The sequence below is a fragment of the Spinacia oleracea genome, chromosome 4 (genome assembly GCF_020520425.1).
Source record: "Spinacia oleracea cultivar Varoflay chromosome 4, BTI_SOV_V1, whole genome shotgun sequence".
Taxonomy (NCBI): Eukaryota; Viridiplantae; Streptophyta; class Magnoliopsida; order Caryophyllales; family Amaranthaceae; genus Spinacia; species Spinacia oleracea.
The window spans coordinates 106,297,367-106,369,455 of NC_079490.1; the positions used below are offsets into that span (position 1 = coordinate 106,297,367).

Genomic DNA, 72,089 nt, shown 5'->3' on the forward strand with positions numbered 1-72,089 from the left:
TTATATTTGATTTTCGGATTTCTAAACACGTTTCCGAATGGGATCAGGATGTTTATTGGGTGCGTTCAGCTATATATAGGGGCTAAGTACGTCCTTATTTTCCACCACTCTCAAATTCTTTCTCTCTTTTTTGCCGTGCTCTAATTTATTTACTGCTTTTGCCATGTCGACCCCTACTTTCTCACTCCAACGGACTGTTAGGCGTTGGCTACGAGCCCTTACTCCCACAGAAAAAGCTTTGTTAAAAGAATACCACTTAGAGGCACTTTTAGGCTTACAACAAATTAATATTGATTATAATTTTCTGCATGCTGCCCTAAACTTTTGGGACTCCGATCATCATGTTTTTTCCTTTCGGGGCAATGAAATATGTCCTTTGCCTGATGAATTTGCTGCGATCCTTGGTTATCCTACCAATGCTACTCTTGTTACCCCTGGCACTATTGAAGAGGGTAAAACAACCATAAGGGCTTTCCTAGGGCTAGATGATAACATGTTTGCTGAACTTGTTGTAGACGATAAGGTTAACTTGGCAAAACTCGTAAAACATCATTTTAGGCCTAGTAAGAATATGACCGAACAAAAATTGAACATTCGAGCCCTTGTATTTTGCTTGTTGAATCATTATTTGCTGTCGAATAATAACGGTGAGTTCGGTGACATAAGGCTGATCCCCTTGATTAGCCAGATGGAAAGTTGCTATTCTATTATGCCGTTGGTTGTCGCTGAGACTTTGCTGAGTGCGGATGAGCTGAAGAAGGATGCCAAATCCGAAATTTTTAAGGGAAGCCCCCTATTACTGCAGGTAATCTATTTTTTTCTTTGCGCACATATACGCCACTTTTCTTTTTTGCCTGGGGCTGAGTTTCAGCGCCTAGGGCTGGGCGCTGGAATATTCGGCGCCTGGTCCTGGGCGTTGAAACTGCGCCCCAGGAACCTTTTTTTTTTTTTTCATTCGTTTGATTCAATCGTACCTGTTTTTGCAGATTTGGCTTGCGGAACGGCTTAGACTTTTGGAAGCTCCTGCCGATCCTAAACATTATCGCCCTATAGCTTTGGGTAACCGAAAATACTTGCACCAAGGCCAGGACGAGGCCGAATGGACCTCCTTTTTTACTTACGGCATTTGTTCTATTAAGTGGGTGGTACCATGGTGGGGTTTGACTACTATGACAGGGGGGGTCTGATGTATCGGTTTATATTTCTTTGTTGGGGCTATCTTGTCCCATTTATATTTTCCCTTACCGAGTCATGCGTCAATATGGTTTAAGGCAGACTATCCCCTTTTCTGATACGGTACCACCTAAGGTAGCGACCTTTGCACAAACACGGGTCTTAGCGTGGGCTAGGTATTATGATGGTCTCCCGCGTTAGGCTGTAGCTACAAATGGGTTTGTGGGTCTTTCTGAAAACTATAAGTTGTGGATGAGTTCCGATGACAAGGATGTGAGGACCGAGGCTCGTAATGGAGAGCCGGCTGAGCTTTTGATACCTCGTATTCGTGTTAAGTATGAGGGTCCTGATTCTGCCAGACCTCGTACCTATAGTTTTAAGACTGTGAAAGCTCGTCCTGATCGAAAGCGAAAGGAAGTTCTTCCCCGTTCCAGTGTCAGGCCAAAAAAGGTGCCTAACATGAAGGGGCCTGCTGTTGTTAAAAGAAATGCAAGCTCTCGCGGAGATCGTCGCCGGAACAATGTATGGGTTAGGAAGGCTCAGCCGCCTGTAGAAACAGTGGCTAGCCCGATTGATGGTAGTAATCCTTCTCCCACCACTGTTTGTGCCCTTGAGGCTGAGCGGGCTATAACTGAAAATGTTTCTAAAGCTTTGGCATCTTTGGAAGTTAGTGTCCAAGAGCCGGTTCTTATGGAGATTGATATTGGGGCAGCGCAGAAGACTGTGGGGGTGGATCCTGCGAACATTGCTCTCTACAAGACTTTATTTGATGATCCGGAAGAACTAGAGTAGTGTAGTTCTTGCTAGGGTGTAGGTGCCCTTTATTTATTTCAGTTGTGTTTGTTTTTGTTCCTAGCACTTTGTTTTCCTTTTTATTATATTTTAATAAAGGCATATTTTTAGTTTCCATTCAATTTTGTTTATATGTCTATCACTTTTTACACAAAGAATATAATTCTGTTATTATTATTTGGACCGAATCCTTGGTAAGGATTGCCTACGTATCTTGTCAGAATCAGGTCGCGCGTAGTTCTTAGCTTTAGAATAAGTTCTAGTATGCCGGATCTCGGTAGATATGTCCTGAAGTGGAAACATATTACTTAATCGGTCAAATGAGTGAAGTATTTGCCATTATTTTCATCTGCCGTTTTCCATAGGTTGCGTAAAATTCGACCAATTTGTTGGTAAACCTATTTGGATACGCACTGTACCCCCCAAGTGTTCGTTATTTTTCCGTTGCGTGCGGATAAAATGACGAGCACTTTTCGAAAAAAGGAAAACTTTGGCAGGCAGAGAGTTTCAACGCCCAGGCTGGGGCGTCAGAAATTTCGGCGCCCAGCCCTGGGCGCTGAAAATAACTTGGGCGGTCAATTTTGACGTTTTGCTTCACATGTTCTTGCGTTTATTTCTATTTCGTTTTTTTTTTGCCTTGATATTTTGCTTCATAGTTAAAGTTAATTTTGAGGCTGTTTTGGAGGTTTTTTGACTGTTAGCGTGAAAAACATTTTTGTCCAGATTAATTTTTTCTATTGGTGACTCAAAACAGTTTTGAAAATGGAGTTAGGGTGCGGAACTTATGAAGATCTTTGTGGAGGGTATGATGGAATCTTATGTGAAAGCTGTCGGTGGGTTCTACGTTTTATGAATTTATTTTTTGGTAACATTTGCATTTGTTTTAAATTTTTGATTTCTTTTTTATTTTGGGTTGCATGGGTTGGCTCTCATGATGACATTGGTTGGCTTTTTAGGTTTTGAGGATGGGATAGCGTGGTTTATTTTGTGGGTTTCGGGAACTGGTTCACATGGCATTATTTCAAAACCGAGTGGGCTTTGTTTGTTGGGCCTATAGTGGGCCGTTTCTTTATTTTTTTATTTTGCAAGTACATTTGGTGTTTATTTAGTGTTAGAATAAAATTTTTAGGAAAAAATATTACGTCTTTATTGATTTGGGAAAGTAAGGAAAACACACTGAAATAAAACTGACCCATATTCTAAAGGGCCTTAGGACCATCTAAAGTCTCTATTTTTTTTTATCAATCTAAAGAACTACTAGGCGCTTTTTACTAATGGTGCCCTATGTGGCTCAAGCCTGGGGTTTAGTCTCATAAAACTTTGGTCCTTCACCGGTACTCATCTTGAATTCCATTCCTTTTGCGTTGACCCACTGATATATCTTCACCCATCCGTTCCCGACCTCTTCTAGTGTTGATGTAGGAGAGATTAACCGGGTTGGATCAAAACCTTCATCTTGTAAAGCTAGGGTAGTTATCACAGTCTCGTTCTCCATAGGCCTCGATTCGTTAAACAATGTCCATAGAGCCTGGTTGTCCAATATTTCAGCTGTTTTAGTCTTGGTGAGGTGGGGTGCCTCATCCAAGGTGTGGCAGTCATGGAAAATTTCAAATCCGGGTTTTAGCAAGCCATCCTGAACGAAGGGTTCAGGGAAATCACAGCATGGGTGTTCTTCTCCTTCCCTAACAAACATCCCGTTAAGGGTCCTTTGATATGGGGGAAAGAGGGTGGTTTGTTTGGCTTTGTTAAGGCGTAGCATAGATAGGCAGTCAGCAATATCTTCCTCTGTTGGTTCATAACCTAAGCCAAAGGGAGTAGATTTGTCGGGAAAAGGATGGAATGTGCATTCCTTCTTCCTTATGCCCAATGGGGTTCCTGGGAAATAACCTTGAGCTAACAGCATTCTAGGGATGACTCGGGATGCATGCGGGTCTAGGAATGCTGGATCATAATCTTCGATGAACTGGATTGCTTCTTCCATTTGAAACCCATAAAGGTCATCTGCAGTTTCGGCCGTTCCAACCATAGTACAACTGACGTCGAGAGGAGGGGCGCGGATTTCTAGTATTACCCCGATATGGTTAAGTTTAACCATTTGGTGCAAGGTTGAAGCCACACCTCCTAAGTCGTGGAGCCAAGGTCGCCCCAAGAGGAGGTTGAAAGTGGGCTTGATGTCGATTATTTGAAACTCCGTGGTGCGTGCCACAGGCCCAGTTTGTATGGTAAGGTTGATTTTTCCCAACACAGGCCTTCGGGAGTTATCATAAGCTCGTACCCCTTGTGAGGAGGTTTGGAAGTCATCGCTTCCTAGCCCCAAGCAATGGGCGATTCGCAATGGGCAGACATTAACCGCCGAACCATTATCTACGAGCGCTAGGGGGATGTTTTGTCCTTTGCATCCAACCACTAAGTAAAGGGCTTTATTGTGAGCACCCCCCTCTTTGGGTAAGTCTTTATCAGTGAAAACTATGGCTTTTTCTCCGGCATCTCTCGTGACATGGCTAACCAATGAGTCAGGTGTGATATATGTGGGTACTGAGATGAGATCAAGTGAGCGAATAAGGTTTTCGCGATGTTCCTTTGAAGTACACATAAGATCCCAGATGGTAATCTCAGCCTTGGTTCTTTTCAGTTGTTTCAGGAAAGGATTTTCAATGACTTCTGCGACGGTGGCGTGCCGCCCGTTCTCAGGAGTTTGCCTAACCGGGATGTCGCCCATAGGAGGTGGGTGAATATCCGGTTGGTATATCCTTCCGGATCGGGTGAGGTTGTCGACCTCGGGCTCCTGAGGGGTGGTGTCAATGAGAGCATACCCGGGCCAAGTTTTAGTGAAGAGGTCCTGGCCTGAGACTTGAGATAGGTAAATATCTTCGCCATCATCGTTCCACACACCGCACACTTCCCCCTCGATTCGATCCATAGGTACCACAGCGAGTGGTGCACCTTGAGGTGTAATATACACCGTGGGGTCGAAATTCTCTGGTTGGTCGAGAGAGATGTGACAAGAGCCGAGTGGGCTCTTGTTGTTGTTGGGCTTGCCAACGTTAGGGAGAGGTATTACTTCATCCTCTATCATGTCCTGGATCGTATGTTTTAGATACCAGCAGTTTTCAGTGTCATGCCCATTTCCTTGATGGAATTTGCAGTAAGTACCTTCGACCCAATATTTGTTTTTGACAGGAGGGTCGCGGGTGGGGCCTATAGGTCTCAACTTTCCTTGATTGGTTAGTCTTTCAAAGGCTTGTACCAAAGTTGACCCGAGTGGGGCAAACTTTCGGTCTCGGACCCATCTTACAGGGTATCTTCGGGCGGGAGCCTCTTCTACAGCATGGACTTCTTGGGCTTGGGGTGTATTACCCCGATTATAGGTGTTGGTCTTATATGCAGGTTTGCTCTGTATGATTTTGGCGAGGTCGTCCTCGATTTTTATTCCCACATCATAAACTCTTTTGAAAGTGTCGAGTCCCAGGTACCTAAGGTGTTGTCTGTAAGCCGGGTCTAAGTTATCAATGAATTTTTGGACCAATTCCGTTCCGGGAGGCCTATTGATTAGCTGGGCCGCCTGGTCCCTCCACCTAACAAAGTAGGTTGTGAAACCCTCATTTTTCTTTTGGAAGAGAACTTCCAGCTCGCGCATGGTGACTTGGAAATCCATGTTCGACGAGTATTGCTTGATGAAGACATTGACAAAGTCTTCCTAAGTGGGGAAGACCTTAGGGTCCTAGTGATAGTACCATTTGAGCGGCACAGGTTCCAAGGACAAAGGAAAGGCAGGTAGGTACATGGACTTGTCCACGCCTTTCAAGTTCATGGTATTCACAAAGCTCAGTAGATGATCACGGGGGTTATCCGTGGCCTTGAACTTTGGTAAGTCAGATGAACTGAACTTTTCTGGTAATTTGCCAGAAAAAGGTTCAGGCTCGAGGGAGAAGTATTTGCTCCCCATGGTTTGCTGTAGGACTATTTTTTCGATCCTCTTCTCGTTTTCGAGGTCATTTTTGGCTTGCGCAGCCGCTAAGGCTTCATTTTCCATTTTCAGTTGGCCCATGAGTTGGGTCATTTGGACCATCTGGTCTCGCAAATCTTCGATGGACATGTTTGGAGGTGCGAATCGAGGTTGGGGAAGCAGAGATCCTTGAAATGAGGGACGACGGACGGAGCTTGGAGTTGCTAGACTTGGTGATGTATCTTCGAGACGCACTAGCCGTTGATTCCCTGATCGGCACCAAGTGGTAGGACCGGTCCTAGGCATAAGATAAGCTAAAGTTTAGGTTCCCAAAGTTTCAAGCATTACTTAGTCTAGACTTCGACTCTCTAAATTGGTTTTTCACTTTTTCGCTCTTTCTTCTGTCGGTACACTTTTTTGGGGTTTTTTTTTGGTCATTCTTTGGATTTTCGAAACACTTGCCCGTGTGACATTCATAGTTGTTAGCATGTTCGGTTTTGGTGCCGAGTATTGTCGTCGTAGGAGGCCTAACGACGACACAAAGAGTTATTAATTTTTCGCGAGTCGCCTTTTGAAATCGAGTGCTTTTCTTATGCCCTCGTAGCAATTCTTTTGATGAACATTTTTTGTGCTACGTACTTTCTTTTTGCTTGGGCACCGAGGCTGCTGCGCCTGACCAGAAAGTCAAGCAGCAACTTCAGCGCCCAGCAGCGGGCGTGAGAAACTTTGGCGCCCAGCCAGGGGCGTTGAAAAGGCGTCCCTGGCTGGTTCTCGTTTTCTGCGACTTCGATTTGCGTGCTTGCCTAATAACGTCCTTTACGCGTGACAGCGTTTGTGGGATTCGTTACAGGCCATCCCGAGCGTCGCTTATTTTGTGGCGATTATTCGGGTTTGCGGAACACGTGTTTCGGTATAACTCTTTGGCAAATTAGTCTATGAATGTTTGGGCAATTTTTAAGGTCATTGGTTTTCTAGGATAGTTTGTCACACACAATCACATATTTCGCTACACATAACTACATTACAAACATGGATTTGAAAATTAAATATGCCACGTAGTTTATGATAGGCTTCTATGGGTAGTTTATCTGCGCCTGGCTTGGTACCGCTTCTATCGTAGATCCAACACATGCCCCGGTCGAGGTAGTGTCTTCAACAGACGAATTTCGCTCAAGAGGCCAACCCGCAAGTGCAAGCCAAGGGGGCATGCAGGCGAGAGGGACCTAATGGGCGAGCGATTGGGTTCGGGATAGGTGTACTACCTGCACAAGTACCGAGGGGGAAACATGCGCGGCGTATGCACCCCCCTATTGGCGAAAAAGGTATCCTTAGTCCCAACTCCCGAGGGAGCCGAGATTCGTTATGATGTTCTGCCCGTTCACATTAATATGCTGATTTTCAGGTCGTCCCAACTTGTTGGGGAAATAAACGCGGGGCAGGATCGTTTCACCCTTCGGCTATTTTGATTACCTACAAGCACGAGTATTTCCTTCACTATCCCCAGTGGAGTCGCCACTGTGAGGGGGTCGAAAAAGCGCAAGGCTAATGCGTGACCTGTCCCTCGTGGGTGTGACGATTCTTTTTATTCAATCAAGTGTAATTGGATTTCCTGTGAGTATACACCCAATTGACTAGTAATATAGGAGTCGCCATTCAGTTTTTAACGACAATGAGAAAAACTGACAAAACCCGGTTATCGTGACATAAAGGGAGTGCAATTATGTTTGACCACGACGGCCGTAGGTTCCCTTGTGATCCCTGGTGTGGGGATCTCTCAATATACACCCGCAAGGTAGAGATTGAGGGTTCGGGGGACTGTAACTACCGAGAGGAGTAATTCGCTCGTCGATAACTCCAGAGGCAGGATATCCTTACTAGCTCAGCATAAATAATTGAAGGGACATGCGTTAACTATTAAACTAATCTGAATTGATTTTAGCAGTATGCAGCATATAATACTAATTCAATCGTGATTATCTGATTTAAATATCATTAAGGGACCTAGCATGATAATCCGATTTCCCAAAAATATTATATTTATTAGGCGTGATAGAACAATCATATTAGGTTAGTTTAACAGTTCATAAAAAGGGCGAGGAAAGCGGTTAAATCATCGAAAGGGACACATTACGACGCACCCTTGAGAGGTGCGTCAGGGTTCTCAGAAAACTAACCACTTTGACTTTGCTATTTCTCCTTTTTATTTAACGAATCTCGATTATGGGACAGGATACGTTCTGTTCGATTTATGGATCGATTGCGACAGAACGCGTGAACAGTTTCGCAGCGAGAGGCTTAGGCTAAGGGGTTTAGAGTCAATACTCATAATATATTATGTGTTGTTGTGTGTTGTTTCACGTCGAAACTAGGGGTCTATTTATAGGGAAGAGTTCGTGGAAAGATAGAATTGCAGAGTTCTAATCCACAAAGAATTAGGAAAATAGACGTACCCAGGTATTTTCAGCGCCCAGGCCTGGGCGCCGAAGATTTCGGCGCCCAGAGCCAGGCGTTGAAAATAGGGTCTGGGCAGTTTTTGTTTAGTCAGATTCGGATTCTAAAATCCGTAGAGTTTGAGATTAATTTGAGTCTCTTAGCGCGTATCAATTTGTGACGGAATGCGTCTGGGCCCGTTACGAACTCTAGGTTCGTTAGGATTTTAATTAATACGTAACTCTTATTTCTGAATCCTTTTAGGAATAGGATTCTCGCAGTTTTCTATCTCATTTAGGATTTATGTTGGAATTCAACACCTAATTCTGACAGGTTTCTATCTTTTATGATTTGCCACTTTTAGAAGCTACCTTTTACGGCAGTTACTATTTTTAGCAGGTTTCCATAAATAGCTGGTTTCGGGTGAAATGAAATGGGGAATCGAGATTCGTTTATTTTATAGGAGATGCGTTGTCAAGTGGAGTTTTTATGCTTTCATCATCGAACCTTTCCCTTGCGGGAATGGGGACAAAAGTAGGTGTCTACAGATATTGATTTTTTCTCTTCAATGTTATTGGTTCGACTCCCACTAACTTCAATTTTTATTAAAAGTCATAACTTTATAATTTGGTGGTGTTGCTTGCCACAGAGACTTGAAGTTTGATTTTTATGGTATAATTATTAATTATTAAATTTGTTTCGTGTGTGATGTTACATCAAGTTTAATTATCTAACACAATCATGAGCTCACTTATTTCTTGAGCTTGCTAGAAGACTTGTTAATAGTTTTATATTTGTCGTGTGTTATGTTACATGGAGTTATGCAAAAAAAGAAAAGTGTATCCAAAGTAATGATCTTGTATAATACTAATGTTGAAAGGTTATTTCCTTAAACTACTTGTTAACTCAATTTTAAATCTTAAAATTGAATTAACAAGTATATATATATATATATATATATATATATATATATATATATATATATATATATATAATATAATTAAATTTATTCATTTAATTTTGAAAATCCAAATTAGATTTAGTAGTTACCAAATAATTTGGAAATTTCTATTTCCTAATTAGGAGTTACTATATGAAAACAATAAAATAACTTCTCTTAAGCAAATGAATATGTGCTTGAATCTTATCATTTTGACACGTTGCAAGGTGTTTAAGGTAGCTTATTATTTGGGCATTATTATATATATTGTGTACCATTTACTTAGGAACTTTCAAATTGTGTTTTAGTAGTTACTAATTCTTTACGTGAAGTTCCTATTAGGCACGTCACAAACAACAACGGTGTTTCCCCAAGATAAATACTATCGAACTTCCTATTTATTATTTATGAGTCACCATGTATACATTAAATATGTGAGTTCATGGTTATGTTAAATAATTAAATCGGATGTAATTCGCACAAAACACCTCCAAGGTTTTTTCATTGTCTTTCTATTGTCTTTCTTATTTCTTCTACACACTTTCGTCGTATGCATTACCCATGATTAATAAAATAAATTTACACTTTGGGGCTTTCTATTTCTTATATAAGAATTATCAAATAATAACATCAAAATAACTTGAAAATGAGAGAAAAGTATTTGGCGAATGAGTATTGACCGGTAATTCGGGACTCCTAGATTACTATTTATGCATTATCGTATGCATGATATAAGTGAAAACAAGGTCGTGCTAAATGACTAAAACCAATGTAATGTAACGAACATAGCAGATTCGATGTTGTTTATGGCCTTGCTTATTTCTTCCATGCACATTCAGCTCTCGTGTGATCCATAATTATATTAATACATTCATAATTTGAAACATCCCATTTCTTATTTAGGAGTTATTAAATAATAAATCAAAATCATACTAAGGAAAAACATTTGGGAATTTTTAGGGATTTGCTGATATATTTCTATGTCATTTCATCTCTATCACTACTTATAATTTTATAAATAAGTTTCTACTTTGAGACTTACTATTTCCAATTTAAGAGTTACTAAAAATTTCAAAATAACTTCTCTTAGGAAAATGAGTATTGTAAACTAAGTGAGTGTAATCAAATCAAAACATCACAGGGTGCATAATGAACCTGATTGTTTGGCATCCCCACAATATATTATGATTATATATATAATATGTTTATGATTTTTTAAATTATTGTTAATTTTAGTGATTCCCAAATTTAGTTTAGAAGTTACCAAATACTTTGGGACTTTCCTTTGCCGAAAAATAATGAATAAATAACATTCGGGGTTTTATTATGGTCTTGCTTATTTCTTTAGGGTTACCCATAATTTTACACTTTGGGATTTCATATTTCATATTTAGAAGATACTAATAATAATATCAAAATAACTAAGATTAAAATAATATGTATAGGATAAGATAGAAAGTTTGGGATTCCCTGTTTATTTTTTATGTGTTACCGTATACATAAAGAAGGTGACCTCATGGTTGTATGTGTTAGATAATTAAAGTAATGATGTAAGAATAACATTGGAGTATTTTTACAGATTTGTTGATTTCTTTCTATGCATTTCAAGTGTAGTGTTACCTTTAATTAGTTACTCTCTTTGTCCAACATTACTCGTTACACTCACCTTTGCACAAAATTTTAGGTGATAAGTGGTTATATTTTATTGAAAAGGTAGATTGAAAGGAGTTAGTAGGGTCATTCCTAATTTGAAAATGTATCAAGTAACGTGTGACATATGGAAAAATAAAGTGTAACAAGTAAAGTGGGGCAGAGGAGTATAAATCAATTTATACTTTGGGACTCCTAATTGTTATTTAGGAGTTACTAAATAAAAATATCAAAATAACTCTTGAACAAATGAGTATTGCATACGAGCTTAATCATCTCGAAATGTCACACGGTGTCAAGTCTGATTATTAATTTGCACGTCCTCACTCTACAATGAAATTATATATAATTTGCTTATGGTTAATCACATTAGGGACTCCCAAATAAGGTTATAGGAATTATATCAATTAGTTTGAGTGAAAAACCTTTAAACTTGAGTATTATATAAAATAAATACTTTTGGACTCCATATTTGTTATTTGTACGCCACCGTGGACATAAATAGGTGATCTCATGGTCGTGTTAGCTAATTAAGTTCGATATACGTAATGTAACGCGCGATACACGTCTAAGTTTATTTTTATATCCTTGTATATTTCTTCTACGCAATTTCATCTCTAAATTGACGCAAATTAAAAAAAAATTCAAAGGGCAATTAGACGTTGGTCTTAGAATTCTATTATTCTCATGTTGCGATAAACCCCACATGCATTTTTGTAATCCCGAGAAAGAATATAATGCAGAAAATTGGGAATGCCTGAGATGATTTTAAAAGGTCCTAATTTAAAAGGTCATATGTCAAATTCATACTTTTTAGGATAATTTGAGTTGATCTAAGTAAGAAAAATAGACCCTAAGTGGAGACTCTTTGTGATAGACATATCTTGTACGTTCAGTGTATTTTTATGTACATGTTTCTATGCACGTAGTACCATTAAAATAAAAATTTAGGATTTCTTAGTTTTATATCTATATAAACTATGTTACTCTTGACTACTATCATTATATAAACGTAACATTACTTTAATTTCATCCTTCGGTATATGGGGTATATTATTAAAGTAAATTTAATATTTAAAAAATATTACTCCGCATTACACAATTTTTTACTACAGTCATCATATAAACGTAACATTACTTTAATTGCATCCTTTGGTATATGGGTATTAAATTAAAATATGCATTAAAGAATATTATTACACGATTTTATATGCAAAAGAGATATCTAATATAAAAGCATACAACGCAATAATCTTATAAAAGAAAATTATATTTACAATTATATTGTGTGATTGTTACCCGTTAAATCATTTCATTTACAAGTGTATTGTGTGATCAACTACTTTGTACATGGTAATAGTAGTACTAGTTAACTAAACTGACAAAATTATCATATTATTTAAATTTATTCAGGTCGTTTTCTACTTTTTGGTCATTCACATTTTGTATTTGAGTAACTTGATCATTGGGAAAATATGTATTCCGAAATTCATTAATTATGTGACCACATAATGTTATTGTTATTAAATTTATTTCTAATTTTATCCTGTGTCGAAAACCTTTTTCAAACAACCTAATTAGTTGGGTATGCCTAATATTGTATTCAAGGGTCCTAAACAAATTTTTTTTTTGAAATGCAACCCTAATTTAGTAAGTGGATTAATCTCTATAATATTTGATCCTTAAGTCAGAAATTGTAAAGCACTTTTAAAATTATTTGTTCTTGATTGTACAAAAAACTTGCGACATTTGCAATAACAATATGTTTCCATAAATATACCTGATTATTAGAATTGTGTCTTGGCTATTAAGTACTTTACAAACTGAATGTAATTTTCTCCTTCTTTTTTTAGGCATGACAGGTCAAAATAATTTTTTGGAAAAACTTTGGTAATTTTTATGACATCAATATTTTTCTTAAATCAACTAATTTTTGTTGCATAAATTTAAAAAGTTAAAATTTCATTAATTTTTCTAAAATTCTGTAATTGTTAAATTTTTTAACATTTAAAAATTATAATCGTACACATTTTGAAAATTATAAATCTTAACTAATTATGATTCATTCGAAAATATTCTCTTCATAATTATATTTCCGTCAAATAACTATAAAGAGAAGTTAAAAAAGATATGACGACATTTTTCAATTTACCCAATTAAGAAATTTCAACGTTATTTTTATATAAATCTAATAATTTATTTATTTTTATTCTGTAATAATTATATTTCAGTAAGTTTCAAAAAAGAATTATATAAAAAACCTAAAGTTAAAATACCGTTACGTCGAAATAAATAAATTAAAATACAGTTGATTTTCTTAAACTACATTAAAATATTTAAATTTGTTTGTATAGTCCACAATTTTCCTAATTTTAAGCCTTAACTTTAGCCATGATTTTGGCATACCCATAGTGTTATTATATTAATTAAAAAGGTACGTAACTTTTTCAAAAGAAAAAACAAGTTAGATTTTTTTTTTTTTAGCGAAATCGTCAAAAAGTGATCATATTAAACAATGAGTACGGATAAATTAATATGGCTGGTACATTATTTCAAACGGATAAATATAGTAAAAATATATTCTGCAGAAACGTCCGTTTTTTTAGGGAAATTCAAAAACAAAAAATTTGAGGACATAAATACGACTAAGTAATACTAAATTCAATAAAACACAAAAAATATTATGAAATACTACGTTCTATAGATATGATGAACTATAGGAAATATAAATTTTGTTTGGGAATGAATTAAGCCATAACAATAATATTTATATACCGAAAGTATATGTTTTAATTTTCGGCAAAAATACAAAGAATAAAAAGATATTTTGGGATAAAAATGAAAAATATATTTTAGGATTATAAAACGATAATTTCTTAAATTATAGATGCAATTAATTAGGGTGGTTCAATAACCATAGGATTCTTTTCAAATTTCTAGATTTTGTTAAAATTTTAGTAAAAAAATAAATACTTCCATATGCGCTTTTTTAATTAAAATGAATAACTAGTTATTGTTGTTAGTTTTCCTAAAGTATAATAGCAATTGATTAGGGTGATTCAATATTCATAGGATTCTTTCCTAATTCCAAGTTTTCGGTCAGATTTTAATAAAAAATAAAAAGAAATATATTGTTTTTAATTAAAATAAATGTCTATTTTAAAAAAAAAATCGTTTCTTATCAAGTTACGTTATTTTTCTATAATATATGATATATTATATTTAATAAAAAAATTACGTTATTTTTTCAATAAAAAGTTACGTTTTTATTAAAATAAATGATTACTTTTTTTTTTATTCAAATAACATTTTTATTATAATTATGTCATATGTCAAATAAATGATATATTATTTTTTACTTTAATTAAATTAATTAAAAAGTTAACAAATATTCAGGGTTAGCTTTTTCTTTCCATCACGAATTTATTGAGTTCTTCAAACAACGTTAATGGAATTATTCAAAGCTTCAACCAACATCAATGGAGAATATGAAAAATCGACATTTAACCATATTATGCTAATATGATTTATAAAATTTATAGTGTACATTGATTTGTAAATGCATCAACTAAAAAATACATTTAACTTTATGTATAATGATAAACTAATTAATTTTCAAATATATTTAAAATGATGTTGTTATAACTTGATATTATAAAGTCGTTCATGTGAATAATTAATTTTTCTTATTTGTGCTATTTTGACATTGAAAAGATGTGGAATGAGGAAGAAGATGACATATATATGGTTGAGGAAGAAGAAGATTACCGAAGATGATGGACACTTTTTAATTTTTAATATTCTAAGATGATTGCATATTTATGTTGGACAATTTTTTTTTTTTTTTTGAAGATGATTGACGAAGACCATTGGAGATGATGATGAAGGTCGATGATGATCGAAGATGATATTCCATAATATTGTGTTATTTATAGATTAAATAAATATTTAAGGGAGGGATTAATATGCAATTTATAATAATTTAAAGGGTATAAATATATATTTAATCTCTCCCTATTTCTTGTAAACAAACAAGCCTTAATATAATTTATTAGATGGATGGCTATGATTTAATAAACTTAATCTAACGGTCCAGAATTATCTAAGGTTTTGAAGTCGTCGTAGGCCGACGACCTTTACAGAATTTTTCATCGAATCAAGTACTAATTGACTTCGATCATTCCAACGTAGATATTTCATACCTTATGGAGCTCGGTCGTGAAATTACAACGCACAATCATTGATGATCATATTTGGTCTTAAAGTAATCATCGTCATGATCTAACCTAGATCTTTATGATTTCTTGCCAAGTGGATTTTATACTTCTGAATCTTTGAACTAGCCAAACAGATTCAAATTTATATCACTCAAATCCAGGTGAAATAATAAAGTCATAAAATCTTTCTTTAGCCTTGAACTCTATTGTCTAGGCGTTCTAATAATAGTTCATATCTTTTGTTACTTTCAACAAGTAAGACTAGCTTGTCTTGAATTGATCTAGAAATCAATCAACTTTCAAAAGTCCATCAAAATAGAGCTTATGAATGTTAACTTGTTGATATGGTCTAAGCAACAATGCCAAAGATTAGTTGAACTCAAATCAAGGGGTTGATTTGAACCTAGTAAAGTTTTTATTGTTAAAGAGTTGTTTGTTTTTAATCAAGCATATTAACTCAACCCGAAAATGACCATTTCATTCAAATAAACAAACAAACATTGTTTTTATTTTTCTTGAATGTGAGTCTTTCTGTGTTTGAAGCAGAAATTTAGGTATGCTGATTATGGAACAAAATAGCCATTAAGTTCCAGTCTTTGAAAGGACTTAAAACAAACCAGATGACCCTAAAACTAATGTAGCATTGCAATGCTTCATTTCCCACTTGTAGGCTTCCATTAGTATATCCTAGCTTCCATTATTTGAGTTATTACCGAAGTAAGAACCTCAAGCGGTATATGATACCAAGGAAGTTTGATTGCTAGGTCACTTTTCTTTAAACATAAACTTATAGGTAGAAACAGAATTGTAAATTCCTTTCATTTATTCCTTTGTTTTCCTATTTCTTGTACCCTTTCTTATAGCCTTAAGAATTGAACTCTCTAGTGTTGACTTTTATACTTTGTTTAGACATGTCCAATGTCACTCCAACAAAGTTCTTACCATTTATGTTGAATATTCTGTTTCAACTAGATGATCTTACCAGAAGCTTCTAAAGTTCTCTAAGCATCGATCTATTCGAATGTCTAGGGACTAGACTCATTCGAGAATTAAATGGAAAAAGATATTAGGTTGTTAACCATTGGTAAAGCTGGGCGTTTAAACTCAATGCTTTATGATCTCAAAACTACATTGTATTTTGAATTCACAAGCACCAATTGGTTCGCCATTCGACTTTGATACTCGAAAACAACCATAAAAGTCGCTAAAAGAAACGTACATTTTAAATTGCTCATTTTCTCTTATTTCCGTGAATCGTTCTTGGATTCATTACCAATCGAGGAAATTTACTGTTACCTTTCTAAAAGGATTTACTGCAGTGCAAGATATTTAATTATAAACAATAATTTAAACATACATTAAAGCATGAAAAGTCTAAACATTTATCATGAATAATAACTTGAAAATTAAAGCAATCATGCAATTTAAACAAGTTATTAGCATTTTATTCGAATTTATTGTTCCGGCAGGTGTGAATAAAATGATTCCAAGACCCTAAAAACCATTGAAGAATTAAGCACATTATGTATTTTGACTCAATTCTAAAATCTTTTAGGTAAGCAAAAGCCTTTTGCTAATAGTCTAGAAACTACTCTTGGTTAATAGGTACGTCTAAGGACTTATTAGGTAAACCTATCCATTTTGCCACGACATAAAAGGACTCCTTACTTATATCGTTGAGTTTCACCAAAACTAACATGTACTCACAATTGTTTGTGTACCTTACCCCTTTAGAATCAATAAGTAACACCTCGCTATGGTGGAAAACTATTACTAAGATTGATGTAAAGGTTATCCAAGTAAGTGTTTTTGGCATGGCACCTTTTAACTCAATTTTTTAAGTTTGGAACTTAAGGCTCTTACTATGTTGGTTAGATTTTAAGTGAACTAAAATCCTTAATCATGCAATATAATCAAGCCATAATCTCATGCATAATTAAGACATATTTAAAGCAATAAATAACTTAAAACATGCATAAGATAAATGTGATCTAGTATGGCCCGACTTCATCTTGAAGCTTCAACTTCAAAATCCGTCTTGAAAATGGATTGGAAACTCCGTCTTGAATTTCACCATGGGAGGCGCCATTTTCTTCAAATAGGATAAGCTATAATTAAACTAATTACAACTATTTGATGGTACGCAGACCATATTTGAATTGAAAAAACAAACTTTGGTGCATTAGACCAATTACATTCAAATTAAGGTACGCAGACCATATTTTCTATCCTATTTGGGCCATACTAGTCACTTTCATTAACCTGCAAAACAGTACATATAGAATATATACCATTCACCCATTCATTATCATGAATGGCCCACATAGTTGGTTAGTAAAACACATTGTAATGCATCACATAAATATTTGCAGCAATTAATCAAGGGCACCAATAATCTACCAATTATCCAGTCCTTATTAATTCTAATCAAGTTGTTTTAACCTTAAAGGAATTGTAGACCTAATCAAGAGTTTATGACTAAAGGCTCCCACTTAAACCAATAAGTTTATATGCTTTACTAATTTTAAACATAAAAATGTATTTCTAGTCTAACCAGAAACATACAAGTTTAATTAAAATTTAAAGCTCACATAAAATTATAATCGAATCCATTTAATTTATTTTCGGTTGAATTTAAGAATTTAAATTAATTCAAGGTTTAATTTTAGTAAAATAATTAGTATAAATAAAATTTATAATAATTATAATATTCAAAATTAAAATCCGAGAAAATAATTTAAATTATTAATTTTAAAATTAATTAAAATTATTTCCGAACTGGAAATTCATATTAAAACCAAAACGTGTCAATCGTCGCAAGACGAGGCACTTGGGCTTGCGCCCAAGCCCCATCGAGCCTCGAGGCCGCATCGCCCCTCGACTGACCGTTGCACAAGGCACGAGAGGCAGCAGCCACGCGCAAACGCAGCAAGCCAAGCCACGTTTGCGCGCAGCCTGCCCGCGTACATCGCATCGCAGCAGCCCCTTCGCGAGGCATATATCGCTCGCTGCACGCGAGCCATCGCTGGCTGCACGAGCCAGCGCTCGCTGGTGCGAGCCATCGCTTGCCGGCGCGAGGCAGTGCGCGCTGTGGCGCAGCACGCTTGCTGCCCACACGCGACTGCTCGCAGTGCCTTGCTTGTCGCCCATCGCTCATCGCCCATCGCATAGAACACACGGCCAGCACCATTGCCTCGTGCGCCACCATGCTATGTTGCTCGCTACATTTGTACCGCACGGGCGACGAGCTCCCTTGCTCGTCGTCGCGTGCCCGCACTATACAACACCCCTTAAGGGTAACACGTAACATCCTTTGCTTTGTGCGTGCAACGTTTATGAGCGTTTTTCATAAAAAATTTAAAATTTTTAATTTAAAATTATCGACAAATTAGTAAATCATATTAATTTCATAATTTTAGGGCGAAAAGTCGAAAATTTATTAATCAATTAATTTCCGATTAACATGGATTCAAATCTAGGTCATAAAAGTTTAAGATTTATCACAAATTAACAATTTTTATGGTGGTTTTTAATCATGGATACCTAATTAAATCATTAATTAATTATGAAAATCAAATCAATTCTAAATTATTCGAATTTCAACAAATTAATCATAATTACAAATTAGGTTGTATAATTCAAAAGTCTAGGCATTAAAATTTGTTAAACATATACAGTAGGTCAATAAAAAATTCAAGATTTATCAACAAGAATCGCAAATATTCAATTTAACATCTTAAATTTACAAACTTTTGCGTTTGAAAAACTAAAACCTCCGAAAAGTCATAGTTAGGCTTCTAATTTGGGAATTCTGGGTTCGGCCGAAAAAAAGTATTTTTGTCAAAATTTTAGAATGCCTTTTACATGCGGAATTGACACAAAAATCACTCGATTTGGATGAGTAACGAATAAACTGCCGAAAAACTGCGTACATATAATTAAATAAACGCAATTTGCAATTAATTAACAATTACGAAAATTAATCACCCATTTTAATTCTTTGCAAATTTAACCATGTTATGCAATTTAGATTATGAAAATAATAAGAGGCTCGTGATACCACTGTAAGGTTATGATACATATGAACAACATAAATCATGCGGAAAAACCTTAATGCCAGGAAACATATTAATTGCACATAATCATATAATTAGTCTAGGATGCATACACTTTGTAGCGTGCCCTCCCTAGTTGCGCCCGAACCGAACAAGAACAAGTCTTTAGGACTCCAAGTGTCGTCCCTCCGTAGAAAGTCCACAGCACGTCCGGATCCGCCTTAAGATTGACCAACTAGAATCGCCCTTAAGGTTCTATTATTTTCGGCTAAATAGGAAAGTAATGTGGCTAATTTTTCTGCTCAAAAATCACAGCTTTTATTGTTTTAAATACTTATTGAAAAAATCGTGTATAAATTTGTGACCCTAGGCACATATTTATAGAATCATGGAAAAGGATTTCGAATCCTATTAGAACACTAAATTAATTAATTAGAATCCCTTTAGAACTCTATTTAATTAATTTCTAACTTCTAGGATTAGGATTTAATCATAGCACGAATTTCGATAGCTTTAGGATTCGTATAACACGCACACGAGCACGAACACGAGCACCGCACAGCCCGTGCGCATGTCTCGCGGCCCACGCGAACTGCACGGCGCCTTGGCCCAATGCTCGCATCCCACCTGATCCGTGCGCGCGCCACGCCTAGTTGGGCCTGGCCTTGCGCTGGGCCTGGCGAGGCTTCGGCGTGTGGTTTGATGCGTGTGGCTTGCTGGGCGAGGGCCTGGCTTCGTGCTGGGCCTTCGTCTAGCAAGTCTCGTCCGATGCTAATTCGTACGATACGCTTCCGATTAAATTCCCGATTCCGGATTTCATTTCCGATACGAACAATATTTAAGATTTTCGATTCCGGATTTAGTTTTCGTTTCGAACAAATATTTAATATTTCCGTTTCCGGAATTATTTTCCGATTCCGATAATATTTCCGATTCTGACAATATTTCCGTTTCCGGCAATATTTCCGATTCCGGTAATATTTCCATTTCTGATAATATTTTTCGATACGTACCATGTTTCCGTTTTCGGCAACATCTACGACTTGGATAATATTTATATTTCCGATACGATCCATATTTCCGTTTCCGGCAATATCATCGTTTTCGGAGTATTCATTTACTTGCCTTTGACGATCTTAGCTCCCACTGAAACCAAGATCCGTCGATTCCGAATATCCATAGATGGAGTATTTAATGCCATTAAATACTTGATCCGTTTACGTACTATTTGTGTGACCCTACGGGTTCAGTCAAGAGTAAGCTGTGGATTAATATCATTAATTCCACTTGAACTGAAGCGGCCTCTAGCTAGGCATTCAGCTCACTTGATCTTACTGAATTTATTAACTTGTTTAATTAATACTGAACCGCATTTATTAGACTTAACATTAAATGCATACTTGGACCAAGGGCATTATTTCCTTCAAATCTGCCATAAGTAAATTTCATTAAAATTATTAGACACTAATCCTCAATACCTGAGTGATTTGAGATTACTTGTTTGAGAACTGGTTACTTTGACATTGTCAACCGTCGCACCGTAAAAGAAGGCTATAAAGGCAACGCTCGAGTAATCACCTATCAAACGAAGTATAATCTCAAAATCGCAAGATTAGGGATTGTCCTCCCATAAATTGGGATGGGATGCTGAAAGTTGTACAAGGCCACTCGGAGAGCTAGAAACTGTAAAATGCATGGCCGTGCTCAGATGAATCATAGGTTATAATTATCTGTTTATTTGATCAGTTGAACTCTGAAACCGAGAAATACATCTGGACATAATAAGGATGACAACTCTTACCTTATGTTCACGAGCAAGCATCAAGCGACAAAGGAATTAGGCAATGCACACTTGTCTCTAAGGACAAGTGGGAGACTGAAGGAAATAATGCCCTTGGTCCAAGTATGCATTAAATGCTAAGTCTAATAAATGCGGTTCAATATTAATTAATTATGCAAGTTAATAATTCAGTGAGATCAAGTGAACTGTATGCCTAGCTAGAGGTCGCCTCAGTTCAAGTGGAATTAATAATATTAATCCACATCTTACTCTTGACTGAACCCGTAGGGTCACACAAATAGTACGTGAACATATCAAGTATTTAAGTGAATTAAATACTCCATTTTTGGATATTCGGAATCGACGGATCTCGGTTCCAGTGGGAGCTGAAATCGTCAAAAGGCAAATTATGAATACTCCGGAAACGATGATATTACCGAAAACGGAAATATGGATCGTATCGGAAATATAAATATTATCCAAGTCGTAGATGTTGCCGGAAATGGAAACATGGTACGTATCAGAAAATATTATCGGAAATGGAAATATTGCCGGAATCGGAAATATTGCGGAAACGGAAATATTGCCGGAATCGAAAATATTATCGGAATCGGAAATAAATTCCGGAAACGGAAATATTACATATTTGTTCGAAACGGAAATTAATTCCGGAATCGGAAATATTAAATATTGTTCGAATCGGAAATGAATTCCGGAATCGGAAAACGAATCGGAAGCGCGACGTACGAAATAAACATCGGACGAGCTTGCTAGACGCAAGGGCCCAACACGAAGCTAGGCCCGCGCCTAGCGAAGCCAGCGCAAAGCGAGCAAACAAAGCAGCAAGCCCGCGCCCCACCAAGGCAGGCCCAACCAAGCGCAAGGCGAGGCCAGGCCCAGCCAAGGCGAGGCAGCAGGCTGGCAGCGCCCACGCTTGGGCCGCGTGCCAGCGCTGCTGGGCCGCGCGTGCGGACAGCGCCCCTTGTGGGCTGTTCGTGCGTGTCATTGTGTTCGTGCATGCTTCGAATCCTTAGGCGCTTAGGATTTGTCCGGTTATATAGATTATTTTCCTAAATTCACTAGAGTTAGTCGTTTAACTAAACACTAAAAACAAAGGTTTAATTTAAGTCTAATTCTAATGGAATTAGATAAATTGAATCGTAGTGGATTTCTAACTCCGATAATCCCACCCGATAAATAGGTGATGAATAATCACAATTCATAGATAATATTCTCAAGTATTCATATAGTTTTAAAGATTAAACTAAGCTTAACAATTTGCCAAATAATTAAGTGCGAATAACATTAAAACCTTAGACTATATTATAGTTAATTGAATCTAAGGCAGACCCGAACGTGTTGTGGACTATCTACGGAGGGACGACACTTGGAGTCCTAAACTTGTTCTTGTTTGGTTCGGGAGCAGCTAGGGAAGGCACGCGTCACATGTATGTATCCTAGATTATGCTAATTGACTATGTGGCAATTAATTTGGATTCCTGGCTTTATGGTTTTTCCGCATGAAATATATGTTTTAGATTTGTCATAACCTAACATTCAATTCACTTGATCTCACTGAATTATTAACTTATTAATTAATACTGAACCGCATTTATTAGACTTAGCATTAAATGCATACTTGGACCAAGGACATTATTTCCTTCACTTTTCTCTAAGGTCAACAACCACAAGGTCCACAACCTTGGAGACAACACCAGAGGTAGTCAATGAGCTAGAACACCACAAACACAAGCTAATGCGCAAGGTCTTCTAGCTGACAACATCCTTATTCAGCCTGAAACACAAGCTTTTAATGGAAAGAGGAGTACAATTTGGAAGGAATACATGAAACTTGACTCGTCAGAAACTAAAGATGGGAAAGAGAGGGCAATTTGCAAACATTGCAAGACCGAGTCTTTCATCGCCAACTCACATTATGAAACTACCAACATGAGAAAGCATATCCACAACGTTATCTTGCATAAGTTCAACGTACGAATACTGACTGAAAAACATGTTTTATTTATGAGCAAAAGGTATACAAGGAGTTGATATCTATAGCCATTATAAAACATAGATATGCATTTTCTTTGGTCGAGCATGAGGGTAACAGGAAAATTCATGCATATTTGAATCATTAAGTAAGAAGTATTTGTAGAAACACTGCTAAAGCTGATTGTTTAAATATGCATAAAAGTTTGAAAGTTGAACTGAAGGAAACTCTTAGTAATGTTTATGGTCGTATCTCTTTGACTTATGATGTGTGGACTTCTTGTCAAACTGAAGGATATTTGTGTCTCACTGCTCATTACGAGGATGCTAATTGGAATTTAGTTAGTGAAGTTTTAGAGTTTTGTCACATACACCAGACACTGGAAAAACAATGTATAGTGTTGTGTTAGCCTTGATTCAAGATTGAAGTATCGAGGATAAGATATTTTGTTTCACATTAGACAATGCCTCTAGCAACGATAAATTGCAAAATTATTTGAAAGATACGTTGAAGGGACGAGGCTCTTTGTTACACAATGGTGATTTTTTTCATGTTTGGTGTGCTGCACATGTACTGAATCTGATAGTTAAGGATGAACTTAAGGTCATTGAACATGTTTTTGTTAAGGTTAGAGATTGTGTGAAGTACATTAAGTAGTCTGAAACAAGAAAAAGTACTTTTCGCTATCGTGTTAAGTTAGAAAAGATAGGAGAAACTAAATCGGTGTGGCTTGATATTTCTACAAGATGGAATTCTACATACTTGATGCTTGAAAGGACTTCTCTATACCGTGAGGCTTTCATGGACATGGTTATAAAATACTCCTCTTTCAAACGTTGCCCTGACTTTGAAGAGTGGGAGAATCTTCAGAAAATTTAAGATGTTTTGGAACCTTTCTCTCGCATAACTAAGTTGTTTTCAGGATGCGATTATCCTACCTCAAATTTGTAATTTGGGAATGTTTGTAAGATTCTTATGTTGTTGACAGATTTGACAGGTAGGTATTAAAACAAATGGCAATAGAAATGAAGATCAAATTTGATAAGTATTGTTTCAACTCGGAAGAGGATGATTATAGCATGTTATTTACCTTTGATATAGTTCTTGATCCTCGTTGCAAGCTTTCTGTTCTGATGTTTAGTTATGAAATTTTGTATGGGAAGGCAATAGCTGAGTTAAAAGTTTCTTATGTCACATGCAAGTTAGAGATATTTTGCCAGGAATATGCTCCGGAAGGCTCCATCCCACATGAAGCTACAAGCACACCATCTGACAATCACAAGCGTAAATTTGACTATTTTGCAGTAAGTTTTATTTTTTGTTTATATATTTTTCTGTTTTCATACAGTTTGTTTAGTTACCTATCTTGCCATTGTTGGGTTATTTGGCTGCTGAGTTTGCAGGTTTATTCTATGTTCTAATATTAGTATATTGGTTGATATTTAAATTTGGTTAATTCTGAATTATTATTATGCCAATGAATTTAAGGCATAATCATGTTCTGATCATTTGTTACCAGTAAGGAGTCACATGGACCATAATTTAATAGTTGCATGACTTATTTTTCTATTTATTGTTCTTTTAGACATATGACAACAATGAAGTTGTGCCTTCTTATGCTGGGAGATCACAATTGCAAGCTTATCTTGGGGATGTTAAATTGGAACGAACAACTAAACTTGACATCTTACATTTTTGGAAAGAGAATGAGTAAAAGTATGGAACACTTTCTCGTCTTGCTAGAGATATACTCATTGTTCCCCTCACAATTGTGGCTTCGGAATTAACCTTTAGTATAGGAGGTCGAGTTTTGAATAAGTATAGAAGTTCTACTCTTCCTGGACATGTGGGGGCTTTGATAACATCTCGTAGTTGGTTGGTTATGAAAGTAAGTTCATTTCAACCTTTATGTTTAATTGATTTGTTTCTTTCTATGGAGATATTGCATTTGCTTATATTGGGTAAAATGGGAAAATGCTATTCCTGACTCCTTTTTTTCCTTGAACATGCAGTGAATGAAGATGACGGCTGTGTTGGTTCCTTTGTGGTTTGGGCTACACCAAAATCTTGTTCATAATCAACATGATGTTAATAGGATACATTAGCTAATTGTTAATCCGTACTAATTTGATGTCAATACTATATATTAGCTAATTGTTACTAATTAGAGGAAGTAGCATCTTATTGGAGTTATGAAGATCTGACTTTTGGATATTTGCTTATTACTATCTTAGATTGTTGTAAGAAATTAGGGTTGAATTACTCCAGTATGACTTTTGGACATAATATTTTGATATAAGCTAGTTAGAATAGAACATTGCCTATGACTTTGGCCATTTGCTTAGTTACTTATTAATTTTTATCTGATAAGTTATCTTCCATGTCCAAAATGGATGTCTTGAAGATATTATTTTTAAATTTATTTACCATGTGCTAATGTTGGTTTTATTTCCATTATTTTCTTATCATTTGTTGAATGATCTTATTTAAATGAGCCAAAAATAAGATAAGATTACTAAACTAACATATCATTCTATGTTTTTTTTACATTGACACTATCATAATATTGAAACCTTTTTCTATAACACAAAACAATATAAATTAATAAAAGAATAATAATAATAATAATAACAATAATAATAAATAATTAAATAATTATAATATGAACAGCTAAGAAAAACTTGTATTTAAAATAATTGATAAATTGGAGTTGCTCTTCATTCAGATCAATTTTATATTTTCTGTTCGGGTTGATTTAAAATTTACAGTTATTTTCGGTTCGGGTTAATTCGGTTTCGGGTGAAGATCGGATCGGGTTCTTCGGTTCGTTCGGATATCGGGTTATTTCATGTCAAATCACTTCCAGATCGATTTTGGGTTCGATCTATTCGATTTTTGGGTTGATTTTGAGTCGTCGCTTCGAATTAATTTCGAGTTACAAATCGAATCAATCAGATCAGGTTTTCGGGTTCGGGTCAATTTTGGCAAGTCTAGCCGAGACCCTTGGCTCGAACAATGGAAGGAAATGGATAAATGGTTGACCATCAAGACCAGGCCTTCAATCTGCGAAATAAAAAAAGCATATTCTTTCTCTGTCCTCCCTCCTCTTATGTCTGCATCCATCGCTCGTCCTTTTCGTCTCCCCTCCTCCTCTGTTCCAGCGTAACTAATTGGTTAATGCTTTCAGATTCTTTTGCCCCTTCTCTCTACTTCCCCTTCACTAACTCTTTTATTCCAAATTCCACCCAAAAATCGATACAAAAGTAAAGCAGAACCCACCAATTAATTCCCCTCAACCCCTCCAATTTCCATTATTTTGATCGGAAAAAATGGATCTGTGGTCAGTTCATATCAAATACAATAACCCATCTCCCATTTTTGCTCGAAGTTCATTTCCAGAGAAACCCAGTTCGTTTAATTTTGTTAAGAATTCGCCATTTTCAGTTGAAGATGGTGGGCGTGTTTTTGAGTTTAGAATTTCAAAGCGCAAGTATTCTCTCTCTCATAACAGTTCCTTCATTGTTAAATCTATGGGGAAGAAGGATTCTGATAATTTTTCATCTTCTTCAGGTACCCTTTTAGCCTTTCTCTATTTTGGGTACTTTTGATTTTTGCATTTTATTTTGCTGTAATTGTTTATACTGTTGCTTTTTACTTTCTTGAATTCTGTGTGTTTTTTATGGGACTTTTTTGAAATTTAGACATTAGTTTAGTTACAGATTTTGTCATGAGTGGATGCTAACTAATTTAGTGGATTAAAGCATTTAGGATGGTACCCAAAACCTCAGCTCAAATCCCGCTTGGGATTGGAATAATTTTGTACACATTATGGTCTTGCATATTGGGATTGTGAAATTGAAACTGGTAGAAATGGGGTTGGGGGGAGGGGGGCATTAAGTAGCCTTGCCATATTAGGGGCTAAAAGTTGGAAATATCGGGTGGGATGTTCATGTTTCGGAAGTGATTATAATGTCTAGTTGAGTTTTACTGGCAAATGTGGAAACTGTGTAGTATTCATCTCAGAATTCTCCTACTATCACATGGTCATATCTCATTCACTTGGTAGTGAAGATGGTTTATCTTATAAGGTTTCATTTCAAGGTTAATTTGCCATATAGTCTCCGCACTTCAACGTATGACGCAGGCCTTGCTCGGCACTGTTGTGTGGCTGACGAGAGGACTGACTAGCGTTAGTGAAAGAATAAGAGAGGGAGAGAAATATTTTCCGTGGCTTTCTCATTACTGATTCTTCAGTTATATACAAAATGATCAACGTAATATTAGGCTAATTCTATGGAACTAATTGCGTAATGCTAGGCTATAATATCTCACCTAAATACATACTTGCCTAAAACAAAATATATGAGATAATCAAAAGATTATATACAGAATATTAACATATTCTATCACACCCCCGCAGTCGAAGCGGGAGGTAACCGTACGCTGAGACTGTCCCGAAAATCCTCAAATAATACCAAAGGAAGTCCTTTGGTAAATATATGCTATTTGATAACGCGAGGGAACATGTAACACGCGTACCTGTCCGCGAGCCACTTTTTCACGAACAAGATGAATGTCCATATCAATATGCGCTGATGCTGAACCGGATTGCCTGATAGGTAAATGACACTAATATTATCACAATACACCAAAGTGGCTTTCCGAATCGGACATAGGAGTTCCAACAATAAGTTTCGTGACCAACATGATTCCGAAACCACATTAGCAACTCCCCTATATTCTGCCTTTGCACTCGAACGAGATAAGGTTGCTTGTCGTTTTGAGGACCAGGAGATCAAATTATCACCAAGAAACACACAATAGCCGGACGTCGAGCGACGAGTATCCGGACACCCGCCCTAATCTGCATCCGTATAAGAAAGGAGAGTGGTGATGGAAGAAGGAAATAAATTAAGCCATGAGTCAATGTGCCATGAACATAGCGAATGATACGCTTGAGAGCTTGCATGTGTCCAATCATAGGATTATGCATAAACAAACAAATTTGTTGAACCGCATAGGAGATGTTGAGCCGGGTGAATAATTTTTTGGTGCTCCTGCAAGACTACGAACATGTGCCGGATCATCATACGGGGTGCCAGAGGAATCACTCATTTTTGGCTTAGTGTCAGCTGGTGTCGGAGATGACTTACAAGAGGCCATGCCAGCCCTCTCAACAATATCTTCGGCATATTTGCGCTGGGAGAGGAATAAGCCACCTGTGTGCCTTGTCACATCAATGCCTAAAAAATAATGCAAAGGGCCCAAATCTTTCATTTCAAACTTCGAGCTAAGAAGATCAATAATAGACTTGTGAAGTGTATCTGAAGAGCAAGTGAGAATTATATCATCCACATAAAGGAGGAGGTAAGCCATATTGTTGCCGTGATGGTACACAAATAGAGAATTATCGGACCTGTTGTTCACAAAACGAATACGAGATACAAAATCTGCAAACCTTTTGTACCAGGCCCGGGGAGCCTATTTAATAAGGCCATACAAGGATTTTTCAGCAAACAAACATGATTAGGATGATGTGGATCACGAAACCCCATGGGTTGGTGCATGTACACTGTTTCCTTAAGCTCCCCATGCAAGAAAGCAATTTTAACATCCAATTGATGTAAAGACCAATTCTTCGAAAGAGCTAGACTGAGTACTGTACAAATGGTTGCCAGTTTGACCACCGGACTGAAAGTCTCACCACAGTCGATCCCAACCTGTTGAGTTTTGCCATCACCTACAAGACGGACCTTATGCCTCTCAAAAGTACCGTCACACAATTCTTTATGCGAAAAAATCCACATAGAACGAATAACATTAACATTAGGCGGACGGGGCACCAACTCCCACATCTTATTTTTAATTAGAGCATTATATTCATCATCCATGACCAATTTCCAGTTCGGGTCACGAAGAGCAGTCAACGGGTTAAGGGGAATGGGTGATTTTGTAACCGAGGTATGCAAGTTAAGACGACGGTTCAGCTTAACAATGCCATGTTGACTACGTGTGACCATACGAGTGGTGGTGGTGGGAATGGCGTGGACCTAAGGGAGGGGGAGTTGGGCTAATATGGCCAGAAGCTGTCAGCCTTGTGAGCTGGTCAAGGGGCTGACTGTGTTGGGCGTGTTCACTGGGCCCGGTGAACAGTGCTGGACCTCAGTAGGAGAGGGAGGTGAAGGATGTGGGCCAGCATGCTGTGGACTGGACGGAGCATGCCCAGTTGGTTGCTGGACTAGAGTGTGGTCCACGGGCAGAATGGGTGGGGTATGGGACTCATGCAAAGGGTTTTGAGGGGTTTGGGCTGGTGTGTTTGGGCCAGCGTGCTGATGATACACATCATAAGGGGTTGGGCCTTCATCCGAGAAATGATAAGTGTGAGGTTCGGCATTGTGTAATTGGGAGAAAGGGAATTTTGTTTCATCGAATACTACATGACGGCACACTATAATTTTGTGGGATGACAGATCAAAACACTTAAACCCCCGATGATTTGGCGGATACCCCAAGAACACACACGGAGTGGAACGGGCCTGGAGTTTATGAATAGTGGTGGAGGAAAGAGAGGATAACATAAGCACCCAAAAACCCGAAAATGTGAGTATGATGGATCCCGTTGGTAAAGAATTTTGAGAGGAGATTGGTTGGACAATAATTTGCTTGGAAGAGTATTAAGGAGGTATGTAGCCATTTCTAAGGCGTGATGCTAAAAATAAGGTGGTAAAGAGGCATGAGCTAGAGGCATGAGCTAAAAGAGTTCGAACAATATTATTAGTTGACTGTATTTTTTGCTCTGCTTTACCAATTTGGGATGATGTGTGGGGGCAAGAAAGACGGAATGACATGCCATTAGACTCGCATAAATCCCAGACCTGTTTATTATCATATTCCCGACCTTTATCACATTGAACATTCTTAATGGGTCGCCCAACTTGAGTTTGAATGAATGATTTTAAGCATACAAATTTGGAAAATACTTGTTATTTTCGTGACAACGGAAAAGTCCACAAATATTTTGAAAAGTCATCCAAAAACAAGACATAATAGCGGTGCCCTGCAGAGCTCAAGACAGGGGATGTCCACAAATCACTATGGATAATATCAAACGGCATGGAAGTAGTAGAAATAGAAGACATAAATGACATTTTAATATGTTTTCCAAGCACACAAGAATGACAAACTTGAGAATTACGAGTTCCAGTATACTCAATAATTTTATTTTGCCTAAGAAAATTTAAAATAGGAGCTCCCGGGTAACCCAACCGGTCATGCCAAAGAGACGAAGCTAGAAAAGCGGATGGAGTAGTGGCTTGATTTTGGATGGTGGTGGTGATTGAGTAAAGATCTCCCGTGCTCTCACACCTCATGAGACGCATCCCCGTCACAATATCCTTCACAGAAAATCCAAAAGGATCAAATTCAACCGACACATTATTATCAATGGTGAATTTACGAACCGAAACCAAATTCTTAAATCAAATTGGGAGCATGAAGGACATTTTTAAGGGACAATGGAGGGTTTGGGGGAGATAAACTAGTATGACCACAACCACGAATTGGAATTGATTGACCACTACCAACAGTAATACCATTATTTTTGCTCAAATTAAAATAAGACGAGAGATTACCTTGGGTGGATGTCATGTGTGACGTTGCTTCGGTGTCCATGTACCAATTCGGATCGGGCGGGGCGAGTGTCATGGTGTGAAAAGCGGACTCAATGTCTGTTGGCATATACGGGGGCTGATCTGAGGCAGTGAAAGCAGCATGGTTTGGGCGTGGGCCCAAAATTTCTCCTTGAGTCTGCTGTGCACGAATCGGGCCATGAGAAGGAGCAGCCCAATCCCAGTGGTTGGGTAAGGGCATGGTGCTACTGCCGGATTCGAAACCCACCTCCATCCACCTGACTGGTACGACCATGGTGGGTGGCTGTACTGCTGACTGCTGTCCCGTCGGTGCCGGCTGGCCACCGCCACTGCCTCCGCGAGAGCCACCGTGACCCTTGCCGCCGCGACGACCTCCGTCCCCGTTGTGCTTGGTTTTGTTGTTGTTGTGATTCCGACCATTCCCACCATTTCTACCATTCCTACCATGTCGTTGATTCGACTGAACATCTGAATCCCTGTCAACCTCTCGAGTCGCAGCCACCATGGCGGAGGGAGAGTCATCGAACATTTGTGCCATGGCCTTTTCTTCAAGCAAAAGACTCGAACGAGCCTCTGAAAAAGGAGGAAGGGGCTTTGCATGCCTAATCTGCGAAATAACATACTTGTATGCCTCCAGCCACTAAGCGAAGAACCAACCTATTTTCAGACACCGGAGCCCCGGCGCTCTTCAACTGATCCGCCAACGTCTTGAGCTTCTGACAATAAGCTGATGCATTAGGGAAATCAACCATCTTCATGTGAGTGAAGTCTTGTTCCAGAGCCACCGCACGCGAGTTTTTGTGATCCTGGAATGTCTCCCAAAGCCTATCCCAGACCTCTTGCGCCGTGGCATCTGGCTCCATGATGGTGTGAAGAAGGTCCGTAGAGATGGTGGCATTAATCCACTAAAGGACCGCAGCATCAAGAGTCGACCACAACTCTTTGTCTTCATCCGTAGTAAGATCCTTCTCCTTGCCCTGTTCTGGTGGAATGATGTGGTCGAGAACCCGGTGTGACCGAGCATGGAGCTTGAATAGTTCAACCAAAGCGGAATAGTGGTCTGTTTCCATCTCAAGAACGATAGGGATGTGGTTCTTGATGTTCGAGACGGCAAGCGCCGGATGGAACGTGGAGTCAGACATGGGAGCGACGGAAGGTGGAGAAGTAGAGAAGAGAAGGAGTCTAGGGCAGCGGAAAACCTAGAAGTCTGATACCATGAAAGAATAAGAGAGGGAGAGAAATATTTTCTGTGGCTTTCTCATTACTGATTCTTCAGTTATATACAAAATGATCAACGTAATATTAGGCTAATTTTATGGAACTAATTGCGTAATGCTAGGCTATAATATCTCACCTAAATATATACTTGCCTAATACAAAATATATGAGATAATCAAAAGAATATATACAGAATATTAACATATTCTATAAGTTAGCTGTTGGCTGTGACTGTTGGCTGTGACTGGGACTGCTGTCCCCGGCTGCTACCAGTATCTCCTCGATACGACCTCGTTCTCCGCCACCTTGACCACGGGCTCCTTACCGCAAGCTTCTCCTAGCGGAGAAGGCGGGGATACAGAAGCCAGGAGCAAAGGGACAGAAGCATATTTATGTGTTTGCCAGGAACAAGGCATATTGGGATGCTGCTCTTATGACCCCTGCTGCCCGTTCTATATCGATTGTCGCTCCTTACTTTTCATCTTATTTGAAATCTCTTTTTTCGGTTGAAATAATACGAAAAGTAAGTTTTTTTAGTCTCCATGGGAACACTTCAACATAATCTCCATGCGAACACTTCAATTCAAATTTTAGAAATTTGGTCTTACTAAGTGCTTCTTGAGGAGAAAGCAGCCGAATATTCATCTCTGAATTTGGTGTATAAAAATTAAAGTGCAAAAGGTTTGGATGTGAATTTTAAGGAGTAGATTGACTGCTAGTGACGTGTTTGATTTAGAAAGTGAAGTGAGGAAGCTAGCTGCAGCCCCTGCAGGTACTATTAAGGTTTGTGTTGGTATTGAGTTATTGACGTTCCTCTTATTTTCTGGGGGAGAGGGCTAACATCGTCACAAGGTGGTGTGGTGTTGCAGATGCTTTGTTTTTTTATTTTTTTATTTTTTAACTAGGAAGGGGAATCCAAAATCTTTCTTTTTTGGTAGGTTAGAAGAACCACATATGATGTTGTCTGAACAAAGGGAAACAAAAATGCTGATAAAATATTGATGATGGAATTTACATTTCACCTTTTCTTATGGCCACAATAAGTTAACTAGACAAATTAGCAAAATTATGATAAACTAGTTATAATGATGATATATACTCCGTATATATATATATATATATTTTGTAATATATATTTTTTCTTTTTTGTAATTACCGATTAGGCCCTTAGTGGTCGAGCAAATTTTTATTGCTTATGAAGCGAGGATGCGAGCCCTATGATTATTTCACTCCCTTCTTTGGTAATAAAGACGCGATTAATGAACTTGGGACAATTTAAATTTTTATTCTTTCTCTGCCTCAAATGTTGCTGATTGCCACATTGACTCATCCCATATAGTTTGAACCGTAATACCTCTCTCTCTAATACCTTTCCCACACACCTACTACTGCGTTTTCCTTTCAATCTACAACCACCACCCCAACCGTCCCTGCTCCGCCGCCGTCGATGCCTCTCCTCTCTCTCTAAAGATGAACTAAAGACAATCAACCGAGATTAGGGAATAGGATTTAGATTGATTGCTCGCACACTTTTGGTTCTTTTAAATGAGCAACTAGATCTCCCTTACATATCTACTTTGGATTTTTATGAGAATTCTCGTGTTCATGTTTATGCACCCACCCATTCTTATGAATGTCCTATTTTCTTTCATCACTCTATACCAAAGAGAGCTTGCTTCTTTTAAAAATAGCTAGAGTCAACTTTCCTTTAAGGAGATGTTCTTAGGAATCAAGTTATCAACCTTGAGGTATTGCTCTTGATAAGTTGATAGGGTTTACAACCAATTTTCTAACTCATACTTCCTCTTTTTTTTTTAATACTTGTAACGTTTGGGCTTTTTCCACTATTTACATATTCTACTTTGCTATTGTTGGTAATTTATATGTAAGATAAAACATAGTCATGTGAGATCTTGACATTTTGTTAGATTCGTCTAAGTATTTACTTTCAAAATATCAACTTTTTATAATTTTGCTTAAATAGAATCAAAGATATTAATTATCAAAGTTGTGCATTCGCATGCGTGAGAGTGACCAACGTTGCGAGTAAAAACGAATGGAGGAGGTATTTATTTGTCTATCTTCTCCTAGTTCTTTAAACCGATGGCAATCTCATCTTTCTCCAAACCTCTTATAACGCTTGCTTGTGGGTAAATGGGTGGTACTAGGACATGTAGATATCAAGTTTGAATTAGCACAGAACACTGTCCAATAAGGATGCCATCACCGATGCAATCTCCTAGAATATCTTTTTGTAACAGGATCCTTAAAACCTTTCTTTCTAGGAATATTTTCGAAGGAAAGCTTAGCTTTGGATTCCACACCTTGCCAAAGAAATGGAGACTTTCTAATACAATCCAATTTGCAATGAGATCTGCCAAAGCAATTCTGCAAGGATCGTTTCTAAAAGGGCCGACACACCTTGTCAAAGAAAGGAAACAATTTAAAACAACCCAGTTCAAATTAATCTCGGTGATAGTGAACTAAGGCAGATTAGTCTTAAAAACATGAAATCAAAAGACAAATTACATGTCATTATTATGTCCAGAATTCCAGATACTTGGCTCTAATAACCCTTCTCAAAGGCTAACTTAAAGATGAACCCAGGATTTCCTTCCTCTTGGGATCTACCCATTGACCACAAGAGCAGCTTTTATAATGTGCGTACCCTTCATAAAAAAAGTAGCTTTGATGTTAAGCACCATATCCAATCTATTAGTCAGGCTTTTAACCAAAATTTTAGAGACATAATACCCCTTTTGGGCACCAGGATTTAATGGGGGAAGATTGTTGAGTTCATATCTTGGTCTCAACTGTTGCTAGAAAAATGTCTTCTTGAACATTTATTGTCTTTAATCACATCAAAACAAACTTTATAAACAGGAAATAGATAAACATAGCACATTGGATCAATCCACTCTCATAATTCCAGCTAAGGAATTTTTTTTAGAAAGGAAGCAAAATTAATACTGCATTGTGAATCTCATTATGCCAAGCGCTGTTAACCAAAGAGATTCTTGCCCTTTGGCAGTCACTAACCTATTTAATGAGAGACTTTAAATGAACAAATTTTGTGAGCACAGAATCTCTTGCTCTTTAGTATATCCATCATCTTAATCTCGAGTTTGTTGATAAAGTTCCTACTTGTATTAAGAACCCAAAAATAAAACAAGACATTGCCTTAATCCTCTGAAGAGGCCCTGCCCTAGGTGGCATTGAGGGGAGGACGGATATAAGTAGAGCTGTCAAATCAGGTGTCCAATTAGATTTGGGTTGGCTCATTGGATTTTGGGTCATGATGGGTCAGTGTGTCCATGCCGATTGAATTCAGATTCATGTCACTTCGGGTTTGGTTGGGTGGTTCTCGAGTCTCTGTTTGACAGCTCTAGATGTAGGCAGCTGTACCTTATAGTAAAGGGAGGTTGTTTCCAGTTGACCCTTCATCCAATATGCAATTACTTTTTGCTTACATTCAATGTGACACCTTTTCGTCATTGAAGCCTTGTTTAAGTTAACCTTTGGATATGACTCTAATGTAGGGAATGGTGATCATCCAAAATCCGGGGGCAATGGTCCCAAAGGAAATAATTCTAATGGGAAGAAATCGAACAACAACGCCAGTCAAAAGCCTCATCACATTACTTCAGACTGGAGAGAGTTTAGGGCAACACTCTTTGCTCGTGAGCAGGTAACCATATCAAATTTTTTAATTGGTCGTCATTAGTTTTCTTGAAACAACTGATATCTCCGTGGGTCCATCTGTCCATGTATTTTTCTTGATTGCATGATATGCCTGCCTAGTCATTATTTGGGCTGCCATGTGCCAATTTCTAAATCTTCAACAAGTATACTCATGGCTCCAATTTCATTTTTTGCGTTAAAAGTCTTTATGACGCACATCCTTCCAAACATAGAATTAAGATATGGGCTGCTCAAAAATAATAAAATACTATCTCAGAATATTTATCCATTGTAAGACTGCCATGTGATTTTTTTTAGTGCATCGCGGAAGATCTTTCCAGCAGCTTTTTGAAAATAATTTAGTTATTCTGCGTGAAGATGGAAGAAAATTGGTGGTGACATAATATGTTGCACATTGGTCTTGATAAGCACTAAAGTAGTTCACAGATCTTGTGAGCTTTTGGGTGGCAGTTGCAAATTGTGAATGAGATGTGGTTTTAACGGACAGTATAGGGAAAGAACATGATTGTAAGATGTTCAGTATGATTCCTAATTTTATATGAAGTATGAAGTAAATCATAACACGCACTAATAGTTCCATTCTTATGTGTGTTAAGTTTTGACTACTCGCACGAGCTTTGATCTCATTGTGCATCCTAAAATTGCTAGGAATTTTAGATAGTTATCCATGATGCCTGTTTCTGTGAGGATGTTCTTCGATTTCTTATGGATATTGACACCACTTCTTTAATTCTCTCAAAAAGTAACTTTTGTTATTGTGTTAAATGAACTCTTAGACCGCTGTTGAGCTATTGTTTTTTATTTGGGTTACAATGGGTAAACATGCATTTTTTAAGGAAAAGTAAATGCATTTAGCAACGGGCATGGTAAATTTTTGATTTTTTTTGGTTTGGAACTTGCGTAACACGGTTTGGAATGGTAACGAGAAATCAAACTCAACTAGGTAAAGGTTTCCTTCGCACAATGGATGCATGATTTTGTTGCTTCTTGTGGGCCAGGAGCAACTAAATTGCTTCCAATTATATTTTCTGTAACTCACTTCAAATTCATGGTATTGAGTTATTGAAGTGTAACGTAAATGTTTGGTAATAGCAATTTTAGTTGTGTTAGTGTTAAACGTGGTAAAAATCTTGTGCACTTTAGAGCATCTGGTAAGGTAACTGAAAGCTGTGTAAATTCAAATGGGCATTACGAATTATATCTAGCTGAATTTGCCATTTGGCTTCAATTTAGTTATTACACAATGCTTGTGAAAATCACAATATTAGTTTTTAATGCCCTGACATGGAATTCTGTTATTTCCTCCAATCCAATATAAGTCTCTTGAGTTATATTAATTTGACCAAAATGACTTGTTTTACGCTTAACTTTATTTAGTTTTTTTTTTTTATAAAAAATTTACTCTTTTCAAATCCCAAATGTGAATACCACTGTCATTAAAGGCTTTCTCTAATCAGGGCATTGTATCATTTTATGAGACTTCTGCTATGTTTTGCAAAATGCTAACACTTATTTTTTGAGGAAATACAAATTTACAGTATAGACTGCTCCAATGGTTTTCACTTTGCTGACTTGTCATGCCTTAATTACATTTTTTTTTTGGTGTAGGGAAATATGTTTTATATTGTGTCTCGTCTCCTGATCTATGCTTGTAAATCTTATTAGGCAGAATCTGTTGATGAGTCCGGCAGTCATGGCCATGATGGGTCACATTCACATATAGAATCAAAACCACTTGGTATGAAGTGGGCCCATCCTATTTCAGTACCAGAGGCAGGGTCCATTCTTGTTGCCACAGAAAAGTTAGACGGTGTTGGTACTTTTGAGAGAAGTGTGGTTCTCCTCCTCAGATCTGGGACTCGACACCCTCAAGAAGGTCCCTTTGGAGTGGTAATAAACCGCCCACTTCATAAAAAAATCAAGCACATGAAGCCCAATAATGTAGAACTAGCAACCACCTTTGCTGACTGTTCGTTGCACTTTGGTGGGCCTCTCGAAGCAAGCATGTTTCTGTTAAAAACAGGGGAAAAACCCAAGATCCCTGGATTTGAAGAGGTGATCCCTGGCCTGTGTTTTGGTGCTAGAAATAGTTTGGACGAAGCAATGGGATTGGTGAAAAAAGGGTTGCTTAAGCCCAATGATTTCCAATTCTTTGTTGGATATGCTGGTTGGCAACTTGATCAATTACGAGAAGAAATTGATTCAAATTATTGGCATGTGGCTGCATGCAGCACTAACTTATTATTCGGTAGTTCACCTGTTTCGTCAGAAGGTTTGTGGGAAGAGATATTACAACTAATGGGGGGTCAGTACTCGGAGCTCAGTCGAAAGCCTAAGCAAGATCTGTAATTCTACCTTCTTCTTCACGGCAACAGCGAGATGCAGGAACTTATATAATCAATAATAATAAGCTTGTGGTGGAATTTAAATTGGTAAGATATATTTGTATGTTACGTTAAAGTGTTAAACTGAATGTGTACATAGAATTGAAGAAGACTTGAGTAGTTAGCCCTTTGTTCATTTACTTGTATTGTATGTAGTAATACTGCCTTTTTAATTTTACTGTCAACTGCAGAATGATGAAAGACCTTTTTATAAAGAGAAACGTAGTCCACGCCATCCAGATTCCTGCTATCATATTGAGTTTGTACATTATTTACTTGTAATATATTGAATATTTTATGCTAGCAAAAGTAGAATGTAATCTTAAAATCTTTTTTGTTGTGAACTTGGGATTTGATTAAAACGGGAAAAAGTAGAGGCTATATCTTGTAATTTTGAAGGTCTAACTTTGACGGTAAATGATCTGAAACAATACTGATAAAACGATTTATATATATAGATGATTAGATTTGTATTTAAGCGTTTCTGAATACTCCGTATTATTGTAATTTTTGAAAGAAGTTTATACTTAGAAACGGATGTGGTAGTAGTTTACAAATACGAGTAGTCTATAAAAGGGGAAAACTAAGCTAAAGACCTATGCTGGTGATTCGATGTGTTTGCAAAGATTAGAAACAATTAAGTTGAAATATTCAGGTATAATATGGACATACATGTATAGGGTTATGGAGCTACCAGCCATCATCTGTGAGTATTTTCCTTGAGAAATAAATGTCCAAAATCCAAAAAGATAAGGCAAAATAGTGTGTGTGAATTCTCAATTCTCAATTCTCAATTCTCAATTCTCCTATGCTGTGTTGATATTAGAAAATGACAAGTGAAGCAACATCATGGTTGATAGTTTTGGTTCTGGCTTTCTCTGTGCGTGATTTTCTAACAGCTTGCTGGATTTGCCTCTCATGCTCTTTCAACATATCTTCAAGGTTTCCTCCGGGAGGAACCAGAGGTCCAGAGTAGTGAATCCTGTTTTTCTTTGGCACGTAACCCTTTGAAATGAATAAAATTACAAGATAAATAATCAGCGAAACAACCCCATATATATTGTAAATTCAATTCAATTCAATTCTTTGTATTTAAAATGGATGGATGGATACTTATTACTGAGTACTTACATGGTCTTTGCCAGAAGACCAGTCATCCCTTGTATACGACAAGTGTGGCAACTCTGCTTCTCCCGAAGTCACGAGAGACTTTGAATCTTTCGAAGAGCTGTAAGTCCTTCCAGAACCCTGTTCTGCATCATTTTCATCCTTTGACTTCCTATTCCATTTCGATCCTGGGTGAACCATTGTACTACAATGAGACAGACCATTTGCTGTGTTTCTCCTGTCTGCATCAACTGAAAAGGATGTCCCTTCTTTTCCTTCACCGTTGTAATTTCTCAAACCTTTTTGTTCCTGCAATTCCAACTTTTTAGGAATCCATTCATCAAATGCTTTCTACTCAGGCTGGAAATACTACATACCGCATTATACTCATGGGTTGCCTTGGACTCTCTTGGACCTCTCCTAACAGATTCATGCCCTCGTCCTTTTCCAGGCTCTGCCTTTCGCCTGAAATCAAGATGCACATATTCTTATTACCCATTACCATGGTATAACGTTGATAAATTTACATATCAAAATTGTCATGCATCACAATACTAAGGGATATTATTACATCTTGAACAAGTTTCAAATGGTGAGACAAATTTGAAAATTTGTTCAATTCAATGTCATTACGTACCTTCTGGCTTCCTCATCACGAACTTTTATATCGAATTCCTTTGTAGGAGGACATTTCGGCAAGCACAATGGATCACAAGGAAGTGGGTGTGTTGTGAAAAACTGCTTGGGAAAAGTCATGTAAAAACACAATTACATGCTCATAGATATCCAATGTCAGATTTCTGTAATCAGCAGTGAAATATGAAATATGAAATATGAATCTAAATCAGCTACTTACCTCGCTCTTTAATGCAGTTGAAGCAGCACCTCTTTTCTCTGGTTCAATAGAAAGAAGGGCATCAACAAGCTCTAAAGCAGAAGGGGGAAAGTCTTTAAATGTCTCCAACAGACGACGCCTATAGGGTTGTGAGGGTTTGAAACTAGTTGCATGTGGGAACTTTGTTTTCTTCCAATATGATTCAGAAGGCGAACCACAAAGCTTGAAAATCTTGTGCATTTGTTCCACCTAAAAATGTTAGCATTTGAATTATGCATTTGAAATCTAAAACAATTGTATAAGGTGGTAATTAACATTAACATTAACATTAACATTAACATTAACATTACCTCTGTTCTTCCAGGCATGATTGGCTTGCCAGCAAATAGTTCTGCAATTATGCAACCAACACTCCACATATCAACAGCAACGCCATAGTTAGTTGAACCGAGCAACAGTTCAGGTGCCCTATACCATAAAGTTACAACGCGACTTGTTAATGGCTGCTTCTGGGCAGGCTTGAAGCAAGTTGCCAGACCAAAATCTCCAATTTTGAGCACACCGTTGTTGTTGATGAGAAGGTTAGAACCTTTGATGTCTCTGTGAAGGACTCCACGACTATGACAATGCACTAAGCCAGAGAGAAGCTGTTGCATGAAGCATTTGATCTGAGAAAGGAGGAAATCATAAAAAGGGTCTTAGAAAATGATATACTTCATCATGAATAAGGGGATGAAATAAGGGGGGGGGGTAGTTCAGTACCTGTGGTTCTGTGAATTTATTGGCAGGCCTTGCTGAAAGACCAGCTAAATCATGCTCCATGTACTCAAACACAAGGTACAAGCTTCCGGACATCCTTGATGTTACTAGACCCTCAAGCTTCATGATGTTTGGATGGTCTAGTTTACGCAAGATAAGTATTTCCCTAGCCATGAAGCGCACACTTTCTGGATCCATGTTGACAAATCTCACTTTCTTCATAGCAACTATTTTCCCTGTTTCAAGGTCACGAGCCTTGTACACGCTGCTGTAAGTTCCTTGTCCAATCTGTCAACATTTTTAATCAATTATTTCAAAAACTCTAGAGACTAGTACTACAATGTAGAAGAAATGACAAGTTACAACGTGCTAAAAGGAAAAAGTTAAAAGCCACTGACTTTGTCCAACTTCTCAAATGAATCTGCCCTTCGAGGCAGCCATCCTTGTATAGCTTCTCCAGCAACAGAGCTCAACCAAGATGGCCAGCCCTGCTGCTCCCCATGAACGCTTCGGGGTATACTACTCATTGGCTTTGGACCTCCATTAACACCCAAATCCACGGTTGCCCTTCTTTGATGATGAGACCCTCTACATGATGGTCTTTCAACAATGATTGTCTTGGCTTGATCATCCACTTGTTTATTCGAAAGAGAACCTGAATAGCCATTCGAAGGAGTACCTGAATGAGTACCTGAATGAGTACCTGAATGAGTTCCTGAATGAGTTCCTGAATGAGTACCTGAATGAGTTCCTGAATGAGTTCCTGAATGAGTACCTGAATGAGTTCCTGAATGAGTACCTGAATGAGTTCCTGAATGAGTACCTGAATGAGTTCCTGAATGAGTACCTGAATGAGTTCCTGAATGAGTACCTGAATGAGTTCCTGAATGAGTTCCTGAATGAGTTCCTGAATGAGTACCTGAATGAGTTCCTGAATGAGTTCCTGAATGAGTTCCTGAATTCACCTTTGAAGGTGCCCGGCTACCCCCACTAAGGGAACCTGAAACATTCGTTGACCCTTCATTTACCTCCTCCCTCTTTGTTGAAGGAAGCAAATGTACCTGGGACTTATTCACCCCTCCTCTTTCATCATTATTACCAGATGATTCCTTTGAACAAATACACCCCATTATCACAATCTACAAACACCTTCTATACCAATGTTCTACGCGCACAACACCTTTTTGTCATGTCTTGGCATTAAAACACCAATTTTAACCCTCTAATTTTATCAGCTTTGTCAATTGCCTTCTTCAAACAACAACAGAACAACTCAATCAACAACCTCAAAACTCGGAAAACAAACCCACTTGTTTTATCTCTAAATAACCCAGTAATTTCAATTGCCAATTTGGCAATGCACCCTAAATATCTGATTCAAGATATTAAAGTCAATGGCAATGTATCCCCAGGATAACAAATAACGATAGAAAAGAACCAATGAAATGATCAAAAATAATTATTATTAGTTAGAAAACAATGCAATGATCAAAAGAAATTATCAAAATGTTGAAACTGTACTCTATAAGATTTGGTTTAAGGAGAAATAAATAAATAAACTTGAATTATTCAAAGATTATAAAAACCCAGACCAGAAATCCAACAAAAAAAATAAATAAATAAATTTGAAAGACAAAAATACCCAAAAAAAAATATATATATGAAGAGTTTCTGGTCTAGGTGGGCCCTCACCGGAGCTTCCCAAGAACTAAAAAAATTTAAGGAGAAATGTTTCAATTAATTAACTAATTAATAGTATACAAATTGGAAGTAATTAAGAAAGTTTTTTTTTAAGGAAAAATTAAGAAAGTTTTTAGAGAAAGAGAAAAATTAAACAAGATGAATATTTTACAAGTAATATTGTTTTTCGATTGAATTTTCCTTTATTTTTCCAGATGGATAGTGAGTTGTTTTGAGGGAATTGCGAAGAACCACAATTTATGATGCAAAAGAGGAGAGAGAAAGTAACAAAGAAGCATGAATATGGAGGGAAGAACAGCCCAACTCAAAACAAATTCTTTCTTATTGTTGGTTTTGGATTTTCAGTTGTTGTAAAAACGACTTGTTTGCCACGAAGGAACGCCACATATGGTATGAAAATAAAAAAGGAAATGCCACCTCTCACAAGTCACAACTACTAGGAACTACGGCCGGCATGTATATGTTAAATCATAAATGTGAGCTCTTGGTATGGCTAATGAGATTGGTTAAATGTGATGTGCACCGTGAGTTAGGTTGTGTTTACGGTCACGATAAGTTTATAATTCTCTTAAGATGTTTAACGTGACATGCAGACGTGAGTTAGATTATGTTGATAGTCACGACAGGGGCGGAGTTAGGGGGGGCTGGCGGGGGCCATGGCCCCCATAATATATTTAAGTATTAAATATGCACTATAAAACACATGTCTAGTGTAGCTCAAGTGGTTATTTTCCTTAAAAGTTGGTAGTACTAGGGATGTCATCATAAAAATGACCATTGTTTAGAATTAATATGGGCCACACAAAATTCTTTTCTTTTATCTTTAAATTTAATGAAAATAATATATTTTAATCAATTTATTTCTTTTATCTTTAAATTTAATTACACAATTTCTTTTTATGAAAATACCTTTTGTAATTTCTGAATTTTCCAAAAATACCTTTCGTATTATCTGAAATTAATAAATAAAATAATTAGGAAACTTAATTAACAATTAAGTTTATTAATTAACAATTAAGTTTATTTCTCTCTCCTCTTGCTTAAGCTAACCCAAGGTTTCGCCGGAGTTCCGATTGCCGGAAAATTGCCCTGCAGTAAATCAGTGATGGACCTCACAAAGCTCGTTCGTCGTTCATCGTTCGCCGTTCATCGTTCATGGGTATTGCCGGAGTTCTTTTATATTCTCATAGTTTCGTCCTTGTATCTTACCACGAAATTTTGGGTTGTTAGATCTGGAAATCAAAAGAGGGAGGTGTTAAAGAGCAATGAATTTCGGTGCTTGTTCCATAGAATTTGCAAAAATTATCGGTAGCCATAGCCGTAGAAATGAGAAATGACAGACTTTGGTGGCCGCCGGAAACAATGGAGTACTGACGGAAGTTTGGCAATTTGTCGGGAGTGTTAAATATGTTGAATGATAATAATGTTTTAGTGTTAAATCTGGAATTTCCATCGATTTAATGATGGTTACCATGCCTGGAATTTGCTTGGCAAAAGTTGCAGGTGTGCCGCTGCCATGGGAGAAGGAAGGAACCGAGGTTTTTACTGAATATCCTCATGTTCTTTAACATCATTTACGGCTAGTATCCAAACACGTTTGTGGTTATTACCATTCTTATGTCTTTATGAATTTACTAACATCTGCAAGGATAATATCCGTAAACATTGTTGGTAGCTACCTCTCTTAAGGTATTACAAAAATTGCCAACATCAATCAAGGGTAGTACCCAAACACAATTCAAAATGATGATTTAGTGAAACATGTCCGTAATTTCCCTCTTTTTCCTCCCAACAGTGAAACCCTTCTTCTCTGTTTCCCGCTTTCTCCCCTACACTTTCTTGCTTTCTCCCAGAATTGTACATTCAAACCCTAAATTCTATTCTTCTTAAAACTAATTTCGGTCTCTTCAACTCACTCACAGAATTGTACATTAAAGGATAATCCTAAATTCTATTCTTCTAAAACCTAAATTCGCTCTCTTTAATTTCAATTTAAGCCCCTTCTCAAGTGAATTGGGCACTAAACCCTAAATGAATTGTACATATAATTTAAAATTTGTAGAATTTATAATGATTATGGGTCCTTGTTTCTTTGTTAATGCAGGCGGAGGTATCCGGGTCACTTCCCAAATACAGGTTAGTAACGACGAACTACAGTGTTGGTCATGTCCGAAGGGATACAAGATACAAATGGAAAAGGTTCTCTTGAAATTGTTTTAGATGTAAGTAGATTAAATTTAGAATTACAAAAGTCTTTCATATGTTTCTGGGTTTGGATAATTGCTTATTTGTTTTCTCTTCTCCTATGTCATGGTTTCTTGAATAGCGAATGAGTGTTATAGAAAACATGTGAATCAACTCAATTGGAGGGTTGGAAACTTGGAGTATACATTGAAAGAAGTGAAGGACCTCATAATTAAGTCGATGAAAACAGGGGATGGTAATCGAGGATGTTCTCCGACTTCCCCATTCTTTATCAACGACGACAGCCTAAAGGGTAATCGAGGATGTTCTCCGAATTCCCCATTCTCTATCAACGATAACAGCCTAAAGGGTAATCGAGGACATTCTCCGTTCTTAACTCCAGTCAGGAATTCTGTTAAAAGGAAATTGATTATTGACCAGGATGAAAACGGAGTAGACCCGGATGATGATGATGATGATGGTGCAACAATCAACATTGGAGATATTCGCTTCACGGCATCCCAGTTCCCTGATGGGATGGACACTTTAATGGAATTCCCAATTCTTGATGTGGTCAATAAAAAGAAAAAAGATCATGTGACGAGTCCGGTGGAAAAGAAAACAACCGAGAAGGCTCCAACTAAGAAGAGTCTGACAATACAGGCGGCATAACGTACGATGCTAATCAGCCAGAGAGAAAAATTACAAAAAGAAGAGGAACTCGTCGTGGTAACAAAGATAAACAACTGGTAACTTACTCACTTGTGCACTATGCTCATATTTCGTAGTTATAACAGGGTATTGGCCATCACTGAATATTTATATGCCAACCTATTATGAGGTGGTTATGACCAAACGTTCTCTATGAATTACATTGTTGGCATTTGATTAATATAAAAACAAACTGACTCTTGGTCGTTTGATATGTGCGGGAGAACAGGAAGAGGAGACTAATGTTGGTTCAGAGCGATCAGGAGAAAATGAAGTCATCATGGAACGTGTACCTCCAGAAAAACCAAAGAGGGGCAGACCACCCAAAAGTCCTGCAGTTACGAAGAAAGGTCTACCTCTAGAAAAACCAAAGAGGGGAAGACCACCAAAAAGTCCTGGTGTTATTAAACCTAGAGAGGAGGTATATCCCTGTTTTATTTTCACAGTAAACGTTGTGATTTTTTCTTGTAATTTTGATCACCACCTAATAGATAAGGAACATTGTTTGGCTATTGGATGTGCTTATTTTTGAGCTGTGCAGGATGGGCCACGACTTAGTGAAGTATTCTCATCACCCCAGATAGATTTGAGAGATCCAGATATGGTAATATCCGTGAACCTACTTGGTCGTCACCTAGAGAATGTGGATTTTATTTAACAGTCTCTTTTTATACGCTTTGGTCGGGACAACAACAATGATGTGCAGGAAGCATCAACTCCCATTCAAACTCTGCAACAAATGAAGCAGGTGAACCAGGTTCTTCATACAAGTGATCACACCAAAATATCAGCGGAAGGCCCAAGTCTTATCTACCTAGACTGCTTGAGTTCCCTAACTCCATTGGAAAGACAAATATGCCAACATATAGCTCGAGAGAACACCGACTACCATGCATATTGGCCCCTATGTTACCAAATGTACCTCACATTTGGAGAATCGCATGTTGTGTACCCAGACTCAAGAGTTACAGGCCACGTACTTATTACTATTGGCGTTGAATAATCTAATAGTATCAAATTGTTTGTTAACACAATTTTTTAATTGTAGTTTATTGACATGTACTTGTATGATCTGGAACGTCGATGTGTGGGGTGACTACACGTCCTCCATCAGATTCACATATTTCTATCCGAGGAAATGGATCCATCGGTGACTTCCTTGACAACATCACTTGTCCTAACCTACGGGCATAGTCCCTCATGGTGGGTCCCCCAGCGGCAGGGCCTCCTGATATGACAGCTATGAACCCCCCTTCACTGTGATTTCCCTCTCCGGCTGAGATGGGTGATTTTTTCTTCTTGTAATGGCTTTTTCCTGTGTCGTGAGTGCTTCTTTGAAGATAATTTTTAAGTGTCCTTTGGAAGCTAGTCCATCCAGGGCTCTTTTCAGACTTCTACAATCTTTGGTATCATGACCTATATCTTTATGGAACTGGAAGTACAATTTAGGATCTCGATTCTCAGCAGGAGATTTCGTTGGGAAGGGTCGCTCAAGGTCAAACCTGGTCCCCACATCCACTAGGATGGTAAGGAGGTCTGTGTTGTACTCGAATCTCCTTCTCTTGTGGTCGTCCTCTCTATTGTCCAGGAGAGGTAGAGTCATGCTCTTTAGACAGGGCCCAGGTGTCGTTGACCCGCATGATTTTCCGATCAATCATGTCCTTCTTCCCGGATGAATTCGTTGCTTCTCCAGTTTTACCATCTTTGGACACGCTGCATATCTATGTGGCATGTATGAATGCCTCAGCTTCATCTAGAACTTCTGTCATCGTTCACACACTCTTTTTAACTAAGTCAAACTTGAATGATCCCTTCTTGAGGCCCCTGACGAAGTTATCGAAGGAGACGCCATCAGGCAGGTCTGGAATTTGCCCAGCTTCCAGATTGAAGCGTTCAACATAACTTCCCAAAGACTTTTCCTTTCCCTGCTGAATGCGGCCTAGGTGCATGCTCGTTTTCCTTTCTTCCTTGTATGCCATAAACCTAGTGGAAAACAGAGTCTGCAGCTCGTTGAAGGAGGCAATTGACCCCGCAGGCAGCCTCTCAACCATTTGGATACCACACCTTTGAGGGTGGCCGGAAAGTATTTGCACCATGTGGCTTCATTGGTTCCTTGGATATACATGTGGTCACGGTATGCGACTAGGTGCATATCCGGATCCGTAGTGACGTCATAGGCCTCAATGGTAGGAGTTTTGACTTTGGGATCCTTAGGAGTGTTCATTATAGCCTCGCAGAAAGGGGTACTCATATGTCTTAGCGTCAGGTTATTCAATCCTTGTTGGATGTGATAAGTGGGTTCACGATGGCTGGAATCCAGGCGGTAACGCACACTCACTCTGGGGGGAGTCATCTGCGTTTGTCCTCGAGTGGAGGGATAGAAAGGCTGGTCTTCCATGACAGGGGTAGATCCAGTGTCAGATAATTCAGACTCGGCTTCATAATTCTCTTGTCGCCTGGCTGATGGTCGCAGGGCAGCCGATGGATTCACTCGAGAGACTGGTCGGGCTATTTATTCTCGCCGAGGTGGAGGGACTCGATTGCCACGGTCCATGTCTGGACGTTCTGCCAAAGGACTGGCTCCACGGCTAGCTACTGGGCGAGAGCTTTCCCCTGCTCTCCAGACATTAGATCTGAACGGCATTCTGCTTCTCCGATGGACGCCTAGGCTGAGAGGCCCTTGTGGGGCTGTCCTTTCGGTATTATAAATTAGCATGTTTCTCCGTGTCTCGTCCTGCAACGTGGTGCTCATCTGCTGTGGAAAGGTTTGATTCATCTGTCGCTGGAATCCAGCTAGGATTTTGCGCAGCGATCCAACCGAGACTGGTAGGTCCAAATTTTCATCCACCACAGCATCCCTTATGCTGGGACTGAGATGACCACCTGGAGGGGGTGCCTCAACGTCCTGCTCTTCTTTGACAACCACCTCGGCTTCTTGGACTCGACGAGGTGTATTCCCGGAATTGGCAATTCGATTTTCTTCTTCTATATGGTGTTGGTTCCTTTCACGGGGACGCCTTTCTCCTGCGTTGCCGTTAGGCTCCTCGCCGTCAGATTGCAGTTCCACCATGATACTATACCTTGCCACAGACAGGGCTAAATGTCGTGGGATCTTTTGTGGTGATGATGTTTCACGCTTTCCTTGGAGGTAGCAAGTATGCGCTGGCACGGTCTTCCTGCAACCTGCAAAACAAGAATATTCCCGTAGGAATCTTCCCTCTGATGCCTAAGTAAGTATTGGCTAGAGAGAGAAGTAATTTGTAGAGAGAAGGCAGAGCAAAGATAGTTTAAGGCAGGTGGGAATGAATTGAATGCCCCTTTACCTTGGGATTTGAACTATTTATAGGCCGAGGTTTTCGGAATTGGTCCAAAAACCCTAGTTATATGATTGGCTAACCTTAGAGATAAGGACATGTGTCCTTATCTGGTCTGTTTTGGAATAAAGGGTTTTAGTGTGCCTTTTTAGTGTTTGGGCCAGTCTAGGATTTTTGGGCCTCTTGGGCCTAAATGGAAAATAAAGGTGTGCATTAAGCATCTTGTCTTATTGTTGAGGTAAGCTTGAATAGGCCATGTGCCTCTCTGCGAGAGGTCCACGGTGGATTCTATAAAGGCCACATCACTTTTCCTTTTGCCTGATTCCGAGGGCCGCACCAAGTTTCCAACCGGCCAACAGCACTACCTCTTCGTGGGTGATAACATTAACCCCCTACCCCAGCCACAACAGCCCCAACCCGAGCCTCGCACCTACTTCCGTAGGGGAGGACGTCGGGAGAGGGAGAGAAAGGCTAGAGCTAGTGCTAGCCCGAATTGTTAGGTTATGATACATATGACAATTCATAAATCATGCGGAAAAACCATAAAGCCAGGAAAGCATATTATTTACACATAATCATTTAGCATAGTTTAGATGCATACACTTTGTTGCGTGCCTTCCCTAGCTGCGCCCGAACCGAACAAGAACAAGTCTTTAGGACTCCAAGTGTCGTCCCTCCGTAGATAGTCCACAGCACGTCCGGTCCGCCTTAAGCTTGACCAACTAGGATCGCCCTTAAGGTACTTAGAATTTTCGGTTAGTATAGGCAATTATGTGACTGAATTTTTGCTCTCAAAAATCACTTTGAATACTTGAATACTCTCTTTAAAATAATGACCCTAGGCCTTTATTTATAGAGGTATGGAAAGGGAATCGTAATCGTAATCCTATTAGGATACGAATTAATTAAACTAGAATCCTAATAGAATTAATTCATCCTTTTAGTTTTAGGAATTTAATCATTAGTTGAAACCTGATTGCTTTAGGATTCGTATAGCACACAAACACACACGCACGCACAGCAGCCCACGAGGGGCGCCATGCGCGCGCGCGCAGGCCGCGAGCTCGCAGCCCACTGCCACAAGCCCACACGCTGCCGCAGCCTTGGCGCGCGCTGGGCCTGCCTTGCGGTGGGCCTGGCGCAGCCTTGGCTGGTGCGTTTGTGGCGCGCTGGCTTGCTGGGCGATGGCCCGGCTTCGTGCTGGGCCTTCGTCTGGCAGGCCTCGTCCGATGCTAATTCGTACGATACGCTTCCGATTAATTTCCCGATTCCGGAATTCATTTCCGATACGAACAATATTTAATATTTCCGATTCCGGAATTAATTTCGGTTTCGAACAAATATTTAATATTTCCGTTTCCGGAATTATTTTCCGATTCCGATAATATTTCCGATTCTGACAATATTTCCGTTTCCGGCAATATTTCCGATTCCGGCAATATTTCCATTTCCGATAATATTTTCCGATACGTACCATGTTTCCGTTTCCGGCAACATCTACGACTTGGATAATATTTATATTTCCGATACGATCCATATTTCCGTTTCCGGCAATATCATCGTTTCCGGAGCATTCATTTCTTGCCTGTGACGATCTCAGCTCCCACTGAAACCAAGATCCGTCGATTCCAAATATCCATAGATGGAGTATTTAATGCCATTAAATACTTGATCCGTTTACGTACTATTTTTGTGACCCTACGGGTTCAGTCAAGAGTAAGCTGTGGATTAATATCATTAATTCCACTTGAACTGAAGCGGCCTCTAGCTAGGCATTCAGCTCACTTGATCTCACTGAATTATTAACTTGTTAATTAATACTGAACCACATTTATTAGACTTAACATAGAATGCATACTTGGACCAAGGGCATTATTTCCTTCAGTCTCCCACTTGTCCTTAGGGACAAGTGTGCATTTCCTAATTCCTTTGTCGCTCGATGCTTGCTCTTAAACATAAGGTAAGAGTTGTCATCCTTATTATGTCCAGAGGTGTTCCTCGGTTTCAGAGTTCAACTGATCAAATAAACAGATAATCATAGCCTATGATTCATCCGAGCACGGCCATGCATTTCACAGTTTTTAGCTCTCCGAGTGGCCTTGTACAACTTTTAAGCATCTCATCCCGATTTATGGGAGGACAATCCCAATCTTGCGATCTTGAGATTAGACTTCGTTTGATAGGTGATTACCTGAGCGTTGCCTTTATAGCCTCCTTTTACGGTGCGACGGTTGGTCAACGTCAAAGCAACCAGTTCTCAAACAAGTAATCTCAAATCACTCAGGTATTGAGGATTTAGTGTCTAATAATTTTAATGAAATTTACTTATGACAGATTTTCATCTCTTACAGTAAAGTTTCATAGGTCTTGTCCGATACTAGTCTTCCCAAAGTAAGTATCTATGCAAATGATTATGACATTGCCATGTCCACATAGTTCAAGAAACAGAACTACTAGTCATCTTGCATTCTAGTCGTCTAACGTTTTCTATGCGTCCAATTTTATAGAAAACTCCGACTAGGGACCATTTTCAACCTTTGACATTCAAGTTCACTTGATAGACATTTCTTAGTCACAGGACTGGTCCTGACAGTCTATCTTGAATACATCGTCAAATTGAAGGGACTCATCATTTAATAAACCACAAATTAAATGGAAAAATGAATTCTTTTCATTTGTTGTGAATGATTAACCAATAATGTTTTACAAAGATTTAAACTCTAAAACTTTAAAACATTAAACAGAGATATCAAAGCCATTCTCCAATATGCTTGATTCCCATAGCTTCAGTGTGCGAGTTGTGCGTCCCCTGCGGCAGAGGTTTAGTCAATGGATCTGATATGTTGTCATCAGTTCCAATCTTGTTTATCTCGACTTCTTTTCTTTCAACGAACTCTCGTAGAAGGTGAAATCTACGAAGTACATGCTTGACTCTCTGGTGGTGTCTAGGCTCCTTTGCCTGTGCAATAGCTCCGTTATTGTCACAATACAGGGCTATTGGTCCTTTAATGGAGGGGACTACACCAAGTTCACCTATGAACTTCCTTAGCCATATAGCTTCCTTTGCTGCTTCATGTGCAGCAATGTACTCCGCTTCAGTTGTAGAATCCGCAATGGTGCTTTGCTTAGCACTTTTCCAGCTTAGTGCACCTCTGTTGAGGCAGAAGACAAACCCAGACTGTGATCTGAAATCATCTTTGTCGGTTTGGAAACTTGCGTCTGTATAGCCTTTAACAATTAATTCATCATCTCCACCATAGACCAGGAAGTCATCTTTGTGCCTTTTCAGGTACTTCAGAATATTCTTGGCAGCAGTCCAATGCGCCTCTCCTGGGTCTGACTGGTATCTGCTCGTAGCACTGAGTGCGTACGCAACATCCGGGCGTGTACATATCATAGCATACATTATTGAACCATTCAATGATGCATATGGAATCCCATTCATTCGTCTACGCTCATCAAGTGTTTTTGGGCACTGAGTCTTGCTTAGAGTTATTCCATGAGACATGGGTAGGTAGCCTCGCTTGGAGTCTGCCATCTTGAACCTATCAAGCACCTTATTGATATAAGTGCTTTGACTAAGTCCAATCATCCTTTTAGATCTATCTCTGTAAATCTTGATGCCCAATATGAAATGTGCTTCTCCTAGATCTTTCATCGAAAAACATTTCCCAAGCAAAATCATGACAGAGTTCAACACAGGAATGTCATTTCCGATAAGTAATATGTCGTTGACATATAATACTAGGAAAGCAATTTTGCTCCCACTGACCTTCTTGTATACACAAGATTCGTCTGCGTTCTTGATGAAACCAAAGTCACTGACTGCTTCATCAAAACGTATATTCCAGCTCCTGGATGCCTGCTTCAATCCGTAGATTGACTTCTTTAGCTTGCATACCTTTTTAGCATTCTTTGGATCCTCAAAACCTTCAGGCTGTGTCATAAACACAGTTTCTGTTAAAACACCGTTTAAGAAAGCAGTTTTAACATCCATCTGCCATATTTCGTAATCGTAATATGCAACGATTGCTAACATTATCCGAATAGACTTTAGCATTGCAACTGGTGAAAAGGTTTCATCGTAATCCACACCGTGGACTTGCCTGTAACCTATTGCTACCAATCTAGCTTTGAAAACTTCAAGTTTCCCATCCTTGTCCTTTTTCAGTTTGAAAACCCATTTGCTTCCAATGGCTTGGTAGCCATCTGGCAAATCGACCAAATCCCATACTTGGTTTTCAGACATGGAGTCTAATTCAGATTGCATGGCTTCTTGCCATTGCTTGGAGCTAGGGCTCGTCATAGCTTGTTTGTAAGTCGCAGGTTCATCACTTTCAAGTAATAGAACGTCATAGCTCTCGTTCGTCAAAATACCTAAGTACCTTTCCGGTTGAGATCTATATCTTTGCGATCTACGCGGGGTAACATTTCTAGATTGACCATGATTCTCACCAGATTCTTCTAAAGATCTCTGAGTTTCATCCTGAATGTCATCTTGAGCATTCTCTAGAGTTTGTTGTTCGACTCGAATTTCTTCGAGGTCTACTTTTCTCCCACTTGTCATTTTGGAAATGTGATCTTTCTCCAAAAAGACACCATCTCGAGCAACAAACACCTTGTTCTCAGATGTATTGTAGAAGTAATACCCCTTTGTTTCCTTTGGATAGCCCACAAGGATACATTTGTCAGATTTTGGATGAAGTTTGTCTGAAATTAATCGTTTGACGTATACTTCACATCCCCAAATCTTAAGAAAAGACACATTTGGAGGCTTTCCAAACCATAATTCATATGGAGTCTTTTCGACAGCTTTAGACGGCGCTCTATTTATAGTGAGTGCAGCTGTATTTAGTGCATGTCCCCAAAATTCTAATGGAAGTTTGGCCTGACCCATCATTGACCTGACCATGTCTAGCAAGGTTCTGTTCCTCCGTTCCGACACACCGTTCCATTGTGGTGTTCCAGGAGGAGTCAATTCTGATAGAATTCCACATTCTTTCAGATGGTCATCAAATTCATAGATCAGATATTCACCGCCTCTATCAGACCGCAGTGCCTTAATCTTCTTGCCTAATTGATTCTCTACTTCACTCTGAAATTCCTTGAATTTGTCAAAGGATTCAGACTTATTCTTCATTAGGTAGACATAACCATATCTACTGAAGTCATCAGTGAAAGTGATAAAGTAGCTGAAACCACCTCTAGCATTTGTACTCATTGGTCCACATACATCTGTATGGATTAAACCCAATAGTTCATTTGCTCTTTCTCCAACTTTAGAGAAAGGTTGCTTTATCATTTTTCCAAGTAAACATGATTCGCATTTACCATAATCCTCTAAGTCAATTGGCACTACTACAAAAATGGGCAAAGAGACCCGTCCAAAACGGCATAAGATACCTCCTCTAAGGGGGTCTCTAGATGGGGGGGTCTCTTTTTAAAAGAGACCCCCTCTTAGAAATGGGGTCTGTTTGTTAAAAGTTGGAGACCCTTCATGTAAGAAAAGGGGTCTCTTACGTAGGCCTTTAGGAAAATATTTTAGAAGAGAAAGAGACCCCATATGTAAGATATGGGGTCTGTTTATTAAAAATATTCAGACCCAATATGTAAGATATGGGGTCTCTTTGATTTTTTTATTAATTTATTTTTTAATAACCTCATACCCCATATGTAAGATATGGGGTCTCTTTGATTTTTTTATTAATTTCTTTTCTAATAACCTCAGACCCCATATGTAAGATATGGGGTCTCTTTGAACTTTTTAGTATTATACCTAAAGGGCCCTTTTTACGAATAACGGGTCTCTTTTCATGTATTTTTTTTTTAAAAAAAATGTTAATTCAGTACCTGCTGCTGTAATATTTTTTTAATAATTCAACAATTGTAATTTGTAAACCTGCTGTAATCTTTACATGCTAATAACCTGTAATTTTTCATTCACCGATTGTATTAAACCACCTGCTGCTGTAATATTTTATAATAATTCAATAAACATTTCTTAATAGTCCATATTACCAAAAAAATATATTTACCAAAAGTAATGCTCAAAACGCAACTTTACATTAATTTGTAATTTCCAAATTAAAAACGTAAAACAAAACGTACGTTCTAAAATCTAATCATGTATTTACACCGATTTGCCAATCAAAACTCACGGAGTTATTTCTATACCATCATCTTTGTTTTCTTCATTTGCTTCTGGCTTGAGAAAATACTCGACCCACATGTCTCTAACTTCATCAACATTTTCCGATGAATAGGTTTCGTGAGAAAACTGTAAATAAGTAACATAATTAGTATTTTAGTAAACACATAGTTGTAGCAAATGCATAGTTCATTATAGGAAAGAAAATGAAACTGCTACAACAATTCATAACAGAAGCCTAGTATTCTTTATCGTGTATGAATGTAAGTACGAAGGTACTATATCAAGGCAATCTAACTAGCTAAGACCTGCCCAGCTACGCTTCTTAGGTAATGATAATGGAATGGTACAAGTAACTATATTAGGCAGGTTAAGCTAAATGAAAATCTAAAATTGGAAATAAATGGCATAAACAAGGTAAATGGTGCAGTTCAGGAAATGGTATAGAGGTCAAAGAATAAATAGTCTTCCAGTTACAAATACTAACTAATACCAATTTGAGATTAAGCAAAAGATACCAGGTTCTAAGCTTAACCAATCCGGCCATCTGCCAATAGTTCGGCTCACGGGCAAATACCAGATGCAGAAATGCAGATTTACAAGCAAAACTAAAATCATGCCAGAATAATCAGCAAATATGCCAACAAGGTGACACGATCCTTCAGAAAATACGATTAAAGAGTATAATTTAAATTCGTCTCTAAACTCCTACCAAAATTTTAACCTGGGGCATCCCACAACACACTTTAGTGATGTTCCCAGAATAGAGAGTAAAAATGGAAAGACAACAAACAGTGACTTGCCCAAATCTGGACAGACAAAACATCTTACCTCAAAGCAAAAACACCAGATGTACTGAAATGATCTATGAAATAACTAACTAACTAACTTTACCAGATGTACTGAAATGATCTATGAAACTAACTAACTAACTGACTTTACCAGCTAGGACAGAGTTTGCAGACTGCAAGATGTTCACAGCAAATTTTTTTGCTCGAATGCTAGGCTCTTGCTCGAGCTTAGATCAGGAAATGTTTATCAGGACTGCTCCTGACTATATATAAGAAAAAAGTATCTAAGGTCCTTAATCATACATCTTTCGCTTTTTTGGGTTTGATTAGATACGTATATGTCAATCGGATAATGATTTTGCGTTTGATATTAATCTCAGAAGTTTGTTTTGTAATAAACCACTTCTATACAGTATTAGTCAATGCGCGCTTGAGTTTCAAAACCCTCAATCATTGACACTATTAATCAACTGTTAATCTGCGTTTTGTCTGATCTCTTTTGCTTGTCCGCTCTGTAATCAGAGTTCTCAACCTAATTGATCCCAGCACATTTCTAGTTCTCTTCTTTTCTCTGGTATCCTATTATTTACAGCTCTGTAAAAGCTAACTGTGATTGGAAATTGAAGCAACAGAGAACGGTTTTACCTTTATATCTATTTGTAACTTTGTAAGGATAGCCATCTAGTACGGAGTAAGTAAATTTCCAGATAAAATAAAGGATAGATTTAGATTTAGGCATCTGAGAATAAATGTGTAAAAATTTTCTGAATTTGAGAGGTATTTCATCTGTCTTTCCTTAGGGCTGATATAGAATGCACAGAGGAGGTTACTAATATGACAGATTAAGGGGAAAAAAGAAGGGTTACTAATCTGAAGTTCCCTTTTACGCATACTAAGTTGGTGAGTTTGGGATACATTAAAATTTCCTGAACTCTGCATTGTTTTGTACCTGCATGATCTAATTATTGTTCCTTCAGGTAATCAGACTGGACACAGCAGGCTTAGCAGCAAATCAAGGTATGGGAATCCGAATAATTAAGGACAGGTGATTTTAGATGTTGTTTTCGCCATAATGCTATCTTGTATGCTTGCTACTATAGCAGTCTAAAGCTAGTTTAGAGCTGTTAGTCATTTTTACTTCAAACTCACAGGTAATAGCAATGATAGGAAATGATACCTGGTCAGGCACCCATAGAACTCTTTTTTCTAAAATCTCGATCATATAACGGCACACATAGTATCCGGAGTCATTGTTGTTTTGAGGTTGACGAGGACACTACAATATAAGGAATAAAAGAAATACAGTAATACATCAGGTAAGTTAAGTTATTGTATTAATGTACTACATCATAGTATTATAGAGAACACAGATGAAATACCTCTGGTTGCATCCACCCAATTTTCGGATTCCTTTTTACTTTCTTAATATCCTTTCGATAGAGAATGCTAAATCTTCTAATTCCCCTGCGTAAAAAAAATGATAGCTCAATGAGCTTCTTTTTCGATATTAATGGATATCCATTATGAAGAAACAGGAGGCTAAGGAAAATTGACAAGGAAAATTGACAAGTATGGTTAACACATACTCATTGATGTCTCTTTTAATGAACTCAGGGATCTCCTTTCCTGCTCCAGCCGGATCCAACCAATACACTACAGCATTCCAAGGGCTAATGGCTGCTAACATCCAGTTCTGACTATATACACAAATTATAAGAGAAAATAATAGCATATTAATAGAATAAAGACAACTTTAACTATCTTCAGAATCAAAAGAAAATAAAATTAGAAAATACGCATTGCACCTACTTCTCATTATAAGGTGCAAAGAATAGTTGATTACGATTCTTTCCCTTGTTGCACCCAAAGGCACGAACTAAATATTCACACCGATCTGCCTCTTCCACTGTTGGATTCAACGGAGATAGAACATTACTATCGCAAAATCCATACATACCCGAAATTCCTTCGTCTTGACATCTTTCTTTCAAGTTCCTTATCCCATCAAAAGTAGGACATGAAACAAGTTAATGAACAAAGAAACTCTAAATGTTAATTAGAGAATTAAAAAAGGACAAGTACTTACTTCATGAAAATATTCAAGTGGGTTGCTCCAATCGATTTTTGGAAACACCAATCAAGCATGTCCTCATAGTCAAGCAAAACATCTAACGGTTGTTCATTAAAAAATACACCTTTTGGGATACTGAAGGAGATGGTTTCACCTTTCTTTCTCATTCCCATAGCTTGATCTTTCAAAATTTGCAACCATCTAGTAGATACCTTTTCAAGATCATCGGCAGTGATAACATACTTGTGAGTAGTTGATCCTTGGGATGATGTCGATCGTGGGGACGGAGTGGTCACCTCATTTTCCGGGTGCGCGTTGGCCTTTTTCATATGAACAACATACATCAAATGATAATCCAAGAATTTACAAAATTTCAAAATAATCCGAGAATTTACAAAATACAGATCAGAGGTAACTGTTGGTAAAAATGAGTTCAATTTTTTCAGTGTTGTGTACTGGTTTTGTCAAATCTGTACTGCTATATATGCAGTTCAGTCATTTTCCAAACTAAGATAAGTTTATGAGATGAGTTTATACCATGGAGAATCGGATTAGAGGTTGGCTGCAATATTAAAACTCTTCTGAATAAAAAACCTAGATGACTAATTAAGATCAGGGCGAGGGAAGAGAGGCAGAGTTCACTTTACTTTTTTTTAAAAAACTTTTTTGGGGTTGTATCCTTCCCTCCTCCCTTGTCAGTTCCAGACCAACTTAGAAGACTTGCTCCAAAACTGAGATAATTACTAATTAGTAGCTGGATTTAGTTATAAAAAATGACCGAAAACTGCCATTCATTCTTGTTACTTTCTCATTCATTTAGAACTGTTCAATGTATTCTTGAATTTTTATGAGCAATGCAGGATTTTTATTCAGTAGCTGGATTTAGCTGGATTTTTATGAACTGTTCAATGCAGGAAAGAATATGAGCAATGAAACTGAATAAATAAAAAATTAAAAAAGCAGACACTGTTGAAACTTGAAACTGAATCCATGAGCAATGGTCTGATTCCACAAAGCACATCAGAAACTCAGACTTGATTTCACAAGAACACAGATTTTACAAGGCAGAACAGCATAAAATCCCAACAGTTCATATCAATTATAATCTAATCCCAACAGTAGCATATCTAGATAATCTAATCCGAATTCTCCGAAAAAATTCCCAACAGTTCAAATCAATTATAAGCACATTATTAAAAATCAAATTTTAATGATAATACCTTTTTTGGAAGAATCAAGTGAATTGGCCAAGATGTATAACTGTTCTTAGCTTCACAGACATACTGTAATTCGTCGTTTGGACATGGCAAGCTAGCATGAGGCACAATATCTTCTGTGATACTGACTCGATAGTGACCAGGTGGCGTTGATAGTCCATGATTATTGATCACTTCTGTTGTCTTTTGTACGTAGACCTGTCCATTAGCAACTATTACAAGCCCTTCGTCGCCGCCTTCAATAGCCAAACAACAATCACTCCAGCCCTATGAATACAAGTTATGGAACATAATCAAATTTCGTGAGCGTATACTATACAAATACATATTGAAGGATATCACTTTGACGGAATAAAATATTAAATGCTAAATACCTCAGGAAAAGTATGTTTACTTGTGATATCCAAATGATTACTCTGCTGTGCATGGCTTGTTACACCCTCATGTTGATTAGTAGGGTCTGCGTGAGGCAAAGAAACATGGTACACCTCGACCTCAGTTTGAACCTGATGCTCTTGATGCACAGAAGGATTTCTCGTTTTCTGAGCTTCTGTTTTAGAACCATATGCAATGTACGCATCATGCTGAGATCGAGCCTCTGAAGAAATATGGGTATACTGATGACCTTCGTTGCCTTGTTCTCCAATACCTTCGGTTAGCAGTTGTGTAAATGGAATATTGAGCAATCCATGATCAATTGAGTTGTTTAACAGGGTAGTAGTTATCATATTCCCACCACGAACACCAGACCCATTGACACCAAAACCACCAGACCCATCGCCATAAACACCATCAGACCCATTGCGAACACCACCAGAAACAGCCTGGCCAGACCCTTTGCCACCTGTACTAACCTGAGCTTGCCCACCAAAACCACCAGCCTGTCCAACAAAACCACCAAACTGACTCGCCTGCCCACCTACACCACCAGCCTGTCCAACAAAACCACCAAACTGACCTGCCTGTCCACCTAAACCACCAAACTGACCTGCCTGCCCACCTAAACCACCAAGCTGACCCGCCTGCCCACCTAAACCACCAAACTGACCATTATGCCCACCAAAACTACCAAATTGACCACAAGTGGCCACGAACGACCTCAATTGCTCCTGGGTTAAGCATGACATCATGAAAGACATAAACATATTTTGATTATTTTGCATAACTCCCATCTCTGACCTCATCTTGTTCATTTCAGTATGCAATTGACTAGGTGCAGTTGGTTTGTTAAACCCAAAGTACTCTTTGTTTGTGATGCCTGATCCAACGGCCCTCACTGAACCACCATGTTCCCGCTTATTCAATGCTCTTGCTAAGATATCATCTCGACCATTAGCAACTATTTCACCTCTTTGAACTTGAGCCTCCAATGCCATCTGCAATTTGAGAATTGATGCGGTACTTATTCACAGGAGTTGAATGAAAAATAAGCAGGTTTTTTGAAGAGTCTTGTGTAAATATCTTACTATTGATTCATAAATTTCTTGATCGGTGGGATTTTCGAAAGTTACAGCTCCATTTTTGAGACGAGAATGAGCTTTAATCCAAGTCAAATGTCGAGGCACGTGTGACACATGGACTCCCCGCTTTTCAAGATCTTGTTCCTAATATTGCAGAAAATCAATTTAGATTTATGTTGTTAGTATCTAGTGAGAAATTTGAACATCACACACTATATTCCTTAATAATATATACAATATAAGTAAATCTTACTATCTGTTCTTCAAAATGTTGATACCCAAGTCGACCTCCTCTATATTTTGAGGTCTTCTTCTTTGCCCTCTCACGATTCTTTTCACTCAATAACTACAAATTTTTTGACCAATAAAGTTAGTACAAATGAAAAATTGCAACATAAGTAAACTGCCTATTAATTTCAACATAATTTAAACATTTATTATGTCGCTTCTAAGAGATTTACAACAATACTACCTTGAACTCCTCAGAAGTGCAGTAATCCACGAACTTATCCCAATCAGCTTTAACTATCCAAGAATATTTCCATGGTGGTTGTTGTCTTATTGTTCCATCTTCTAAATACATCCATTGAAGTCTTAATCTAGTCTTGAAAGCTTTCCATTGCTTTGCAGCTTTTGAAAGAATCCAACGTTTGCGATTCTCAATGACATAAAAACCCCTCTACATTGACACAAAATCATAAGTTATATATGTTTAACATCTGAATTGGGGCAGCAATACAGCAGCAGCAAACAAATGAACATGCAGCACATAAACAACACATAAACTTCAACAGAAAATAAAGCAACAGAAATATATCACAATGCCAAAAACACCCTGCACAACAATCAGTACTGACCACCAGAAGCCACTGCCACAACATCAGACTAACCAGAAGTCACTGCCACAACATCAGACTACGCAGCAGCTTAAAGAAGACAAATGAAAAATAAAAAGAGAAAAGAAAAGAAGGAAGACAGGCACACCAGCGATAAATGAGCTCTATGTTAGGTTATGATACATATGACATTACATAGATCATGCGGAAACAACCATTAACCCAGGACAACATATTATTTACACATAATCATATAGCATAATTTAGATGCATACTCTTTGTTGCGTGCCCTCCCTAGCTGCGCCCGAACCGAACAAGAACAAGTCTTTAGGACTCCAAGTGTCGTCCCTCCGTAGATAGTCCACAGCACGTCCGGATCCGCCTTAAGATTGACCAACTAGAATCGCCCTTAAGGTACTAGAAAATTTCGGCACTTTTATGAGCAAGATGTGTGTTTTAATTTTCTCTCAAAAAACTCACTTTTGAATACTTTTGAAACTTATTATAAATTGTGAGCCCTAGCCTCATATTTATAGGGGTATGGAAAGGGAATCGAAATCCTATTCAGATACAAATTAATTAAACCTAGAATCCTACAAGAACTCTAATTTAATTAATTTATCAAATAGAATTAGGAATTTAATCATTAACCGAACTCTGCATGTTTTAGGAAACGTGCACGAACGCAAACACTTGCACACACACGCACGGCAGCCACGATGGGCCCCCATGCGTGCGCGCGAGCAGCAGCCCACGCAGCGCCCGCGCGCGCTGCGCAGCCTGCTGGGCCTGGCCTTGCGCTGGGCCTGGCGTGGCTGTTTGTGCGGCGCGCTTGGCTTGCTGGGCGATGGCCTGGCTTCGTGCTGGGCCCTCGTCCGGCAGGCCTCGTCCGATGCTTATTCGTACGATGCGCTTCCGATTAAATTTTCCGATTCCGGAATTCATTTCCGATACGAACAATATTTAATATTTCCGATTCCGGAATTAGTTTCCGTTTCGAACAAATATTTAATATTTCCGTTTCCGGAATTATTTTCCGATTCCGGTAATATTTCCGATTCTGACAATATTTCCGTTTCCGGCAATATTTCCGATTCTGGCAATATTTCCATTTCCGATAATATTTTCCGATACGTACCATGTTTCCGTTTCCGGCAACATCTACGACTTGGATAATATTTATATTTCCGATACGATCCATATTTCCGTTTCCGGCAATATCATCGTTTCCGGAGTATTCATTTCTTGCCTGTGACGATCTTAGCTCCCACTGAAACCAAGATCCGTCGGTTCCGAATATTCATAGATGGAGTATTTAATGCCATTAAATACTTGATCCGTTTACGTACTATTTGTGTGACCCTACGGGTTCAGTCAAGAGTAAGCTGTGGATTAATATCATTAATTCCACTTGAACTGAAGAGGCCTCTAGCTAGGCATTCAGCTCACTTGATCTCACTGAATTATTAACTTGTTAATTAATACTGAACCGCATTTATTAGACTTAACATAGAATGCATACTTGGATCAAGGGCATTATTTCCTTCAGTCTCCCACTTGTCCTTAGGGACAAGTGTGCATTTCCTAATTCCTTTGTCGCTCGATGCTTGCTCTTGAACATAAGGTAAGAGTTGTCATCCTTATTACGTCCAGAGGTGTTCCTCGGTTTCAGAGTTCAACTGATCAAATAAACAGATAATCATAGCCTATGATTCATCCGAGCACGGCCATGCATTTCACAGTTTCTAGCTCTCCGAGTGGCCTTGTACAACTTTTAAGCATCTCATCCCGATTTATGGGAGGACAATCCCAATCTTGCGATCTTGAGATTAGACTTCGTTTGATAGGTGATTACCTGAGCGTTGCCTTTATAGCCTCCTTTTACGGTGCGACGGTTGGTCAACGTCAAAGCAACCAGTTCTCAAACAAGTAATCTCAAATCACTCAGGTATTGAGGATTTAGTGTCTAATAATTTAATGAAATTTACTCATGACAGATTTTCATCTCTTACAGTAAAGTTTCATAGGTCTTGTCCGATACTAGTCTTCCCAAAGTAAGTATCTATGCAAATGATTATGACATTGCCATGTCCACATAGTTCAAGAAACAGAACTACTAGTCATCTTGCATTCTAATCGTCTAACGTTTTCTATGCGTCCAATTTTATAGAAAACTCCGATTAGGGACCATTTTCAACCTTTGACATTCAAGTTCACTTGATAGACATTTCTTAGTCACATGACTGGTCCTGACAGTCTATCTTGAATATATCGTCAAATTGAAGGGACTCATCATTTAATAAACCACAAATTAAATGGAAAAATTAATTCATTTCATTTATTGTGAATGATTAACCAATAATGTTTTACAAAGATTTAAACTCTAAAACTTTAAAACATTAAACAGAGACATCAAAGCCATTCTCCAATATGCTTGATTCCCATAGCTGCAGTGTGCGAGTTGTGCTTCGCCTGCGGCAGAGGTTTAGTTAATGGATCTGATATGTTGTCATCAGTTCCAATTTTGCTTATCTCGACTTCTTTTCTTTCAACGAACTCTCGTAGAAGGTGAAATCTACGAAGTACATGCTTGACTCTCTGGTGGTGTCTAGGCTCTTTTGCCTGTGCAATAGCTCCGTTATTATCACAATACAGGGCTATTGGTCCTTTAATGGAGGGGACTACACCAAGTTCTCCTATGAACTTCCTTAGCCATATAGCTTCCTTTGCTGCTTCATGTGCAGCAATGTACTCCGCTTCAGTTGTAGAATCCGCAATGGTGCTTTGCTTAGCACTTTTCCAGCTTACTGCTCCTCCGTTAAGGCAGAAGACAAACCCAGACTGTGATCTAAAATCATCTTTGTCGGTTTGGAAACTTGCGTCCGTATAGCCTTTAACAATTAATTCATCATCTCCACCATAGACCAGGAAGTCATCTTTGTGCCTTTTCAGGTACTTCAGAATATTCTTGGCAGCAGTCCAATGCGCCTCTCCTGGGTCTGACTGGTATCTGCTCGTAGCACTGAGTGCGTACGCAACATCCGGGCGTGTACATATCATAGCATACATTATTGAACCAATCAATGATGCATATGGAATCCCATTCATTCGTCTACGCTCATCAAGTGTTTTTGGGCACTGAGTCTTGCTTAGAGTCATTCCATGAGACATGGGTAGGTAGCCTCGCTTGGAGTCCGCCATCCTGAACCTATCAAGCACCTTATTGATATAAGTGCTTTGACTAAGTCCAATAATCTTTTTAGATCTATTTCTGTAAATCTTGATGCCCAATATGTACTGTGCTTCTCCTAGATCCTTCATCGAAAAACATTTCCCAAGCCAAATCTTGACAGAGTTCAACATAGGAATGTCATTTCCGATAAGCAATATGTCGTCGACATATAATACTAGGAAAGCAATTTTGCTCCCACTGACCTTCTTGTATACACAAGATTCGTCCGCGTTCTTGATGAAACCAAAGTCACTGACTGCTTCATCAAAACGTATATTCCAGCTCCTGGATGCCTGCTTCAATCCGTAGATTGACTTCTTTAGCTTGCATACCTTTTTAGCATTCTTTGGATCCTCAAAACCTTCAGGCTGTGTCATAAACACAGTTTCTGTTAAAACGCCGTTTAAGAAAGCAGTTTTGACATCCATCTGCCATATTTCGTAATCGTAATATGCAGCGATTGCTAACATTATTCGAATAGACTTTAGCATTGCAACTGGTGAAAAGGTTTCATCGTAATCCACACCGTGGACTTGCCTGTAACCTTTTGCGACCAATCTAGCTTTGAAAACTTCAAGTTTCCCATCCTTGTCCTTTTTCAGTTTGAAAACCCATTTGCTTCCAATGGCTTGGTAGCCATCTGGCAAATCGACCAAATCCCATACTTGGTTTTTAGACATGGAGTCTAATTCAGATTGCATGGCTTCTTGCCATTGCTTGGAGCTAGGGCTCGTCATAGCTTGCTTGTAAGTCGCAGGTTCATCACTTTCAAGTAATAGAACGTCATAGCTCTCGTTCGTCAAAATACCTAAGTACCTTTCCGGTTGAGATCTATATCTTTGCGATCTACGCGGGGTAACATTACTAGATTGACCATGATTCTCACCAGATTCTTCTAAAGATCTCTGAGTTTCATCCTGAATGTCATCTTGAGCATTCTCTAGAGTTTGTTGTTCGACTCGAATTTCTTCGAGGTCTACTTTTCTCCCACTTGTCATTTTGGAAATGTGATCCTTCTCCAAAAAGACACCGTCTCGAGCAACAAACACTTTGTTCTCAGATGTATTGTAGAAGTAATACCCCTTTGTTTCCTTTGGATAGCCCACAAGGATACATTTGTCAGATTTTGGATGAAGTTTGTCTGAAATTAATCGTTTGACGTATACTTCACATCCCCAAATCTTAAGAAAAGACACATTTGGAGGCTTTCCAAACCATAATTCGTATGGAGTCTTTTCGACAGCTTTAGACGGAGCTCTATTTATAGTGAGTGCATCTGTATTTAGTGCATGTCCCCAAAATTCTAATGGAAGTTCGGCCTGACCCATCATTGACCTGACCATGTATAGCAAGGTTCTGTTCCTCCGTTCTGACACACCGTTCCATTGTGGTGTTCCAGGAGGAGTCAATTCTGATAGAATTCCACATTCTTTCAGATGGTCATCAAATTCATAGCTCAGATATTCACCGCCTCTATCAGACCGCAGTGCCTTAATCTTCTTGCCTAATTGATTCTCTACTTCACTCTGAAATTCCTTGAATTTGTCAAAGGATTCAGACTTATGCTTCATTAGGTAGACATAACCATACCTACTGAAGTCATCAGTGAAAGTGATAAAGTAGCTGAAACCACCTCTAGCATTTGTACTCATTGGTCCACATACATCTGTATGGATTAAACCCAATAGTTCATTTGCTCTTTCTCCAACTTTAGAGAAAGGTTGCTTTGTCATTTTGCCAAGTAAACATGATTCGCATTTACCATAATCCTCTAAGTCAAATGTTTCTAGAATTCCTTCCCTTTGAAGTCTTTCTAAGCGTTTTAAGTTTATATGGCCTAATCGACAATGCCACAGATAGGTGAGATCTGAATCATCCTTTTTGGCCTTTTTGGTATTTATGTTATATACTTGTTTGTCGTGATCTAATAAATAAAGTCCATTGACTAATCTAGCAGATCCATAAAACATCTCTTTAAAATAAAACGAACAACTATTGTCTTTTATTATAAAGGAAAATCCCTTAGCATCTAAGCAAGAAACTGAAATGATGTTTTTAGTAAGACTTGGAACATGGAAACATTCTTCCAGTTCCAAAACTAGCCCGGAGGGCAACGACAAATAGTAAGTTCCTACGGCTAATGCAGCAATCCGTGCTCCATTTCCCACTCGTAGGTCGACTTCACCCTTGCTTAACTTTCTACTTCTTCTTAGTCCCTGTGGATTGGAACATAAGTGTGAGCCACAACCTGTATCTAATACCCAAGAAGTTGAATTAGCAAGTATACAGTCTATAACGAAAATACCTGAAGATGGAACGACTGTTCCGTTCTTCTGATCTTCCTTTAGCTTCAAGCAATCTCTCTTCCAATGCCCCTTCTTCTTGCAGTAGAAGCATTCGGATTTAGAAGTGGGTTGACTGACCTTCCTCTTTGCAGATTTGGCGCCAGTTTGCTTAGTTGGGCTGGCCTTGTTGCCACCTTTCTTAGCATTCCTCTTCTTTCCAGATTTCTTGAACTTGCCCCCACGCACCATAAGCACATCCTGCTTATCACTTTTGAGCGTCTTTTCAGCGGTCTTCAGCATACCGTGAAGCTCAGTGAGCGTTTTGTCCAGACTATTCATACTGTAGTTCAGTTTGAACTGATCATACCCGCTATGAAGAGAATGGAGGATGGTGTCTATAGCCATTTCCTGAGAAAATTGCTGATCCAGCCGACTCATATTCTCAATGAGTCCAATCATTTTGAGAACATGTGGACTTACGGGCTCGCCTTTCTTAAGCTTGGTCTCAAGAATTTGCCTATGAGTCTCGAATCTTTCGACTCGAGCCAGATCTTGGAACATGTTCTTCAACTCACTGATGATTGTGAAAGCATCTGAGTTGATGAACATTTTCTGCAGATCCGCACTCATGGTGGCGAGCATTAGACATTTCACATCCTTGTTGGCATCAATCCAACGATTGAGGGCTGCCTGAGTGACCCCGTCGCCTGCAGCTTCGGGCATCGCCTCATCTAGGACATACTCCTTTTCTTCCTGCATAAGAACTATTTGCAAGTTCCTTTGCCAGTCAAGGAAGTTTTTCCCGTTCAACTTCTCCTTTTCGAGAATTGATCGAATTTGAATGAATTGTTGTTTGCCATATTAAAAACTACAATTGAAAAGAATAAACAAATAAATAACCATTCACAGTTTCTCTTAATAAACTTAAATTCTAGCATACATGCATAATTCAATGTTTATTAAGCATTTTATTCAAATTATGTGTTCCGGCAGGTGTGAATAAAATGATTCCAAGATCCTAAAATCATTGAAGAACTAAGCACAGTTTGTCGACTTAATCCTAGAACATCTTAGGTAAGCAAAAGCCTTTTGCTAATAGTCTAGAAACTATTCTTGGTTGATAGGTACGTCTAAGAACTTATTAGGTAAACCTATCGAATTTGCCACGACATAAAAGGACTCCTTACTTATATCGTTGAGTTTCACCAAAACTAACATGTACTCACAATTATTTGTGTACCTTGCCCCTTTAGGACCAATAAGTAACACCTCGCTGAGCGAAAACTATTACTAGATTGATGTAAAGGATATCCAAGCAAGTGTATATTTTGGCATGGCACCTTTTAACTCAATTTTTAAGTTTGGAACTTAAGGCTCTTACTATGTTCCTTAGATTTTAAGTGAACTAAAATCCTTAATCATGCAACATAATCAAGCTTTTGATCTCATGCATTTTAAGACATATTTAAAACAATAAATAACTTAAAGCATGCATAAGATAAATGTGATCTAGTATGGCCCGACTTCATCTTGAAGCTTTGACTTCAAAGTCCGTCTTGAAAATCTTCGTGGGAGGCACCATTTTCTTCAAATAGGATAAGCTATAACTAATTACAACTATTTGATGGTTCGCAGACCATATTTGAATTGAAAAACAACTTTGGTACTTTAGACCAATTACATTCAAATTAATGGTACGCAGACCATATTTTCTATCCTATTTGGGCCATACTAGTCACTTCATAACCTGCAAAACAGTACATATACAATATATACCATTCACCCATTCATTATCATGAATGGCCCACATAGCTGGTTAGTAAAACACATTATGCATCACGTAAACATTTGCAGCAATTAATCAAGGGCACCAATAATCTACCAATTATTCAGTCCTTATTAATTCTAATCAAGTTGTTTTAACCTTAAGGATTTGTAGACCTAATCAAGAGTTTATGACTAAAAAGCGCTCCCACTTAAACCAATAAATTTATATGCTTTACTAATTTTAAACATAAAAATGTATTTCTAGTCCAACCGGAAACATACAAATTTAATTAAAATATAAAGCTCATATCAATTTATAGTTGAATCCAAAAGTTTAATTTAATTTCAGTCGTATTTAAATTAATTCATGATTTTAATTTTAGTAAAATAATTAGAATAAATAAAATTTATTATAATTACAATATTCAAAATTAAAATCCAAGAAAATAATTTAAATTATTAATTTTAAAATTAATTAAAATTACGTGAACTGAAATTTTCAAATTAAACATTCAAAACGATCTTTAATCGTAACGCAAACACCCTACGCGTTGCACGCCCATGGGACTGAAGGAAATAATGCCCTTGGTCCAAGTATGCATTCTATGTTAAGTCTAATAAATGCGGTTTAGTATTAATTAACAAGTTAATAATTCAGTGAGATCAAGTGAGCTGAATGCCTAGCTAGAGGCCGCTTCAGTTCAAGTGGAATTAATGATATTAATCCACAGCTTACTCTTGACTGAACCCGTAGGGTCACACAAATAGTACGTAAACGGATCAAGTATTTAATAGCATTAAATACTCCATCTATGAATATTCGGAACCGACGGATCTTGGTTTCAGTGGGAGCTAAGATCGTCACAGGCAAGGAATGAATACTCCGGAAACGATGATATTGCCGGAAACGGAAATATGGATCGTATCGGAAATATAAATATTATCCAAGTCGTAGATGTTGCCGGAAACGGAAACATGGTACGTGTCGGAAAATATTATCGGAAATGGAAATATTTCCAGAATCGGAAATATTGCCGGAAACGGAAATATTGTCAGAATCGGAAATATTACCGGAATCGGAAAATAATTCCGGAAACGGAAATATTAAATATTTGTTCGAAACGGAAATTATTTCCGGAATCGAAAATATTAAATATTGTTCGTATCGGAAATGAATTCCGGAATCGGAAAATTTAATCGGAAGCGCATCGTACGAATAAGCATCGGACGAGGCCTGCCGGACGAGGCCCAGCACGAAGCCAGGCCATCGCCCAGCAAGCCAAGCGCGCCGCACAAACAGCCACGCCAGGCCCAGCGCAAGGCCAGGCCCAGCAGGCTGCGCGCAGCGCGCAGCGCGCAGCGCGCGCGGGCGCTGAGTGGGCTGCTGCTCGCGCGCACGCATGGGGGCCCATCGTGGCTGCCGTGCGTGTGTGTGCAAGTGTTTGTGTTCGTGCACGTTTCCTAAAACATGCAGAGTTCGGTTAATGATTAAATTCCTAATTCTATTTGATAAATTAATTAAATTAGAGTTCTTATAGGATTCTAGGTTTAATTAATTTGTGTCTGAGTAGGATTTCGATTCCCTTTCCATACCGCTATAAATATGAGGCTAGGGCTCACAATTTATAACACAAGTTTCAAAGTATTCAAAGTGAGTTTTTGAGAGAAAAATTCAGTCACACATTTGCCTATAAAGTGCCGAAAATAATAGTACCTTAAGGGCGATTCTAGTTGGTCAATCTTAAGGCGGATCCGGACGTGCTGTGGACTATCTACGGAGGGACGACACTTGGAGTCCTAAAGACTTGTTCTTGTTCGGTTCGGGCGCAGCTAGGGAAGGCACGCAACAAAGAGTATGCATCTAATCTATGCTAAATGATTATGTGTAAATAATATGTTTTCCTGGGTTTATGGTTTTTCCGCATGATTTATGAATTGTCATATGTATCATAACCTGACAGTGGTATCACGAGCCCCTTATTATTTTCATAATCTAAATTGCATGAACATGGTTAAATATTACAAATTTGCAAGAATTAAAAGGGGTGATTAATTTTCGTAATTGTTAATTAATTGCAAATTGCGTTTATTTAATTATACGTACGCAGTTTTTCGGCAGTTTCTTCGTTACTCATCCGAATTGAGTGATTTTTGTGTCAATTCCGCATGTAAAAGGCATTCTAAAATTTTGACAAAAATTGTATTTTTCTGCCGAACCCAGAATTCTCAAATTCGAAGCCTAACTATGACTTTTCGAAGGTTTTAGTTTTTCGAATGCAAAATTTCGTAAATTTAAGATGTTAAATTAAATATTTGCGATTCTTGTTGATAAATCTTGAATTTTTGATTGACCTACTGCATATGTTTAACAAGTTTGAATGCCTAGTCTTGTTAATTATGCAATCTAATTTGTAATTATGATTAATTTGTTGAAAATTAGAATAATTTAGAATTAATTTGATTTTCATAATTAATTGTAATTTAATTAGAAACCTATGATTAAAAACCACCATAAAAATTGTAAATTTACGATAAATTTTAAATTTTTATGACCTAGACTTGAATCCATAACAATCGGAAATCAATTGGATAATAAATTTTCGATTTTTCGCCCTAAAATTATGAAATTAATATTATTTATTAATTTGTCATTAATTTTAAATATAAATTTTAAATTTTTATGCGATTCGTTCATATAACTTGCACGCACGAGGCAATGGACGCTTCGTGTTACCCTTAAGGGGTGTTGTATAATGCGGGCATGCGACGACGAGCAAGGGAGCTCGTCGCCCGTGCGGCACGAATGCAATGAGCAAGGGCGTAGTGCACGAGCACAAGGCAGCAGCCCTGCCTTGTGTCGTGTGCCACGACCAATGGACGAATGGGCATGGGCGTAGGGCGAGCCAAGGCAGTCGCGTGTGGGCAGCAAGCGAGCTGCGCCACAACGCGCGCTGCCTCGCACAAGAGCGCGCAGCCTCGCGCGCAGCGAGCGCAAGCTCGCGTGCCACGAGCGCTGCGCCTAGCATTGCTCGCGCGCACAGCGAGCGATGTCGCCCGCCCAGCGAGCGATGTCGCCCGCCCAGCGAGCGATGTCGCCCGCCCAGCGAGCGATGTCGCGCGCCCAGCGAGCGATGGCTCGCGCGCCCAGCGAGCGATGTCGCGCGCGCACTGCGAGCGATAGCCCGCGTGCGATGAGCGCTGGCGCGCGCAGCGAGCACCAATGCGTGCGGAGGCTTGCGATAGGGATGCAGCAGCTATGCGACGAGCGCATGGGCTGCGCGCACATGGCCAGCAATGGCTGTGTGCGTGCGGCCCATGGGCGTGCAACGCGTAGGGTGTTTGCGTTACGATTAGATCGTTCTGAATGTTTAATTTGAAAATTTCAGTTCACGTAATTTTAATTAATTTTAAAATTAATAATTTAAATTATTTTCTTGGATTTTAATTTTGAATATTATAATTATAATAAATGTTATTTATTCTAATTATTTTACTAAAATTAAAATCATGAATTAATTTAAATGCGACTGAAATTAAATTAAACTTTTTGGATTCAATTATAAATTTATATGAGCTTTAAATTTTAATTAAATTTGTATGTTTCCGGTTAGACTAGAAATACATTTTTATGTTTAAAATTGGTAAAGCATATGAATTTATTGGTTTAAGTGGGAGCGCTTTTTAGTCATAAACTCTTGATTAGGTCTACAAATCCTTAAGGTTAAAACAACTTGATTAGAAT

General features: G+C 38.3%; 2 protein-coding genes across 4 annotated transcripts; one reads left to right on the forward strand and one right to left on the reverse strand.

The window, feature by feature from the left end:
* The first annotated feature begins 26,038 nt into the window (after positions 1-26,038).
* On the forward strand, positions 26,039-38,182 carry LOC110778261 (uncharacterized). The gene is made up of 3 exons (XM_021982835.2): positions 26,039-26,546; positions 35,383-35,531; positions 37,211-38,182. Exons 1-3 carry the CDS (start codon positions 26,306-26,308, stop codon positions 37,892-37,894), a joined length of 1,074 nt encoding a protein of 357 aa, XP_021838527.1. The 5' UTR covers positions 26,039-26,305; the 3' UTR covers positions 37,895-38,182.
* A 364-nt stretch (positions 38,183-38,546) lies between these two features.
* Positions 38,547-42,689, reverse strand: LOC110778260 (probable serine/threonine-protein kinase At1g54610). 3 transcript variants are annotated; one of them, XM_056842888.1, is made up of 9 exons: positions 41,334-42,689; positions 41,029-41,285; positions 40,634-40,918; positions 40,222-40,539; positions 39,893-40,120; positions 39,674-39,774; positions 39,414-39,501; positions 39,061-39,345; positions 38,547-38,934 (listed from the first exon to the last, which is right to left on the reverse strand). In XM_056842888.1, exons 1-9 carry the CDS (start codon positions 41,758-41,760, stop codon positions 38,752-38,754), a joined length of 2,172 nt encoding a protein of 723 aa, XP_056698866.1. In that variant the 5' UTR covers positions 41,761-42,689; the 3' UTR covers positions 38,547-38,751. The 3 variants fall into 3 exon arrangements, with proteins under 3 accessions (XP_056698866.1, XP_056698867.1, XP_021838524.1); XM_056842889.1 differs by having other exon boundaries at positions 41,406-42,687; XM_021982832.2 differs by having other exon boundaries at positions 41,029-42,688.
* Positions 42,690-72,089: the final 29,400 nt, after the last annotated feature.

Excerpts from the sequence above, each read along its gene's own strand:
- LOC110778261 (XM_021982835.2), top strand. The coding sequence starts at position 26,306 with ATGGATCTGTGGTCAGTTCATATCAAATACAATAACCCATCTCCCATT. Across the intron at positions 26,547-35,382 it reads TAATTTTTCATCTTCTTCAG|GGAATGGTGATCATCCAAAA; the intron begins GTACCCTTTTAG and ends ACTCTAATGTAG. Across the intron at positions 35,532-37,210 it reads CACTCTTTGCTCGTGAGCAG|GCAGAATCTGTTGATGAGTC; the intron begins GTAACCATATCA and ends AAATCTTATTAG.
- LOC110778260 (XM_021982832.2), bottom strand. The coding sequence starts at position 41,760 with ATGGGGTGTATTTGTTCAAAGGAATCATCTGGTAATAATGATGAAAGA. Across the intron at positions 40,121-40,221 it reads TCATGCCTGGAAGAACAGAG|GTGGAACAAATGCACAAGAT; the intron begins GTAATGTTAATG and ends TAACATTTTTAG. Across the intron at positions 39,346-39,413 it reads CAACCCATGAGTATAATGCG|GAACAAAAAGGTTTGAGAAA; the intron begins GTATGTAGTATT and ends TTGGAATTGCAG.